The sequence below is a fragment of the Chelonoidis abingdonii genome, chromosome 4, assembly GCF_003597395.2.
Source record: "Chelonoidis abingdonii isolate Lonesome George chromosome 4, CheloAbing_2.0, whole genome shotgun sequence".
In the NCBI taxonomy this organism is placed as follows: Eukaryota; Metazoa; Chordata; order Testudines; family Testudinidae; genus Chelonoidis; species Chelonoidis abingdonii.
Window position 1 is genome coordinate 79,728,172 of NC_133772.1, and position 58,722 is coordinate 79,786,893.

The 58,722-nt window shown below is 46.2% G+C and overlaps 3 protein-coding genes across 13 annotated transcripts in view; 2 read left to right on the plus strand and 1 right to left on the minus strand.

The window, feature by feature from the left end:
• The first annotated feature begins 540 nt into the window (after positions 1–540).
• On the plus strand, positions 541–21,612 carry DDB2 (damage specific DNA binding protein 2). Of its 5 annotated transcripts, none has more exons than XM_075065335.1 (11): positions 541–679; positions 4,308–4,495; positions 8,351–8,481; positions 9,765–9,956; positions 10,865–11,010; positions 14,109–14,208; positions 15,836–16,013; positions 18,159–18,304; positions 18,507–18,671; positions 19,568–19,613; positions 20,680–21,612. In XM_075065335.1, exons 2-11 carry the CDS (start codon positions 4,321–4,323, stop codon positions 20,922–20,924), a joined length of 1,524 nt encoding a protein of 507 aa, XP_074921436.1. In that variant the 5' UTR covers positions 541–679; positions 4,308–4,320; the 3' UTR covers positions 20,925–21,612. The 5 variants fall into 5 exon arrangements, with proteins under 5 accessions (XP_074921436.1, XP_032638078.1, XP_074921437.1 ...); XM_032782187.2 differs by lacking the exon at positions 10,865–11,010 and adding an exon at positions 12,847–13,013; XM_075065336.1 differs by lacking the exon at positions 541–679 and adding an exon at positions 907–972.
• Positions 21,613–22,038: 426 nt separating this feature from the next.
• Positions 22,039–34,118, minus strand: ACP2 (acid phosphatase 2, lysosomal). 4 transcript variants are annotated; one of them, XM_032782197.2, is made up of 11 exons: positions 33,872–34,118; positions 33,626–33,721; positions 33,317–33,403; positions 29,925–30,077; positions 29,465–29,563; positions 29,224–29,313; positions 25,786–25,918; positions 25,609–25,697; positions 24,635–24,741; positions 24,163–24,338; positions 22,039–24,083 (listed from the first exon to the last, which is right to left on the minus strand). In XM_032782197.2, the coding sequence occupies exons 1-11, from the start codon at positions 34,100–34,102 to the stop codon at positions 23,947–23,949; spliced, it is 1,398 nt and encodes a 465-aa protein (XP_032638088.2). In that variant the 5' UTR covers positions 34,103–34,118; the 3' UTR covers positions 22,039–23,946. The 4 variants fall into 4 exon arrangements, with proteins under 4 accessions (XP_032638088.2, XP_032638089.1, XP_032638090.1 ...); XM_032782198.1 differs by having other exon boundaries at positions 33,983–34,042; XM_032782199.2 differs by lacking the exon at positions 29,224–29,313 and having other exon boundaries at positions 33,872–34,034.
• An 8,496-nt stretch (positions 34,119–42,614) lies between these two features.
• NR1H3 (nuclear receptor subfamily 1 group H member 3) overlaps positions 42,615–58,722 on the plus strand; it is a 51,524-nt gene continuing 35,416 nt past the window's right edge. Inside the window, exons 1-2 of one of the 4 annotated variants that reach the window (XM_032782203.2) lie at positions 42,615–42,902; positions 54,771–54,837. The gene's annotated coding sequence lies outside the window, so the exon portion shown is untranslated. The remainder of the gene's footprint in view (positions 42,903–54,770; positions 54,838–58,722) is intronic. The other 3 variants (XM_032782201.2, XM_075065342.1, XM_032782202.2) reach the window with 3 other exon arrangements.

Sequence of the window (58,722 nt, forward strand, 5' to 3'; positions counted from 1 at the left end):
TATTTCCATAGCTGGGAAGTTGTGGGATTTGGGGGATGTTTGCCAAAGATATCCTGGAATTACGATTCCCATTTTTTTTTTGTTTTATGTGTGACTTCTTGACCCCAGCATCGTGCAAGGCTCTGTAGAGCTTGGTAATTGTCCTTTACATTTGTCTGTTACTCTGAAACTGTTGGTAAAAATCAGACAGACATCCGCTGCTGTATGTTTGCGTGGCCCAGCCTGCTGGGGAGAAAGGACTGTAACTGCAGGTGTTTGAGAAAACCTAGCATTTGGAGTTTGCATTGTTTAATCAATAATTGCACAGCTGCTTTCTGGCCTAAAAAACAAAATAACTGTCCACATATTCTTTGCTTCCCGCATTAGATCAGGGCTCGTGTCTGGGAAGCTGAAGATTTGGGAGTGAGGGGTGTTGCGGCCTAGTTTCTAGTAAGGTTTGCTGGGCCGATTGTGTGTAAGGGGGCCCAGTAGTGTGTAGCAGGAAAGGACACAGCCAAGCTGAGCAGTGGCTGATGCGGGATCAGATGTGTCTGAAGGTTGCTAGCTGAGAGTTCACCACGCTGCACCACAGCCTGAACGGTGCCTCTCCGGTCCTTGAGGCTGGGGTGGGGGGTGAGCCCTGGCGCCGGCGCCAGCGCCCCTGCTTCTCTGTGGAGTCTCCAGGGCCACAAGAACGGAGGTAGGGGGAGTAGCCACCTGGGCCCTCGCTCCCCTCCGCGGGCCGGCCTGGGGTCACCCACGCCCTTTCCGGGTGTCTCCTCTCTCTCGGGAGCGCCCGGAGCAGGAAACGCGGAGCGGGGGGGGGCAGTAGCTCGGCCGCTTCCCGTTCCGCGGAATCTAGACCCTGGGCGCCCCCCCGTGTCCCCTGCGGCCGGGTTATAAAACAGCCGAGGAGGGCCCGCCCCCGCCCTGCGCGCCGGGCTGTCGCGGTGCTGGGCCAGGTCGGGCAGCGGAGGCCGCGGCGGGAAGCAGGTGAGGAGAGCGCCCCCGCCGCGCTGAACGCGGGATCCCCCGAAGCCCCTCCTGGCCTCCGAGCCCCCCCCCCGGGCCCGGGGAGAGCGACGCATGAGCGACCCCGCGCCCGCCCTGCCTTAGTCCCAGCGTGAGGGCCTGAGTCCTCCCTCCCTGGCGGGAGACCGGCCTCACAGCCAGCGGCCCCCGGAGTGGGGCGGGGTCATGCCCCGGACTCCTGAGGTGCCTTCAGCCTCCCGCTCGCGCCCCCTGCCCTGTCCTGACTGAGCGGTTATCGCCCTGAGACCGATGGGGAAACTGAGGCTCCGAGAGGGGAAGGGTTCGTCGCGGGTCACACCATGAGGCACTGGGGGAGTCAGGAGTAGAACCTAGGAGACCTGGCTCCTGTCCCCCTCCTCTCCCCGCCCCTGTATGTGCAGACAGCACATGGAAACTTCCCAGGATGCATCTGGTGAATCCTCTTCCTAACATTGTCCCTAGCACGTTCCCTTCAGCTTTTGAAATGTTCCCCTTTCCAGAGAGGAGTGCCAGGAGGGCACTGCGGGAGATGGGCTCTAGCTAACACGTCAGAGCCTGGTTGTAAGTATAAAAGGTATCAGCCAGGTGAATCGTGGAAGACCATTCACATGATGCTGCCAGCCCAGGGCTTTGTGACAGTCCAATGTCTCCTCACACACACTCTGCCTCAGATTTCAGAGTCAAGTATCAGAGGGGTAGCCGTCTTAGTCTGGAGCTGTGTCTGTGTAGTATGTAGATTCCTGTGGCACCTTATAGACTAACAGACATTTTGGAGATGCATGTAGTGGAAATTTAGGTTGATGGATTTCCACTCCATACGGCTAAATGCAGTGCCACAGGAATCTACATACTGCACAGACACAGATCCAGACTAACGTGGCTACCTTTCTGATACTTGACACCATGCAAGGCACTGCATTTAGCCGTATGGAGTGGAAATCCATCAACCTAAATTTCCACTACATGCATCTCCAAAACCTCTGTTAGTCTATAAGGTGCCACAGGAATCTACAGATTTCAGAGTGTTAGTCTGTATCAGCAAAAACAACGAGGAGTCCTACCTTAGAGACTAACAAACTTATTTGGGCATAAGCTTCCATGGGCTAATACCCACTTAATCAGATGCATGGAGTGAAAAATACAATAAGCAGTATAAATATTACGGCACATGAAAAGATGGGAGTTGCCTTAGCCAGTGGGGGGTCAGTGCTAATGAGGCCAATTCAATTAAAATGGAAGTGGCCTATTCTCAACAGTTAGATCTTCTATCCTTTAGGATGATCCCTCACTCTCACGGACCTCGGGAGACAGGCTAGTCCTTGCTTACAGACAACCTCCCAACCTAAAGCAAATACTCACCAGCAACTATACACCACACAACAGAAACACTAACCAAGGAACCAATCCCTTCAACAAACCCTGTTGCCAACTCTGTCCACATAGCTGTTCAAAGGACACCATCATAGGACCTAACCACATCAGCCACACCATCAGGGGCTCGTTCACCTGCACATTTACCAATGTGATATATGCCATCATGTGCCAGCAATACCCCTCTGCCATGTACATTGGCCAGACCGAACAGTCTCTATGCAAAAGAATAAATGGATGCAAATCAGACATCAAGAACTGTAACATTCAAAAACCAGTGGGAGAGTACTTCAGTCTCCCTGGACACTCAATAACAGACTTAAAAGTGGCAATTCTTCAACAAACAAACTTCAAAAGCAGACTGCAATGAGAAACTGCAGAACTGAACGCAATTTGGAAACTGGACACCACCAAATTAAGCCTGAATAAAGACTGGGAGTGGCTGGGTCACTACAAAAAGTAATTTTCTCTCTACTGATGCTCACACCTTCTTGTCAACTGTTGGAAATGGGTGATGTCCACCTCAATTGCATTGGGCTCATTAGCACTACAAAAGTAATTTCCCTCTCTTGATATTCACCCCTTCTTCTCAACTGTTGAGAATAGGCCACTTCTACCTTAATTGAATTGGCCTTTTTAGCACTGACCCTCCCTACTTGGTAAGGCAACTCCCATCTTCTCATGTGCTGTAATATTATATGGCTTATGCACTCCATGCATCTGATGAAATGGGTTTTAGCCCATGAAAGCTTATGCCCCAATAAATGTGTTAGTCTCCTCGTTGTTTCTGCCTCAGATGTACTTTTCCTGCTGGGGTTGGATGGTGCCTGTGGCATTCACAGTGCCTGATTCACACTTCAGCTCTTTTCTAAACCAGGTCATAAGACACCAATGGCAACAGTGTGTGTGGGACAGTTCTGGAAACATTCAGGCCATTATACAGAATGGAATCGGTGCTAACTAATCCAATTCCTGGATGTAGACTTCAGGGCTAGAATAACAGGGTGTGCTGTAGGTCAGAAGTGAGGGGCATCAGCAGAGCTGGAAGGAGGGTGGGTGGTCAGGACTAGAATAGCAAGGGTCTGCAGGGGACTGTCAGAGCTGTGTGGGCTTCCAGGTGGGAATAGCAGAGTGCTGGAAAGTCAGCATTGGGGTGCTATTTGGGGAAGCTTTCACAGTGCCTGCCTAACTATGTTTAGCTATAGTGAGACATCAGTGACATTTATTCACAAACTAAAAATAAACTATATTACGGTCAAAGGATCAGCTTGTACTATATTTTTCATAGAGGCCCCTTGGGATCTGCCATTGAAATTTTCTACTTTGGAACTTCCTAGATCAAAGAGGAAAACTGAGTAAAAGGCTTCTCACTTTGGATTCGGAGTTGGGGGAAAAGAGCATTAAAATAGAAGACTAAAATTGTGTTGTGTCCCAAAATCTGTATGTGTGTGTCATGTAAAAGCAGGGAGTGTCCGGCATTTTCAGTTTGCTCATTACCATAGTATCTAGGAACTTGATTCATGGATGTCCATTTGAGTTGACTGAAAAATAATTTTCCCCATGCTTGGTGGCAGAGCCTAGTGAAGCCTTGTCCTCTTCAAAAAGCACTGAGCCTGACCAGGGAGCTCATGTAGCAATGTGGGTGCTGCAAAGACTGCTATTGCACTTTGTGCAGCTCAGTAGATGTCAAACTTGAGAATTCTGTAGAAACAGAAGATACCGCATTGCTTTAGAAGCCAATCATTTTAATGAAGGTGTAAAGAGCCATTTATTGACCCCCATATCTCTCCCCACAACAGTGCAAGTAAAAAGCCAGTATTACAGAGATGAAGGGTAGTACAGGTATGTCCCACTTTTAGGCTGTCAGGGCATGTTGCACTCCAACTTTCTGTCTTAAAGCCAGAAGCAATGACAGATCCTACTTTCCTTACTTTTTTTTTTTTTAGTGGGGCAGACAGAATGACCCCTGAGAACCAGTCAAAGGACAAGAAGCATGTGAGGGTACATGAGCATCAGCGAGAGGAAGATGCAAAATCAACTGGGAAGAGGAAGCGAGACCATGGAGAACTGGAGAATGAGCCGCAAGCAAAAAGATTGTTTCTGAGAAAAGCAGCCAAGCCCTCAGGGAAAATTGGTAATGTTCCCTCAGATTCTCACTCTTTCTGCCAACCAGGCCTTTATAGAATGAAGGGCGTAAACCAAACTTTCAGATCTGGGGTTGAGAGATGTCAAGGAACCAACAGCCTGTTCAAAGAGGACTTTTTGGATTGGGTTATGTTTCTAAGTGAGGGGTGGAGATATGTGGGGGCATTATTCTCAGCTGTCGTTTGGAAGCTGTACTGAGTGTGTGTGTGTGTATTTATGTGCATGCGTGTGTGCGTATGCAGCATTTTTATGAAAGTCGTTGCTTATCTCTCCTAAAACTGGTCTCAGCAGAGTGTACATCACTGCCCACTGAGAAGTGACTAAGCTTTGTGGAATTTCAGAAAAACTTCTGCTGCTTCATTTCTGAAGTAGGACAGACCAATATTGGTAACGTGACATTATATAATTCTTCATGCTGTTCCCTAATCAGAAGGTTAGTATTGTACATCATGCAGTCGAAACCTGCATTTCCATCTGGAGAGCATGGTGTGTCCACTAGCAAGATGCTGCACAAAAGTTGGAGCTAGAGGGGTGCTCTAGGTAGATGGTAAATCTTTCTGCTGAGGAGATGAGTGAATATTAGGTCTGGCTATGCTACATAGTTAGATCAATATAACTTATATGGCAGGTTGTGTCAGTGTACACACTACAGCCTTGAGCTGCCAATGTAAGTGCCCTACCACACTGACATCATAACTCCACTTCCAGGAGAGGCCTAGTGCTTATGTCAGTGTAGTTAGGGCAATGCAGTGTCTGTCTGTATATACTGTGTTACTTACATCCACCATTAGCTCTCTTGTCAATTTCATGGCTCCCAGCCCAGCTGCCCCCTGGTCCCTTGGAGAGCTTCTGGCTGGGATCCAGGGTGCGAATGGATCCCGCTCCTGACTGGGAGATGTGGGTAGCTAGACTCCACTACCAGCGGGGAACAGGGAGTGAAGAAGCTCCAGGTGGCTTCTGCCTCCCTCCCTCCCGTGTCTAGGAATGTTGGCTGTCTTGTCCCAGCAGGAAGGGGGCAGGGGCAGCCTGAGAAGCTGGGGTGGCTGAACCTTGTTCCTTGGGAATGAGAACTCCTGGGTGGCTTCCCCCCCTTACTCCCAGTGGAGAATGGGGAGCTGAGGTGGGGGCGGGGAAGCCTGCCAGGAGCCCAGGAGCCTGTGGTGCAGCTGTGCTCCTGGCAGGGAGCTACCAGTGGAGCTGGGAGACTGGGCATTTGGTCCCCACACTGCCCCTCTGAGGATGATGGAAGTGCTCCTGGTGAGGATATGCACCATCAACCCAAGGAGAGTAGTGTGGACATGCACCACCACAGTAATTACTGCAGGGGCTGTAAATTGACCTAATATAGGTCAGCTTAAAGTTTTTAGTGTAGACATACTCTTAGTCTTTCCAGTATCAAGGAAATTGTGCAGGCTTACAATTAGAATAAGAACTCTGTGTCTCTTCATGTCCACGGGTATCATTTTGAATCCTATAATTTGCTTATGGGATCTTCAGAGTTATTTCCTTTCAATATTTCTGGAAGATGTCCCTTCTAAGGATCCAGAAACTGTTGAAGATGGGTAGTTCTCATAATATCTGTTTGATGGCGCCGTTGAAGATGGCATCTTCACTATATTTCATAAGCCCCAGTTTGTTTGGTGTATGACTAAAGGCTGGAGCAGGCACTAATGTGAACAGTGGAAATTGAAGCAAAACATCCTGTTTAGAGGAATTCTGCTTATTATAGAGTTCATAGTTAATGAACAAATCTCCTGTAGCTAATGTTACCACATGACTTTCATTATAACTCCAGGTCTGATTTTTAGAGTTGCTAAACCTCTCCAGTTCCAGTGTGCTTCACTGAGAGTTGTATGTATTCAGTACCTTTGAAAATGAGGCCAATCGTGTTTTCACTTACAGTTTACCTAAAAATATTTTGAGGCTGAGCCTTTCCATTCTGTATCCCAATCTAAAAGGTGAGTTTTAATTTTTACCCAGTTTGGAAAAAAATCCCAGTGGGGAAATAATTTTTGATGCATAGATAATTAAAAAATTATGTAAACTTTAAAATCTGAGACTCTGCATGCAACTAGTCCCCAAAGAGGAGTTATTGTGTTGACAGGATAATCCAACTTCTTGAACAATATAAACAATTAAATGATTTTGGTGACTTTGAGTTCTGTAATTGCATTATGTAGGCTTGCAATACACTGCAGAGCTGATTAAAGCCATCGGTAGGTATTTTGCATTTCTATAAGGTTGAGTTTAAAATCTACTGAGATGCAGAGCAGCTGTGCAACCAAATAGTGCTACAGCTGTCTTTGCAGTAGCCCATGTCCCTTCCTGAACTTTCTGGTTAGGGTCAGCTGGGAGAAAGCACAGTGTTGTTGTGAAGTGGAGGGAGCTTCATTAGGTTCTGCCACAGAGCATTCCCAGAAGTGATTTTTCAATCCATGAGAAGTTTTAAAAAAATGGTTCTCTCTAACTAAGCGCAAAGACTGAGTTCCCAAAAAGGCCTCCACTTAGGCCACACTTCAGACTTAACCCACTTCTGCTATTGCCCTGCTTAAAAAAGCAAAGTTGGAATTTTCTCACAGTGGGAGTACTGTTTTGTGGGATTTCCTTCTTCCCAAACTAAAAAATGTGTGAAGATCAATTTTTTTGAAAAAAAAATCTATATCTATCGATATACTTCCTGACAGGACCCAAGCCTTGAAAAAACCTCCCTTCACTTCAAGCAGTGAAAGTCTTTGAGTGTTAAGAATCTGTAAAAATGTGAAGTTAGAATGGAAATGCTCTTACACCCAAAACTACAGCAGGTATGATGAGGACCTGCTGTAATCATGCGTGTGTGTGTGTGTGTGAACTTCTTAATTTCCAGGCTTCAGTGTTTCATAAAGTAAGGATATTTTTTGTTATATATAATACTCTTTTTGTTTCTCTCCTCCTGTTTTGTATTAATATAAATCCTTTCATGAAAATAAGATTTTTGTTTCTTAACAGATTCATCTGCTGTTCTGCTTCCCCATCTGATGCCTGGATCCGCTGGGATGTTACAGTCGGTTGCTGTGGGGATGTTTAGGTCACACACGTGGGGTTGATCAGGCTCTCTTTTCACATAGATGTCCCTGATGATTAAGCCTGAAGCACTAGCAAAATACAGAAAACATGCTGTGTTGCTCAGCAGAATTCTCCCTGAACAGAAAGGTTTTCAGGCTATTCTATGAGGTGCCAATAGGTCTTTTATCAAAAACAAAACACATCAAGCCATAGGCAGGCTGTGTGAACTACAGCACAAGCTGGTGGAATATTCTTATTCAGGTGCAGGGGAAGTGGTTTGGAATTCACAATTTGGGAATTTTCAGTTGTAACTGTTAAATTTCTCTCACTTATCTGCTGATCCCAGGTCTGATCTCTCCCCTGCCACTTTGGTTGAGATGCTGATCTCGGGAGTTCCTCTCTCCCTTTATCCCACTCCCCATGTCTTGTTTTCAGGCTCTGTGTCTCCTTGCCATATCAGGGTTATGTATATAGCCTCTAGAAACTCAGGCGAGCCATACCCTGTAAAATCACTATAGCCCTCTCCTTTCCTTTGCTCTGGGATGAATCTTTAACAAGGAGAGACATGTTGAGAGGAAACCAGGCAAATGATTTGTCAGGTTATGAGATGCATTGTGCTTTGCAGGAGGCTACTGGCCCTTACACTCATAGGAACTGCTTGAGGTCCTTTCTCTTGTGGCTAGAGATCACTTCTGGATTCAGCACCAAATACAGCCATCCTCCCCAGTATAGTGTAGTGAATGAGCATGACGTGCATTCGCTTGTCTGTGTCAGTAAGTTTCCCTGATTTGCTGTCTGGCAGGCTGGGCTGAAGGCGGTTCCATGTTCGGAAACACAGGGGTGCTCTTCCATCAGGTGGAGAGGAAGTGCAGCATCATCCACTACATCTACCAGAACATGCTGGGTGGCTCTATTCGAGCACAGCTCAGGCAGGTGAGGTGGTCTGCTTCTTATTCTACTGGACAGCTGAGCTCCCAACAGAGTTTCCTGTAAAAATGACATAGGTAGCTTGAACACACATGAGGGAGCTTCATCCAGGGCTCATGGTTTCCACGCCTTTAAAATGACCAAAAATCTTACTGTAATGTGCTGATAGTGTGATTCGCCATCACATATCTCCCCTTAATCCATACAAAATGCAAGTGCTGAGATAATTTTCCTTGTTCATCAGTGACACATAAGTCCCTGCTTTGAATCCCTCTACTAATTCTCTGCTCTCCTGCATTAAAAAGTAAGCTTGTTCTATCAGTTGATGCCCGGCTCAATATTGCTTCCACCTACTTATCTGACGTAGTCCTATATCATGCTGACCTCACTTGCTCCTCTCTGCTAATAATGCCAGTCTCAATGTCCATTTGTTAACTTCTCTCACAGTCATCTCTACACCTTTTTCCGTGTTTCCCCAGGGTATGTAATGCCTTCCTTGAACTGGTTTTTGAAGCCATAATTCTCCACTCATTCAGTCCTTCCTTAAGGATTAACTTCTCCTGTAATGTCCACAAAGAGTAAATCAGCCAGGATAGGTTTATTTTCTAGGTCATTTATGTTTTATATTTTTGATTTAAAAATTCATCCAGTCTGTACACTTGCTTTAGCTAAATAACCACATGATTTTGTCACTGTCTTGCCTTCCCCACCCAGCCCCATTTCGGTTAGCCTTATGTCTTATTGTGTCATGTTTTGTAAGCATTTTGGAAGAAGGACAGTGTCTTTACGTCTCTGGATGAAGCATAACATTTCTGGGTGCTCAGTAAATACATAACAGGAGGAAATGTAGTTGTTAGAGTCTGTTCTTGTGAGGAAAGCATGTCCATCTGCCATGTTAGTGTGATGATACCAGTTATCGTCCCCTCTTAGCCAGCCCAGAGGGCTCAGCTCCCCTTACAGATCTAGAGTGTTTTCTCCCACTGGATTGTCACTGGGGGTATTTGTGGCATGACCCCCTCACTACCAGTTTGACTTGTGTTTATGGTACAAGATAGGGCAGACAAGAACCCTATAGATCTGCCCACTTGACAGTAAACTCCACTGTGAGAGTGAAGAAAGCTGGGCTGAGTTTCTCCCTGATATTCCCAGGGATCAGTCTGGCTTTGCTAACTCCCTGGGAAGTGTGTGTAGAAGGGTGTGCATACAAAGTCTGTAAGCGTTTTTGGAGAGATTCAGAGACCTACTTCCAGCTCTGTGGAGATCCCAATGTCTCATTTTCTTCGTAACAGTGTCTCCAGCTTCCCTTTGTGCGTTCTCTTACTTCATACCGCCTCTTCCGAACAGCGAATCCCTTTGATAGGAGAGTGACATGTCTGGAGTGGCATCCAACTCACCCCAGCACTGTGGCTGTGGGGTCCAAAGGTGGAGACATCATCCTGTGGGACTATGAAGTACTGAATAAAACCTGTTTCATAAAAGGAGTAAGTCACTAAGTGTGGGTTGGGCAGGAGGATAGGACTGGAACAGCGTAGAGTGCTGCAGCTCATTATTGAGATGCAGTGTGAGAACTGTGAGGGGCCCAGGACTTGAATAGCAGCAGGCACCATCCTGATCTTACAGGACTGAGATACAGTGGTGGATCTGTGTGTGAGGCCCCGGACTGGCAGTGTGGGGGTTGCAGGTCAGAATTGAGGTTTGTTTGTAGAATTTACGGTGAAGTTTCTTCAGGTTATATGCTTGGGGGGGAGGATGGGTTGGGGATTGGTGAGACATTTTAGTGGGACAATGAAGAAAAAAGGAAATCTAAAAGAAGTGTGCAGAGAGGGTTTATTTTTTCTAGGCTTGAATCTCCCCCTCCTCACCTTCTTGTTCTGTGTCAGATGAGGAAGCATCTTGAGTGGAAGAAAGGAAAATCCCTTCTGGTAAAGTGAAGGAGTGGCGTTGAGTGACTCCCCGTGACTTTGAATGGTTTGCATGCCCATCCCATTCCAATCCCAGTTCTATATGGGCTCATAGTCTTCACATCAGGACCTGTGGCTCTTCAGCTTAACAAATGAATACAGATTGGACAGAGGATGATCATCCTCTGAAGACTCCTAGGTCCCATTCCTAGTTGTCTTGTGCTCTTTTTTGTGTAGCATGGTGACGGCCAGCTAGGGATTGCATTGCCCTGGAACTGCAGGAATTGTACTTTTCTCCCCAGTCAGGTCGCCTGCTCAGCCAAGGCATGACTTGTAGAGATGAAGGTTGCCTTTGTCTCTTGAGAGGCCAAGGCTTGTGTCAGTGTTGACGTTGGGGACACAGTGGTGAATACAAATTTGCAGAAGGGACTTTCCTCCTTCCCCATCACTTAGTGATTTTTCTTTTTTGTTCATCCCCTTCATTGTAGATGGGAGCTGGAGGGGCCATCACAGGAATGAAGTTTAACCCTTTTAATCCTAGTCAGCTGTACACATCATCAATTGCTGGCACTACCACCCTGCAGGATTTTACTGGCAATACACTCCGGGTCTTCACCAGCACCGAGGACTGGGAGTAAGAAACACAGCAATTTTGTGGGCTTTTGCCTCCTGCTGGCAGTGGCAGCACAGGGAGGGGGAGCTTTACTTGTTTCTGAAACATGAGAGCTGCCTCTCTGCTCCCCTCCACCTCTTCTTAATTCCAGAATCTGTGTCTTTTGAAAGCCTATCTCTCTTATTTTTCCTATTAAAGGTGTAGGAGGAGGGGAAAGAATACTGACTTTTTGGTTGCCCCAAAGGAGGGACTCTTCTTCCATTTTTATTCCTTCCTGTTAGTTTTGGAGGGCACCAATAGAATTCCTCAATTTTGTGCCTTTCAATGGCTTGGTGTCATTGTGACCTTTTAACCTCTGAGCTGTTGGCTGTGCTGCTCTCACTAGCCACAGGGTCTCTGTAGAGTCCTCTGAGGAGTTCCTGTAGTACTCCTGCAAGCCCTGTTGGCTTAGAAAGTCAGAGAATAGTCCTAGGAATGAGCCTGTAGCATCAGGATGCCAGTTCCACTTTGCCCTCTTTTTCTTTCCCTGCATGCCTCCTGCCAGTAGCATGTTTCCCAAGTGTCTACTCCAGCTGCAGTCCTTCCTGGGGAAGAGGGTGAACCCAAACTGGAGAGGTCCATTGGGATAGTTTATTGCAGCCATGCTGGAGATGCAGGTTTAGCATTCAGATGACTCCCTGGAACAGCAGGGGCCTGGAGGAAAAGACATGCTCTGTCCTTGGGGTGGGAGAGCCTCACATGTTCCTGTAATATTTGCTACTGATCAAGATGAAGACGACTAGGTCTGAAGGGGAGGTCAATCCAGTTTCCATTAGTTAGGTCAGGGTCTGTGGAGGGGTCTTGTTTTTTTCAGGGGCTTCTTGAAAGTCAGTATTGAGGATGAGGTCTTGGTACATGGTGACTTTGTGGGAAGCAGGTGAAATGCACTGCCTATCAGAGGGTTTTGTGTCTTCCGGTTAGCCCCATCTCTTTCTGCTCTCTGGTGTGTGAGGATTCCACCTGTTGGCTCAGTAGAAACAGGCTGGGGATGGTTCCTGGGATAGGATTCCTTTGCTTCCCTTGCCATGCAATCAGCAGTGAGGATTTTTCCCTGCACAGCTCTCTTCCTGCCTGCTGGCACCTTGGGAAAGACCAAACGTGACACACTGGAAGCTGCTGCAGGGACTCTGTGGAGGAAGACCCTACAGGAAGAATGTGGTGCAAGTTGTGTTTGGGGTTTTGTATGTTTCTGCATGGAATGTTGCTTGTGTTCTTGCCCTTCCAGGCCCGGTGGTGGTTCAGGTTGTGGTTACCACAGCCACATCCCATAGTCTGAGCTAGAGAAAACTGTGCTGCTGGAGGGGACTTTGCTTTGTTTGGGAAGACAGATGGTAGAACCTGCAAGCCCAAAACATTTGTATTCTCAGGCTGTGTCTACATATTGCTGGATTGACGCTGCTGTGATCAATGCACCGGGAGTCGATTTAGTGAGTGTAGTGAAGGCCTGTTAAATCGACAGCAGAGCGTTCTGCGGTCGACTCCAGTACTTCACCGGAAAAAAGAGGAGTAAGATAAGTCTACAGGAGAGCATCTCCCATCGACCCAGCATGGTGTAGACACCGCAGTAAGTTGACCTAAGCTATATCAACTCCAGCTAATTTAAGTCGACTTACTGCGGTAGTGTAGACATAGCCTCAATTTAGTAACAGACTAGATAAAATGTGACTCTTTAGTGCCACTCTTGTTGGGAAATAGACTCCATGAACTTGGTGTATCTCAGCTATGGAGTGAGGGGTTCACTTCCAGGTGGTCGGCATTCTGCCATGTCCCTCCCTTCCCCAATAACATTGGTGCCCCTTCTCTTTGTCTGTGTTCCAGAAAGGGCCAGGAGGCTCCCTTGGAGGCATGAAATTCAGCCCATTTGAGGCAGTGAAGCTTTATGTGGCATCAGGGGATGGCACCCTTAGTCTGCAGCATCTGGAAGGCAATGTGGCGCAGGTGATCTCCCGCACCCCAGGCTGTGGCCATGAGTACCATGATGTTTGGTGAGGAGGGGCAGGCAGGGTTGTGCCTCTGCTCCATGCTATTTATACTGTACTCCCTCTTCTTCTCTTTGATGTCACCTTCCTTTGTTAGGACTAGGCATATTTGCTGGGGCTGTCAGTGAGCTCAGTGTTGTGTGATACAGGGACAGGCATGTAGTCCTGCTCCAAGGGTTTGGCAAGCTCAGGACAATTAGACTCCTACTGTTCCAGTGCATGATGGGTAATATAGTTTTTGGCATCTTTTGGACAGCAGCAGCCCTGGGCGTGTACTTTTCCTTTAAAAGGGTGCAGGTGAGGAGAAGAGCAAGGTGCTAGATGGTCAGGCCAGTGTTCTGTCTGACATGAGCTGGGCTAAGCTTATAGGGCAGGTTAAACCAAATAACATTTATGCAGAAACATGTGTAATCCTATTGTGATAACTCTGCTACCTCTTTGGAGGTGGGGGTTGGGTTTTCAGGCTTGCCACTCTGACTCCAGGGCTTTGAATTCCAGTGTGAAAATCCCCTGTAGGGCAAAGCTTTGCAAAGAAATCCTTGCATGTCAGAGAATTCACCCTTCTCCTCACTCAGTATAGTGTGGGTTGGGGCAGTATGCCGCCAAATGCCTGGGTTTGATTTAGTTCCTGGAGTGGTCTACTGGGGGAGCTTTAGACCTGAAATTTTCCAATCCAGAGTCTGTAGCAACTCCCTGCAGCTTCTTCACCCGTGTGGGAAAGCTCATTTTAAATCAATTTCTGCACATTATGTAAAAGTCTCAGGTGTGGTCCTGATCTTTCCCAAGCTGTCTCAGTATGCAGGTGGGAAGTGGCCACTCAGCCTCAGCTACGTCCTACTGCTCCAGCATGTTCCTGCTATCTAAAGCTTACTTGGCAAATAACTCAGAAGTGATGTCACATCAGTCACCAACCCAAAGCTACCTTGGTGGACTCTGCCCCTGGACTGATGGTTGAAGTCCCACTCCACCACATGGGAGACCCAGTTCTGAGTCAGTTGCAGTCCCTCTCTGTAGAAAGGCAGGGACAGGCTGTATTTAGGGGTTCCCCTCCCAATACCTGTCTGCAGGAATTGGTGCTGATCTATGTATCTTTTCTTCTAGTTTCTGGTACTGCAGTGTTGATGTGTCTGCGAGCTGCCGGACCGTGGTGACAGGTGATAACGTGGGTAATGTGGTCCTGCTCAGCACTGGTGGTGAAGAGGTTTGTATGGCTCCTCTCATCTTCCCTGCCTCGCACTCTCCCCTTTCCAGGGACCCTGATAGTTTGTTTGTTCTTTGCCCATGTCTATCTTGGGAGCAGGGTCCCTAGAAAGAGGAGCATGCATCCTGAACCTCAAGGGATGTGAATCCACCCAGTATCTGCCAGATGGTGCTCCTTGCCCTTCTGCAGTGCACTAGAAACTGCCTGTCCTTCCTCCCAAGATGGGGATCGCACACCAGTAATCGCTCAAAGAGTGATTCCAAGTTAAGGACCACATCATGGTATCTGCCTGCATTGAAAGTGTCTGATTACTCAGGAGAGCAGAATTTGTGACATCCTGAAGGTGTCAATTCCCCTAGCAATGAACACATTCCAGAAACCTCTTTGGAAAAATGGGAGTGTCATGGGGGTGTGATCTGACAGAACCACTTCCTCCCCAGGGCTCGTCACAAGCTGGATCAAAGTCCTTGGCATTCCCAACTCCAAATCCCAGACACAGCCTCTATCATTTCCCCCCTTAGTCGTCTCTTTTCCAAGCTGAAAAATCCCAGTGTTGTTAATCTCTCCTCATATGGAAGCTGTTCCATACCCCTAATCATTTTTGTTGCCCTTTTCCAATTCCAATATATCTTTTTTGAGATGGGGTGACCAGATCTGCACACAATATTCAAGACATGGGAATACCATGGATTTATATAGAGGGAATATATTTTCTGTCTTATTACCTATCCCTTTCTTAATGATTCCCAACAATCTGTTAACTTTTTTTGACTGCTGCTGCATATTGAGTGGATGTTTTCAGAGAACTATCCATAATGATTTCAAGATCTTTCTTGAGTAGTAACAGCTAATTTAGAGCCCATTGTTTTGTATGTATAGTTGGGATTATGTTTTCAATGTGCATTATTTTGCATTTATCAACATTGACTTTCATCTGCCATTTTGTTGCCCAGTCACTCAGTTTTGTGAGATCCCTTTGTAGCTCTTCACAGTTTGGTTTGGATTTAACGATCTTGAATAATTTTGCATCATCTGTAAATTTTGCCACATCATTGTTTACCTCTTTTTCCAGATAATTTATGAATATGGTGAGCAGCACTGGTCCCAGTACAGACCCCTGGGAGACACCACTATTTATCTCTCTCCATTCTGAAAACTGACCATTTATTCCTACCCTTGTTTCCTATCTTTTAACCAGTCACTGATCCATGAGAGGACCTTGCCCTCTTATCCCATGACAGCTTACTTTGTTTAAGAATCTTTAGTGAGGGACCTTGTCTAAGGCTTTCTGAAATTTGGGGTATGTCAGAAACGGAAAATGCAGCCTCATATAGATGAGTCTGATCTCCATGCTGTGGGGTTTGTAGTACAGGCTGTAGCCAGACTGCACCTGCACCATGCTCTAGGGTCAAGGCTTGCAGTGCTAACAAGCTCTACTACCAGTCCCAAAACCTTTGGATAAATGGGGTGGTACAGTATGCAAGTTAAGGAGTGGTCAGAGCTCCACCGTCTAAATCTCTCAGGCTCTCTGTACCAGAGCAGTGCTGGAAGTTCTTCATGTGGCATGGATTGCACCTGCTTGCTGTTAGCTGTCGCACACATCTTACCTTGTTTCCCTCCACTGCAGATTTGGAAGCTGAAATTACATAAGAAGAAAGTGACTCATGTGGAGTTTAACTCGCGCTGTGATTGGCTCCTGGCTACAGCTTCTGTGGACCAGACAGTCAAAATCTGGGACCTGAGAAACATCAAAGACAAGTCAAGTTTCCTTCATGTGCTGCCTCATGACAAACCTGTCAATGCTGGTAGGTCAGTGAGATAGGACTCTCTCTCTGCTCTGTGCCCACCAATCTACCCATCTATTCTGGGTTTCTGTCTGTCCCTTTTGGTCTTTTTTGACCTGTGTCCATCAGGGGTTTTCTGTGCCCCACTTTCCCTCACACAAATGTGTGTCAATCCTGTTTCTTTCATATTTTTCAGTGTGTGTCTATTAAAAAATGAAATCATTTTGGAGCAAGCCTGAGTTTGAACAGTTTAAAATTGTTCAGTTTTTAAATTCAAACACTGAACATAAACTGTATCTGAAAGTCCTGTACGAAAGTGTTGGTGTCACCCTTAACACCTTCTCATTGGCTTCTGGCTAATTCATCCTGAACTATTGCTGATCATAGAGGGATGCTTAAAGATTCCAAGGCCAGAAGGGACCATTGTGATCATCTAGTCTAGGGTGGGCAAACTTTTTGGCCCGAGGACCACATCGGGATTATGAAACGGTATGGAGGGCCAGTAGGGAAAGCTGTGCCTCCCCAAACAGCCTGGCCCCCACCCCCTATCTGCCCCCTCCCACTTCCAACCCCCCCTGCTCCTTGTCCCCTGACCTGCCCTTCTGGGATCGCCCCCTATCCAACCCCTCCCCCCTGTCTCGACTGCCCCAACCCCTATCCACACATCTGCCTCCTGACAGGCCCCCCGGGTCTCCCACGCCTGTCCAACTCCCCATCTCCTGATCGCCCCCCTCCCCCAAACCTCCACCCCATCCAACTGCTCCCTGTCCCTTGACTTCCCCCCAGGACCCCCCCTGCCCCTAACCACACCCTGGGGACCCAACCCCTATCCAGCCGCCCCCTGCTCCCTGTCCCCTGACTGCCCCCCAGAACTCCCCTTTATCCAACCACACTGCTCCCTGCCCCCTTACTTTGCTGCTCAGAGCGACAGGAGTGGCTTATTGGAAAGCCTTGGAGGTTGGTGGGCGCAAGCTGCGCTGGCAGGAGCAGCAGGCCAGAGTACTCCCTGCATGGCAGCGTGGCTGTGGGGGTGGGGGGAACGCAGTGGAGGGGCTGGGGGCTAGCCTCCCTGGTCGGGAGCTCAGGGGCCAGGCAGGATGGTCCCATGGGCCAAACATGGCCCACAGGCCATAGTTTGCCCAACCTCTGATCTAATCTGACCTTGTCTAACACAGGCCATTAGAACTGCCCCAAAATAATTCCTAGAGCAGAGTTTTTTTGAAAAAACATCCAGTTGTGATTTAAAAATTGCCAATGATGGTGAATCTACCATGACCCTTGGTAAATTTGTTCCAATGGTTAATTATCCTCACTGTAAAAAAATGTATGCCTTATTTCCAGTCTGAATTTGTCTAGCTTCCAGCCATTGGATTGGGTTGTGCCTTTCTCTGCTAGATTGAAGAGCCCATTATCAAATATTTGTTCCCCATGTAGGTACTTATAGACTGTAAGAAAGTCACGGTTTAATCTTCTCTTTAAGATAAACTGACTGAGGTCCTTGAGTATATCACTACAAGGTATGGTTTCTAATCTTTAAATATTCTCAAGGGTCTTCTCTCAATCCACTCTAACGTAACTTAAATGTACTGTCGTCCTGTTTAATAAAATGTCTGTTTTCAATGGCTCAATCTTCTGCAGTTCCTGGGGAGCTGCCCTTCAGAGCTTAATGTGAAAACACGGAAGTTTGCTGCGGATAGAATGTGGAATTTGTTGGGGCAGATACTCCAGATCATTTTGTGCTGAAGTTCCTTTGGTAAAAACAGGGACTAGGAATCAAGATTCTTTTGGTTCTGTTCCCAACATTGGAGGGATGGTGTCTGCTGTGTTCTGTTTCCAGTTGTTTCACTGGCTTATTATGTGACTTTGAGTGAGTTCTTTTCCCATTCACTGTCTTTTTTCCCCATCTGTATAATGGGGATGATGGTACTTCCCTGGCATCCAGGGATTGTAAACTTCAGTTTAATATTTGTAAAGATCTTTGAGTTCCTTGGAAAAAAGGGGCTAGAGAGGGACAGAGTCTTGTTCCTTGGGGCACGTGGCTCTTTTAAAATAACTATTTAGGAAGTTGTAATGTGCTTACAAATTAGGGGCATGTGTTGTTTACCTCTTCTTTGTCTATGGCCACAGGATTGTGATCTTCTGTATGCTTTATTGCCCTTTTCCCAGCTTATTTCAGCCCAACGGATGGTGCTAAACTCCTGACCACAGACCAGCATAGTGAGATCCGAGTCTATTCCTCTTCAGATTGGACCAAACCACAGCATCTGATCCCACATCCGCATCGGCAGTTCCAGCACCTCACGCCTATCAAGGTGAGGTAGGAAAGCGCAGTCTAAATATCACAGCAGATGCCAGTAGCAAGTTGGAAAAAGTTTTGGTACAATTTCTTTTCAGAATAGGGCACTGCTGTGGGAAAGCTCACACTCCTGGAGTCACAGCTCTTTCTGATTCATATCAGTCTTTAGCTGTGTTCCTCTGGAGTTGTTTACCACTGTCCATCTGCTTTATGTCTAGGCAACATGGCACCCTCGTTATGACCTCATTGTGGCTGGTCGCTACCCAGACCCTAAGTTCCCAGGATACACAGTGGATGAACTGCGAACTGTTGATATATTTGATGGAAACACTGGGGAGATGGTGTGCCAGCTCCACGACCCAAATGCATCTGGCATTATCTCGGTGAGCTTGGGTGTTGGAGTTGAAAGGGCCCCTGTGCCCTTAACTGTACCCAAGACCTGAGTATCAGGGAGATCACACGATAGGAACAAGACCCAAAATCTCCTAACACAGGCTCACACTCATACTGTAGGAAGCATCCTGGCAGGGTGCTGTGCAGGGAACAGTCTGTGTACTGGCCATGCGAAAAAGTGCCTCAGAAAGGTTGGCTGTGACAACTAATATGTGTGAACAGCTTCTTGGGGGGGAAGTCTCCTGAGAGTGAATCCAGGGTTGGGCATGTGAGGAGTCACCTGGGTTGCTGCTTCTCCATCTGTTAGTTGGTCCTTTCCTGGCCATGTGCATAGGAGTCGCTGTGAAATACAATCATGTCCCAGGGAGGAAGTAACTTATGTTAGCATGATGCCAGCTCTCATGTCACGTCCCACCCACCAGCAGTTTCTGAGCAGAAAGTGACATCCCAGGTACAGTAGCACACTGAGCTCCCACAGGGCTGACTCCCCTACAGGATCAGACTGAGGAGAAGCTGAGCAGAGCAGGAAGACTGGACCTGATTCTCCTCATTTTTATACCAGCGTTACACTGCTTACTCCATTGATTTCAGTGGAGTTACCCCTGATTTACACCAACATGAGAGGAGGATCCAGCCTGCTCACTCCCAACATGCAGCAGAGAGGGGTTGTAAAGCCATGCTGGCCAGCTCCCTGCCACCTGCAGCTCTGAGCAGTGGGGGTGTAGGGTCATGCCAGCCAAGGGCAGCTGATCTTTGCAGAACAGTTCAATGTTCAGTTGTGAGCCTTTTTGTGGTGTACTTTAGGGAATGTTCTAGTTCCCAAATTGTCTGATGGTGTTACATAAGCATTGAAGCTGATAAGTTGTCAATATGTTTACATTTGCAGCTCAATAAGTTTAACCCTATGGGAGATACACTGGCTTCTGGTATGGGTAAGTAGGTTTCTGGCTCTCTGTGCTTATTTTATTATTGGGGCAGCTGGACAGCATGGGTTCTGGTCTCAGAAAAGAGTAGACTGGCTTCTCCAGACAGCCATATGCTGAAAGTGATGTACTCCTAAGTTCTAAACCTAGTTCTGTCATTGATACTCCCTGAGACTGAGTTTTCTTCTCTGTTAATAAGTTAAAACCCTATCCTCTTATCTCCAAACTCTAGTGTCCCCAGGATTAATCCATGGTTTGTAAAGCATTTTGAAAACATCCACTAAAATGTGCACTGTGGCAATTAACTTCAAGGGAAAGCAGCCTCCCTAGAAGAGGGTGCTGCTGCCATCTATCGGCTGTATGGCAATGCTGCAAGAAGCGAGATGAAAGAAGTCCCTGCCCTTTGCCCTCTACTGTTGGTCTGACTGGCATTTGCCTGACTTCTTTTGGGTTATTACACATGTACATGCTTTATATCCAAAGAGGCCCTGCCGTTCTTGGGCCCCCTAGGATCTGGGGAAGCTGGCCGTATCGAGGTCTGATTTGATCTGACTGCAGAATCTTTGGTAGAACTTTTCTTTCCACGGAAATTGTGGGGCAAGGGAATTAATTGATCATGCCCCTTAATTGCCAGTTATTGCTCAAAAAGTTTCCATGACCATATGGCTAAAAGGTACATGATTTCTACAACAGGACTATGTGGAGGCAATGTCAGGAAGAAATGGTTTACACCAGGGATTCTCAAACTGGGGGTCGGGAGGTTATTACATGGGGTGTTGCAAGCTGTCAGCCTCCATCTCAAGCCCCATTTTGCATCCAGCATTTATAATAGTGTTAAATATGTGTTTTTAATTTATAAGGGGGTCACATTCAGAGGCTTGCTGTGTGAAAGGGGTCACCAGTACAAAAGTTTAACTACTGGTTTACACAATCCTTAATGACGGGACATGGCTAGAAAAATACTTTCTTTTTTGAGCAGTAGCTGAACGCTGTATTTAATTGGTACAGACAGTGATTCCCCCATTAGAAACTATGTCTGCTGCAGAATTTCTGAGTGTTGAATTTTTTCCCATAGGTTTTAACATCCTGATCTGGAGCCGGGAAGAGATGGTGACCAAGAAACAGGAGCATCTCTTGAAAGCTATGACAGAGCAGGGAATGGGAAGCAGGAGCTTGTCCAGGCATGGACTGCAGAAGCAGTCAAACCCAAGGACAAGCAAACTCAAAACGGAGCTGCTTGCTCTGGAACTAAAGGGGACTAAAAGAAAGGGCAAAGATCCTAAATCACAGGGCAGGAAGCGGAAGGATCTGGAGGATTGAGCAGATACCTCCAGACTTTCTAGATTATGCTGGACAAAGCCAGCTCCAGCATAGTGCGCAACATCTACCCTGAGGGGAACCCAGCCTTTTGCTTTGTCCTTCCTTGCTGGGTAGGAAGTTGCTGCTTGTACTCTCTGCTTTCCTCTCTAGAGGGTAGTGTCATTGCTGAGCTCCTCCTGTGTGGGTGACACATTTTATCAAGCACTATGGGAGCCTGAATGTCAGCATGTCCTGTGCTGGCATCCATTTGATGGAACCACAAAAAGCAGCATTATGCTTATGTGTGATTCTTGTTCTTTAATTATGTGTCAGGGATATGCGGTCAGTGTGGGAGCAGCCAGGGCTGAGCTGGGCCTCTGCTGATGCTGTAGTTTATATCTTCAGAGCATTAGTCTCTCTCATGCAGTGTACCAGCCAGCCATGTTTTCAGTCTTGTACTCCAAAATGTGGGGATAAGTGTTCCCAAAGTGGAACCTGAGGTCTTCCCCACCCCCCCTTCTCATATAGCTATATCTCAGGGCTTCTATTAACCTACAAGTTTTTATGTTTGAAAGTTAGCCTGTTTACAATGCTGCCTGGGGCATAGGTGGAGTATCTGCCCTCCCCAACGCTCAGGCCCCACTGGGAGGCTTTGTTAATTTCATGGTTTTTATAATATTCAAGTGTTAATAAAGTTTTGTACAAAACAGGCTTGCTTCATTGGGAGAGTTGCCACCTCAGGGAGTTTGATGAATGGCCTGTTCTGAGGGGCTCTTAAGCCCACCCCAGCAGGAGTTGACAGCTAGCAGACTGCTGGGGGGCATATGTGCTAATGTTGCTCCTACAAAAGGCTCTTGTGAAATGAGATGAATCCACTTACAAACTGAAGTATCTGCTTTTTGCAGAGTAGCAGGAGACAAAAATAATAAGAGAATCATAAAACATATAGAAATGACCTTTACTCTTCGGCTGCTTTGGTTGGGGTTGTTCATAGCAGGATTTCTCTCTCTTCATGTAGCTTCTCCTGCTCCATTTTTGTCCTGTGAAAAGGTGAATGTTGCAATAGCTTCCACATTAAATGCAGAACCTAACAGGCCTAGGCCTCTATGAGCCCATGTAGCAGGAGTAGCAGGAGCCCAGTCTCAATTTGATTTTAATGAAGAAAATGCAGGAGGTAATGAAACAGAATTACAGAAACTCATTGAGTCAAAGTCTAAATCACTATAGAAGCCTTTCCTCCATGTGTGCTAAATCTGCTGCCTTTAAAAATAGCCCCTTCTTCTGCTACACCGGCCCCTGTGACGGCACTTCCATGCATCTTTCTCCTTCAATCCTGTTCTCATGAGCAGCTGCTTGTTCTTTGTGACTGTGTTTTGCCCTTTAGAAGAACTAAGTTGTTCTCCAAGTGAGAAACAGGTAAGGCAGCTGCTGAGAGCAGCAGGCTGGTTCTGCTGCATCAGAGTTCCCATGCTGGTAGCAGCCTGTAAAATTCCCCGTGGTGAAGTAGAGGGAAAGAAAAGGAAGCCTGCTAGTAGCCTCCACTGCCAGGAAGGGAACTGGACCAGAAAAGGAACTAAAACTGGGAAGTGAATGTGCAGCATCACCCTATGAGGAGCCAGAGCCTCTGGTGTCTGCTGCAAGCTCACTCTTCACCAGAAACTGTAACAGAGGGCAGAAGATGATGACCGCTAGCCATTAATATTCTCAACACCTGCTGTAGAGGTTGCAGGGAAATCCCTGCAACCTCCACGCAGTTGGCCTAAGAAAAGAGTCACCTTTAGTGACTCATCTAGAAGATCCAGGTGAATCACCCTGACAGGTGCAAAGTAACCCACAGTCACCTGCATGTCCCACCTATTAAGCTGAGCATTTGTTTTTTAAATGACACCAATGTGGGGGATGGGGGGAAAAAACTTGCAAGATTGGCACCTGTCCCAGTTTTGGAGTAAACAGTTCTGCTACATGGTCTTTAATTGCAGTGTAAAATTTTCTGCCTGCCATGCACATTTGTTTGGCCCACAGTCAACACCTGCACCCGTCGTGTAGTACAGTGTAGCTACAGGCAGCCTGTGGCATTCACAGCCAAGGGAGGTCAAAACAAAAGGCTGTAACTTTAGAGAGAGCTCCGCAATTTCATAACCACACCCACTGATTGTAGCTCAGCAAATTAAGATTATGAATGCAATTAAAGCTCAGGGAGCAGGCAGGGTACTTTCTCCTTTGCACAAGAGCCTAGGTACATGGTAACTCTGAAGGATCAGGAACCGGGTATTATATGGATTAATCCATGTGGCAAAGTCCATTGATACCTGGAACTTCTCCAACCTACCCCGGCAGTTTTTCCTCTCAGAATTGAGGGGTGTGGAGGGCAAAAAAGGGGGAGTGCCCAGGTGCCAGCAGCACTTAAGTAGCAAAGACAAGGGACCCCACAACTTCATCTGTAAAGCCAGTGATCTCCAGCAGCTCCATCTTCTTGGAAAGCAGATGAGGATTCACCTTCTACCCAGTGGTTTGAGTTGGGGCTTCTGGTCCAGGTCCAGCCTTCACACAGTAATCAGCCCAATGCCCCAAGACAAAGTGCTCAAAGCAGATTGGGAATCACACCGAAATGAAATCATTCTGACCTAGTGAAGAAGGTCATTAACAACTGAGCAAAAGATGGCAGAGGTACCCAGACCTCTTTGCTGCTGCTAAAATAATTGGTATAATTACAACCATTAAAAGGAGAAAGATTATTCCTGAAGAGCAGCTGGCTGTGGAAGGGGAGCCCCAGCTTTGTCATGTATTAAAAGCAGGCATTCCACACAGTACACTGGATACAAGGGGGCAATCCACTGCCTCCATGCAGTTGGACCATCCTGCTCCAGATGCCCTAGGATTTCACCTCCAACTGTCATGTCTCAGCTAAAGAGCAGCCAGAGGCTGGTCCACATCAGAGTCCAGCTTCTGTGCAGAAGAATGCTCAGTTACTGAAGGCCAACCCAACCACTCCCAGGGACAGCACGGCTCCCTCTTGCTCCCTGGGGAGGGGTCAGAGCAATTGTCATGGCTGCTCTTCTCCCTCGTTGGAAACATGCCGGTAGCCGGGTGGCTGGGACTGTATGCGGAAAATGACAGTCAGGAGGAGGATAATGAGGAGGAAGAGGATGGATCCACAGACAGCCAGAGCCACAATCAGTTCTGCAAAGGAGAAAATGGACAGTCAGTCTGGTAACATTCAATCATCATTGTCTCTCACTAATGCCCAGCTGGCACTCACCTGTGTCCTGAACATTGCTTGCTACCTGGCATTCGCGCGCCCAATCCTGGGGAATGATCCGGTCAGTGAGCTGCAGGAAATCCAGCAAGGGGCAGCGCTGCTCACAGCCAGGCAGTGTCAGTGGAAAAGGCTCCCTCCCACTCTCGTTGTGGAAAAACATCTCCACAGAAAAGTTACTGGGAACAAAGCAGAGACACAAATTGAGATGGAGTGCTGAGAAGTCAGTACTTACATATTCCTTTTCCAATTTTCCTCCTGCCTAGGACCATCACCCTCTCCAGCCATCCTGTAGATATCTCTTCCTATCACCCACTTAGCATGCAGCTCTGGGAGCTAGCCCTTTTCCGTTGTTCTGTATTAAGATCTTCCTTCTGTTACTCTCCCCTTGGAAGCAAGGACAAGAGGCTCCGCCCTGAGGCTAGAGTCTTGCCTACATGTTTAACCCAGCAGATGCCCTTACTGTAGCCCTCACCTGTCGTCATCTTGGTAAAGCTCAAAGATGTGACATGAGGCATATGGTGGTTGCCTCCCATTGTAGACATTCAGAGCCATCTGCAGTGCCACAAGCGTTGTGTCATGCTAAGAAAGAGGGAGAGAATGTGAATCACTCTTCACTAATAGGACAGAATGCCTGGGACCACATGCACAAAAGGAGAGCTCAGAGCGGACCAGGAACTGTGCTGGGCAAGAGAGACAGCTCATTGAAGAAACCCAGGACCATGCCAGAGAAGGGAAAACAGATTACGGGAAACTCACTAGAGCAATGGTTCTCAAACTGTAGCAACCCAAGAGACAGCTGGAAGCTATACCAGTCTAGGGGGTCAAGTCCCTGAAGGTACATCTACATTATAACAGAACACCCATAACTGGCCTGGACCAGCTGACTTGGGCTCCTGAGGCTATAAAATTATAGCGTAGACGTCCAGGCTTGGGCAGGAGCTGGGGCTCTGTGACCCCAGATGTCTGTGATTTCATAGTTCCACAACCCAAGCCCTGCAAGCCAGAGTCAGTTGACCCAGGCCAGTCATGGGTTTTTTATTGCAGTGTAGGCACACCCCAAGGGAACCCATTCTATTGTAGTTCTGGGAGAGATGCTGGACAGTCTAACTCATTACGTTGCTAGAGAGCAAGATGATTGTCTGCATCTGTCATTGGCCAAAACACAACATCAGGGTAGCACAACCCATCTATCAGAAGGGGCAGTGACCCCAAGTCTGTCCTCCTGCTCTTGCTGAGTCAGCCACATGCCGGATTTTTAGACTGGAAATTCACTTCCTCGGATGCAGAGGGGATGATGCCAGGTGCTGTAGAGCATATGCGGCTATGGGTAGAGACATATTCTGGATGTAGGGACTGCATTGGAGGATGGAAGGGGGTAGAGCCCCCACCAAGGCCCAAACGCCATGGCAGGTAGAGTGGGACGGCAGCTCCCTGATGCAGACTTACTGCTGAGTAGGCGAGTAATTTCAGATGCTGGGGTGCAGACACATTTGCTGCTGAGGTCATATTTTTCCTTATCTGAGCCAGCAGGACCCCTGAGGAAAGAGAATAGCTGATCAGATCCCAAAGCTCATTAGGATAGAATGAGACTCTTACCTGAGATGTCATCCCTTCCCCACTCACCACCCTGCAGACGCGCTTTCTCCGTCTGCTGGTGGATCCCAAACAGGAATTCAAAGCCAAAGTCTTTTAGTTGCTTCAACCGAGTCATGACATCTGGGGTCACCCATGGTGGCAGTAGCAGCTTATGTGTTTGCTGAAAAGACAAGAGGAGAACTCATTCAAAGGGAGACAATGTGGGGAGGGTGCAGATCACAGGGCTCAGAGTCAGGAGACCCGAGATCTAGTCCAGATTCTGCCATAGGCTCACTGTGTTAACATGGATGACTCCCTTCCTCATCTGGGCTCAATCTCCTCTCTCACCCCCATCTGCAGAACTGCATTTGTAAGATATTCTGCCACTTCATCATAAGAAGCACAAAGAATAGTAAGAATAAAAACTAGGAACTACATTTCTCTGAAAATACAGCCAAAGTGTGATGTTAGCTCAAGTTGCAGAGACAATAATCCTGGGGCATCTGCTGTGTGTAAAGATTAATCTGCCCCACTGAGACCACACAGCTAGAAATTAAGACATAAGACAAAAGAGCAGGAAGAAAGCTATTGCTATAGGCAAAGCACATCCATACAGGAGAAGTCATCAGAAGCACAGGCACTTGTGCACTGAGGAAGAGAGCAGAATACTAGCACTCTGTAATTGTCATATTGAGATGCAGCTCAGATAGAAGCCCCAATAACCATGCTCTGAACAAGAGGAGTCAGGAGAGGAGTCTGCTTTGCAGACAGCCAGTGTACTCAGAGGAATGGATGAATTATGGTGAAAGCAGCTGTAATCTCAGAAAGGTCACAACTTTTGGGGCATCTCTCAGGCCAATTTCCCAGGCCATGTCCCATCAGACTCCATGGGAAACTAGGACAAGCACCCTCTAGGTCATTCTACATGATTCAGATCAGGTACCTGTCAGCAGCCTGGATATTTGTTTTGCATTCATTTACCAAGAGCACAGCTGGGAAGTTCTAGTTTTGCTTGGAGTTATTTGTTGGTTTGAGCTGGTGGAGTGAATCTACTGCCTCAGCAGTGGAAATGCCAGTTTCACTCAGCAAGGTCTATTCCCCAGAGCATTATCTATAAGGATGTGAGCACCACCACTTCTCTCTGAGTAAGCAGAACTTCCTTTCCTGGGGTACAGCCCTGTCCTGTGTGCCATGGGAATAAAGTTCTCCCTTCTCAGAGCCTGCCCACTCTCCTTCTGCTAACCAACGAACTGTTCTTTGAGTTCTCGGCCCTGTAAATCTGTGAAAAGTCTAAGCAGACAGTCAAATGAACAGGGCCTCTGACCCTGCTACATAAGGTCTTTGAGCAGGACCAAGAGCAGGAATGGGAAAGGGACTCCCTGATCTTTCTTCCAGAGGAGTTTCTATTTCACTAGCAGGAGCTGCTTAAATCAAGATTCTTACAAGGAAAGATAGTGGATTATGAGATGCTAAGAAAGTCTTTGGAAATCAGAGAGTGCTTGTTCCTCCCACTACCAGGGGCTACAGGGCTTTTCAGATGCCATGCCCACAGGAAAAAAAAGGATGGCATAAGCCAAAGAAATGCAGCAAATTATCCAGAAGGAATCTCTGCAAACATACTTGAGTCTGGGAGGAGTACACTCTTGTTAGTTAATGAACAAGAGTGAAATTCAGCCCAGTCACAAAATCAATTACTGTACTGGGAAGGGAAGATTTAGAATGACATTTTTGGTAATTACACTATTTGGACCCCCAGGGATTTTGAAGTCTAAGGGCTTGTCTACACATGGAGTTATTCAAGAATAGTTATTCTGGAATAGCTATTTCTGAATAAATCTATGTGCCAACACTCTCATTCCAGAGTAAGCGTACCTCTTTCTAAATAAACAATCCACTTTCTGGATTAAAGGTGTCTACACAGAGTTATTCTGGAATAGCTATTCCACTTTAAATTCATACCCCACTTTATTCTGGAATAATTTTCCTGTGTAGACAAACCCTTTGGAAGGTTTTAACTAATCAGCAGTGTTTAAGCACCGATTCTACTTATATTATGGTGGTGTCAGTCATGGCTCCATACTTAGCAGAGCTGAGTTTTGCACTCAAAGCAGAGATTAGACAATTTTGTATGTGTGAAGAATAGAGGGTATCTTCCCCAAAAGTGGAGCTTCCAGGACTTGTCTACACAAACTTGCAGTGGACGAACTCTCAGGTATTTGGTTAAACCACAACAAGTCTGTGTGTTAACAAGGCTCTGAGTGCTAAATGGATTTTCTGAGCATTTGAAGGTAATCTATTAGTTTACATTTTAAAAGTAATTTAAAATGAGTCCTAAGAAATCTAGCATCCTATGTCGGACCATTTTTGTCCCCAATGATCTCAGTTCAGGCATTGTCTATCTACACAAAAATTGGCCATGGCTCCACTAATACAGTGCCTCCTGGAGAGAAGTTGTGGAAGGTGAGGTGGGTAAGGGTCAGGTGGGGGTGGGAAAACTAAGTTTGGGGCATCCCAGGACTCCCAGACCCAGCTGGGCTGCCTGTGGCAGCCAGGGAGAGATGTGACTTTCCCCAGCAGCCGCCTCTCTGCAGACCTAGCAGTGCACCTTGTTAATTATCCCTTGTTTTAATATTCTTTCTTCCATATCTATTAACTTTTAAAAAAAAATCTATCTTGGTTTTTTGTTTGTACTGGTGGCGCATATCCACACATTACCTCGATATTGGTGCATATACCAAAATTCAATCTGCACATGGATGGAAAAAATTAGAGGGAACATTGATGTTTACCCTATATTACTAATATGTGCTTTCAGCTTTAACTCCATTTTAATGTAGTTTTTGTTTGGGAATTACTAAAATTACACCACTTTGCTCTTGTTTAGGGCCTTCCTGTGTCAGAGGAGCTGAAAACATTTTACAAACAAACAATGAGGAATAAAAACTAACAGTTCTCTAGATTGTAGGAATGTATTATTCCCGTTTATAGATAGGGAAACTGAGGTACCGAGCAGGAAAGTGATGGGTCCAAGTTAACTGAGAGCTAGGGGAGCATCAGGAATAGTACCCAAGAGTCTTGACTCCCTCTTCCTTGCTCAAATAACTAGATTAACACTCCCTCCATCTTGAAAAACTAATCACAACCAAAGAATAGTAAAGATTTTGGGACAACCACTCCTTTCTCAGGAGACAGAATGTCAAAGGTTAATTTTCAGTTCTGGCATGATATCTGAAATATGCAGCTAAAGGATCTATGGTGCTGGAGCAGAAAGGTTTCCTAAATTGTGCCTCTGGAGCCAGGGAAGAGTTGTTATTCCGAAATCTGAAGATTAAGGCTAACTATGTGGAGGGAGAAGTGGAAGGTTGCTGTACAACAGGCAAATCCATTTCTCATCAATGCAATTGTCTCCAGTCTAGTGAATCCCTAATCCCACTCTGCTGAGCACCAGGTCCCTCCTTTTGTGGGGGGATGCCCAGACTAACTTACCTCACAAAAAAGTGTGTCATACACGTTCCAGACAGATTCCAGGGACACATCCCGGATCCCTGTCTGATTTGCCACCATTTCCAGGAACTCCTGCAGGCGACAAGGCAGAGACTCAAACCTTCTGGTCTTCCACCACACAACTCTGCAGAGTGGATGTCTTCCACCCCTCCCTGCACCTACAATCATATAAAGGTATCTCCTTCCAGCTCAGGGAGACCTTTTCTCACAAACTCTCACTTACCAAATTCTGTCTGGTTTTATTTATGTACTCTATTGACTGCCGGGTTTCATTCTGTAGCTGCTCATACCGTGGGCAAGGGGATAATGGAAACTTCAGCAGCTGGGCAGAAACAAAAGGAGAGGCTAGGTCAGGGAAGTTCTGGCAAGCAGCAGTGACTGTACTGCCTCCCCACCACAACCCCCGCCCCCCCGATGAACTGCACCCTTAAACAGGGTCTAAATAGCTCCCTCTGAGGAAGGGTCTCCCTTCCAGTGAGACGCTGCATCTAACAACTAAATCAACAAGGGACACAAGGAGAATTCCAGATCTAGAAGCAGAGGGATCCCCTGCAAGGCCAGGCTAAGGAGCGATATGGGGTAAACTGAGGACTGAAGGGGGAGGACCATGAAGAGGGAGGCTCTTGGAGATAAGGAGAACACCATGCCTGCGCTGCCAATATTTATCCTTGAAAATGACTCACCCTCTCTGCAGAGTCAGGCACAGTGTGTACAGGGATTGGCTGCCAGGAAACATTGGGGTTGAACACCTGTTGTCCTTGTGGGGGGTACAATCCTGCCAGATTGGCCTCTGCGCTCATCAGTGTCCGGTCATAATCTGTGCTGCGAACGAAGATCTGCAAGGAGCACAGAGAGCCTGTTCTGTGACTATCACTATTGTACACAGGAGTGGGGATACCTGGGCTCTGACCAAGGGACTCAGAATACAGGCACCACAAAGACACAAAGTTTAAGGCACAGCAGAGAGTACATGGAGTGTGCTGAAGCCATTACAGCTTAAGCACTTCACAAACAATGGTGGGGAAAGAGGGAGTGTATACCACAGGGCAGGGTATTAAAGCATATAGGCACTGTGGGATGGAGATGGGAGATAGAATACAAGTGAAGGAGTAGCTCAGGCAGAATAATATAAGTAGCAAGTAGGTAGGAGACAGTAAAAAGAGAAAATGTAGTTACAGCACAGGGCTCAGTCCTCAGCTCTGCCATTGACTTGTTATGTAACCTGTGACAAGAATCTGCCCCCTCTCTGGCCTGCTTTTTCATCTGTGAAATGATGACAGTAGGGACCTGGATAGTGGATGTGGCAGAGGTTTCATTTATTAATGTCTATGAAGCACTCTTTGGTCCTCAGAGGGAACGGGGCAGAAGATTATTATCATTCCAGAGCTTGGCAAGAGGAAAACTTGACAATACAGAAGAAGAGCAAGAGCAATTGCAGAGATTCAAGGAGGGTCAAAGTGGTGAGAGTTTGGTACCTCAGCATTTGTGTACTGAAGCAACTGGAGTGGGGAAGAGAGGTGTGGGGCAGGTTTCAGTGATAGGTGGAGTAGATGAGATGAATGGTTATGAATGCAGGGATAAATATCCTGGCAGTTAGGACATCAGAGAAGAAGCAGCTAAAACAAGAGTCTTGTGCATGGTGATATAGTTTTGCTTTATAGAGCATCTTGCATACAAACTATATCCTCAAAACTTATTCTCGGAAAACACAAGATTTACTCACTGCCATCACTCTGAATATTTCCACCCATCTGACATGGGGCGTGGCTAGAGAGAGACCTTTTCCCATTAGATAGGATGAAAGCACTCCAAGGTATGCTCTAAAGAAACATCTAAGCAGTATCTTAACATGCGATAAAGAAAGAGCAATCTACAGCACTGTCTCCAGTTGCTTATCCTTGGGCATATGCTCAGGTCCCAGCACCCTTTTATAGGGCTCTAGCCTTTGGCTGAAACAAGTGACCAACAGTCACACAATGGCAACCCAGAGCTGGTGCTTCCTATAAGAGGAAGCTTGATGAGAGGATACCAGGATCAGGAAGTAGGAGGGTGCTCTCTGCATTAGCCAGGCAGCAGACAGCTGCAGGAAAAAGGAGAAACAGCAGCCTCAGCTGGGAAAAGCTTTAGGGGAGAGAGAAATGTGGGAAGGAACCTCGAAGCTTGGGGAGGAGAGCTGGAAGATATGTATTTGAGTTGACACTTAACTGTGGTTAATAAGCTAGACCCAAAGAAGGGAGTGTTACTTGAACCACATGAATCTGCATTTATTGGAGAGCCCAAAAAGGGGAAATGAGGCAGCAGACACTTGACAAGATGAAGTCAGCTGGCAATCCACTACCACATTAATATTAAAAGGCCTGACACAGCTGTGGGACAGTATCAGCAATAGGACACAGGAATCCTGAGATAACACTCCCTCCATCTTGAAACTCTTTTTCCTGCTCCAGCTGACTCAAATCTGTCAGAAGAACAGTAATAAGTACTTTGGGGGACTTCCCACATCCCTCCCTTAGAACCCCCAAATGTCACCTCTATGTATAGTATATGCCTCCTGAAAGCCTCCATACTTTGAACAAGTGAACTTCCCAAATGGCTAATCAGAACCATCCAGTTTTCAAAAACTAGGGCAAAGATTTCTGTAGCAACATCAAACTTGCAAAGAAAACAGAATCAGCTACTTTGGCACAAGACCCTTAATGCTTTACTGCCAGAAATTAAAGAAGAGCTTGGGTAGAGATTATGGTGTGTATGTGTAAACTTATTAGATGGTGCCTGGAGCTGGTCACTGGCCTTGCCTGGGACTGGGCAAGGCAAACACAGGCTGCATCCCTGTCCTATGGAGGGGATCAGCTACCAGCTAAAACTGGTACTTTAATTTCCATAGGCTCAAGTCTTTCATTCCTTGATTTAGGGGCAGTGGTATCCATTGCTATATTCCAACTGTAATTCATGGACCAATTTCAGAGTAGGTGTCTAACTTTCTGATAATGGTGTTGCTTCTGCTTATCCCTGGGTTGACTTTGTCCTGTATCTTGGGGGAGAGTTTATGCATACTAAATGTAGCTTTTTCTTCAATCCTACTAGCCCTTTAAGACTGGGACATCTGCCACAAAGTATAAAGAGCTGAGAGTAGGGAAGGTGTCTCTGCCTCAGTGCAAGAAACAATGATGGAAGAGAACCAGAAAGCAGGCATAGTCTTACTCAGTTAGGTTGCAACAGGATGCTCTCCCAAGGAAACTAGATCTTTAGTTGCTTCCTAAAGAGCTTTACTTTGACTGACAAATTCTGAGGGGTGTTGGTATATCTGAAGACCCAAGCACAATCTGCTAAGGATGATAGATACACCATTTCTGTAACCCAAGGTTCTAGAAAATCTTGCATTAATATCTGCTCTCCAACACTTTGCTCCACTGCAAAAGCATGGTAGAGTTAGGGTGGGGAACCAAAAAGCAATAAGGCTACTGGATAGAGGAACTGCATTTATTTATGTGGCTGTAGGTTCATTTCCTTTGGAGCTTGAGTTCCACTGCTTGTTGATCAGATAAGATAACTTGCCTGAGGCCTCCTTATTCAATTTTTCAAAAGGAGGGCTTGAAAGAGATACACCCAATCGCAGCTCACTCTCTGTGATGTCTTCCCAAGAGAGGGAGGGGATCAGATAAATTCCAGCTGATGTCATGGGTGCTTTTGTAGGGCCCTTTATTACCCTTTCTACCTCCCTTTCTTTAGGTGGCAGTCGCCTCAGGCCTCCTCTTGCATAGTATCTTATCACCCCCTGATGTAACCATCATTCCTTCCTTGCCCTCCCTCCACTCTTAGGGGACTACACTCCTTCGATATTCACAGTAACCCAAGTAATTTCAGAGACAATTTCTACAGAAGATGCTATCTAATATAGTCATACTGTATCCTAATATGTGAAGGCACAGCAGCATGAATATGATAAAGAGAAACAATAAGGGGCCCTGAAGACAGTGCAGATAACCTGAGCACCAGGCTGTTCCTTACAGAAAGATAAAGTGACTCCAGGAGAGGGACAGGGGGTTATGACCCCTGGTAGGTACATTGCACTGACCTCCTGCCTATTGTATGAGGCGTTCAGGAATCCATGGTAACGCTTCCGGAGAGACTGGCCCAGATCCCATTGTTGCAGCATCCCAATCTGCACGCATCAAAAACAGGATTTGCCACTATCCTGGGTCAATCCCTGCAAAGACCTCTGCTGTCAAAGGCCACATAAAATGGCTACCAGAGGGGAAAGGGTGGGTTCCCCAGCACCTCCCAACCCCTCTGAGGAAAGGGCAGCAATCCCCTTTCTAGGGGGAGAAAGCAGACACCTCTGAGGTACAACTCCGAATGCAATGCTGCGTCCCGGGGTACCCACCTGGGTGAGCTGCCCAAAGCCCTGGAGCCACGTGCTCTCCTGATAGGGGTCCCGAGGATAGGCCCTCACCGGGGAGCGGTCCCCGTGGCGGTACAACTGAAAGAGGAAACACCTTCGAATTGCCTAGTGCCCCAAACCCGCTACCCCCTGCCCCGTCACCGCGCGCCCCCGGCCTCCCCACCTCTGCCCGGCGGCGCCCCCCGCGCGCCCCCTGTCTGGGCCGAGCGCCCCGGCTGTCACCCTCACCAGGGTAACAAAACGCAGGCTCCGGCCTTGAGCCAGTGGCGGTGCCAGCGCGAGGCTGACGCCCAACAGCAGGGCGAGAAGAGCCGCCATCGCTCTCCCCACCCAGCCTACCACTGACGCTGCTGCTAGGCCTGGCTCGGTGCGGCCCGCCGCCCGGAACCCCGGCATTGCGGGCCGCGGGAGCCGCGCCGGTACACATTCCGCCACGCACAGGAAAGAGGGATCCGCCATCTTGATAGAGGCAGAAGCACCATAGAGCTGGGACAGTAAAGAGCGAAAGGAACAGCACACCGGAAGTGAGTTAGAGAAGCGCCATGGGGTGGGGGAGGGTGTTTCTGTTAGCTGCTTACGGTAGGGGCTGTCACCCATTTCCAGGCCCCCAGTGCCCTCCCCTTGGCTTCTGTCTGGTCCTTAGGCTGTGTGCGTGCACCCTGGAGCTAGTGTCCGTTGGGACTGGCATGGGTGGGGCTGGCGGGTGTTTAACTGGCTTGGTGCACATGCCAGTGCCAAGGTCTTGCTCATGCTTAGGATGCTCCCACCTCCCTAGAAGTGCAGTGAGCTAGAGAATAGGTCTAAAAAGTGTGCCAGGCTTCCAACATGGATGTGCAGTGCATTGGATCCTAGACTAGCTTGACAGCTTTGATGGCTACCCTTGCCCAGCGGACAAAACACAACTAGTACTGGTGGAGTTCCAGACAAATAAACTACAGTCTGTTGAGTCTAGAAAGCTAGCATCCAGCATGCTCCTAATTCCAAGAGTGGAAGCAGGAATTTAACATGAGTATTGGACTGACACCAGTAACATGGAATTTGTAGTGATGTCTATGATGAAGATGGCCTAAAATCACCTATTCCATTCTTTGTGCATAACTTTTTGAAGCATTCATCAATTTGCCTGAAAATTCCCAGGCATGGTCTCGGTTTAAAAATTTGAGCAAAAAATTATTCAGTTGTTTTTGAGAACAAGAGAGTAAGTGTGCATGTGAGAATATATAATTCCCATTATTTAAAAAAATTTGACTTTTTAACAAGTATAAGAGGGGTAGCTGAGTTAGTCTGTATCCACAAAAATGAGGAGTCTGGTGGCACCTTAAAGACTAACAGATTTATTTACCATCAATTTGGGCTTGAATAGAGACTAGGAGTGGGTGGGTCACTACAAAGGCAATTTTCCCTCTCTTGGTATTTACACCACCTCATCAATTATTGGGAGTGGACTACATCCACCCTGACTAAATTGGTCTTCAACCCTGGTTCTCCACTTGTAAGGTAACTCCCTTCTCTTCATGTGCCAATATATATTTGTGCCTGTATCTGTAATTTTCACTTCCTGCATCTGAAGAAGTGTTTTTTTTACCCACAAAAGTTTATGTCCAAATAAATCTGTTAGTCTTTAAGGTGCCACCAGACTCCTCATTGTTTTTGTGACTTTTTAACAGTTATTTAAAAAGTTAAAATTTGTCATGGCACAACCCTCACAGTAGAACAACCACTGTCTTTGGGAGTGTCAGAAAACTGATTTAGATTTACTGTACTGAGAATGTGCAGTTAACTTTTTTTTTTCCTGAGCTTGTACAGATTTCCTAGAAACCTAAAAAATTCTATACCTTACTAAAGGTGACTCACCAAAAAAAAACAACCAAACCAAACCTGGGATTGTGTGCTTTTTATGACTTATAAAGAAGGACCGGATTGAAAAAAAAAATAGTTGCTTGCTTTTGACATTAAAATGTCTGTTCTCATGTAGCTTGGAATACTTTACTGGCTACAGAATTAGTAAAATTATGACATTGCAACACGCAAAGAAGTGAAAGCTGAGTAACTGAAAGATTAAGTATCAGAGGGGTAGCCGTGTTAGTCTGGATCTGTAAAAGCAGCAGAGAATCCTGCGGGACCTTATAGACTAACAGACGTTTTGGAGCGTGAGCTTTCGTGGGTGAATACCCACTTCGTCAGACGCAGGTAGTGAAAGTTCCAGGAGTATATATATTGCTAGCAAGCAAGCTGGAGAACGAGGTTAGTTCAATCAGGAGGGCCGTCTAGCAGTTGAGGTGTGAAAACCAAGGAGGAGAAACTGGTTCTGTTCAATTGGCAACATCACAGTCTTTTATCGCTGCAGCTGATAGCGTCAATTGCAGGATGAACTGAAGCTCAGCAGTTCTCTTTGAAGTCTGTCTGAAGTTTTTGTGCAGGATGGCCACTTAAGGTCTGCTTAGTGGCCAGGAGGCGAAGTTGCTCTCCTACGGTTTTTGATTTGCCTTCCGATATCTGATTTGTGTGTATATGTGGACCAATATATCATCAGTCTGACTCCTGCCAAGCAGCCAACAAAACCCTACCCATACACATTTATTAACACCCCTTAACCATGACTGAGTTAAATTGAATTCCTCAAAATTGTGATTGAAGACCTCAAGCTGCGAGAATCCACCACAAGCGACCCATGCCCACGCTACAGGGAAGGCGAAAAACCCTCCAGGGCCCTCTGCCAATCCGCCCTGGAGAAAATTCCTCCCGACCCCCAATATGGCGATCAGCCTAACCCTGGAGCCTGTGGGCAATACTTCACCAGCAGCACCCAAGAAAGAATTCTCGCGAGGTACCCAGTTCCCATTCCCATCCAACATTCCCCTCACAGACCATTGAGCAGACTTATCTGTGATAATCCAGATCAATTGCCCATTAAAACTTATCCCATCATAAACTCCCCTCATCACTTATCAAGCTTAATCTTAATTAAGTTCTTTTGCCCCCACATACTTCCCTCGGGAAGGCCGTTCCAGCGAACATTCACTCCCTAATCTTAGAAACCTTCGTCTAATTTCAAAAGTCTAACTTCCTAATATCCATTTGTACCATTTCGTCCTCTGTGCTACATTACTACTAAACTTAAAATTCCTCTCCCTCCCTAACTTAATCCCCCTGATATATTACTATAGAGCAAGCATATCCCCCCGAGCTTTTTTGGCCAGGCTAAATCAACAGAGTCTTGAGTCTTCCTTTCATAAGCAGATTTCCATTCCTGGATCACCGAGTAGCCGTCTCTGAACCTGTTCCAGTTTGAATTCATCCTTCTTAACATGGGACACCAGGAAACTGGCACACCAATATCCAGGTGGGGTCTCACCAGCGCCATATAAACGGCACTAACACCTCCTTCTCCTTGCTGCAATACCCGCCTTGCATCCTAAACCGCATTTGCTTTTTAACAGCCATATCACCTTGCGCTCATAGTCATCCTGTTCCAACCAATACCCAAGGATCCTCTCCTCTCTGTCGCTTCCAACTGATGCGTCCCCAATGTTATCTAAAAATTCTATTATTTAATCCCCTAAGTGCATGACTGCACTTTCCACTATTATATTTCTGCCTGATACTATGACTCCAGATCAAGGTGTCCAACTTCCTGAATAGCTTATCCCGGTTCCTCTTCCGGGGTAGCAATACCCCCCAGCTTGGTTCATCCGCAAACTTTTATTAGCACATTCCCGCTCTTTGTGCCAAGGTTCAGTAACAAAGGTATAAATAAGAGGGGGGGGGGGGGGGGGGGGGGGGGGGGGGGGGGGGAAGGGGGGGGAGGAGGGGGGGGGGGGGGGGTTTCGTCCCAAAACCGATCCTTGGACTCCCTAGGTAACCTCCTTCAGCACTGACAAATCACCCTTCAGTACGACCCGCTGAGAGTCTCCCCTATTATACCAGTTCCTATCCACCGTACACTTTCATATCCACCCCATCTTTCCAATTTAAACTAACGTTCCCCGCATGCGGAAAGACGTTCAAACGCCTTACTGAAATCAGATGTAAATTAGATCTACCATTTCCTTATCAGTAATCCGTCACCATCATCCCTAAAAACTCCTCACTAGTCTTATTAAAGGACCGAGGCAAATACTTATTTAGTTTAGATTGTATTGTAGAGTTTGTGTGTGAGTGGAGCCGTGAGGTGTGATGAAGGGCTCTAGGGGCCGTGTGCTGAGAGCGAGGCTAGCCCTGAGTTGGGGCGGGGCCGTACCTCATTAGGTGTCTTATATAAGGAAGCCAGCACTCAGCACGGCACAGACAGCTGCCAGGCGGCACAGGAGCCACCGAACAGAGCTGCTTAACGGAGTTTCAGTGGGAGTTCCAGGGAGGTTCCAGAGGAGGCTAAAGCAGAGAACCAACAAGCCAGAAGATGGGAAGGGCAGGGGTCTGCAGCAGCCCAAAGCCTTATTGGTGCCTGTGGATCGTGTTAGCTTGACTGCCAGGCACAGAGTTGGAGTAAAGGGCATGACTGAGACAGAGGCAGCAGGTAGAGACGCACTAGTAGACCGGATGCGTAGCTGTCGCTATTGTACATGGTCCTGGAGGGCACCTGAAAGAGTTTTGTCTGCATGATACAGTGCGCGATAGAGCTGCTGGACGAAAAAATAAGCAGGACTGGAGTGCAGTGGGAAACTCTTGTGGCTGAGTTTAAAGGGGTTGAGCAGATGAGGAACACCAACCATGATGAGGCCCAGGGATAAGCTCAGAGGAGCAGATGAAGCAGACCAAAGAATTCCTGAGAGCTGCTGGCGTGAGTGAATGTGGACGTGGAGCATTGACTAGGAGACCAGCAGAGGAAGAGACGGGCCAGCGTGAAAATAGAACTCAGGAACATTGCTGGGTTGGAAAATGAAGATGGCAGCACAGAGACAGTGCTCGTCTGAAGGAGAGGAGGGCAAGGAAAAAGAGGCGAGACGGCCTAGTCTGCAGAGAGGGGAGGAGTCAATGGAGGCGACACCCACGTATGACCCCAAGAGGATTACCGAGGGCGAATACGAATCGAGAGACTGCATGGCCAGCTGGTGCGGGGATAGCCGAGAGAATTACACTGTCACAGAAGAGCAAGTCTAGTGGATTGGAGAACTCTTTACTGAGAGATAGACAGCCTGTAACTAGACCTGATCGGGAGAACAGCAGGAATGTGCTGGTCTACAGGCTAAGGTACAGACTGTGACTGAGCTGAAAAGATCCTAGCGGGCAGGGGAAAGAAACCCGTATATTCCTGCATGTGGAAACATGATACGGGATAGTCACTCGCTGGACTGTATCAATGGAGACTATGTCAGACATGGAGCGCTCAAGGAAATCGACGGCTCAGGTATCTTCAGTGGATAGTCTGCCGTTCTAGAGTGGGCGACGAAGAGCGACAAGATTATGATGGATTAACAGATGCTCAGGCAGTGTGCTATAAGGGGCTTTGGGATGTGACGGTCCTTGGGACCGGGTGTTTCGTACAGACAACTGTTCGCTCGGGATGGACTTCATCTAAGTAAGGAGGGAAAGACTTTATGTGGAGGGCCGCGAACTCATAAAGAGCTTTAAACTAGAAGTGGGGAGATGTTGGGAGATGTTCAGGCGATCTCCACGCCGAATTTAAACCGGACGAGGGAAATAAACAAAGTGAGAGATTACCCTTGGAGCCGAAGAATTACACAAGGAGGAAAAGCGAGTTGAACGTAGAATAACGGGTAGCTGTGGGTAGAAGGTCTGGTGCCGACAGGATAAGGGAAGAAGTCACTGACGCGCAAACGCCAAAAATTAAAATGTCTGTACACTAATGCAAGAGCCTAGTGTAACAAGATGGAGAACTGGAGCTACTGTGCAGGAGTGCAAACCGCGATATTATAGGGATACAGAAACCTGGTGGAAGAGTACTCATGAACTGGAGCAGGACGCTATGAAGGCTAGGCTGTTAGAAAAGACAGAAGAAAGGCAAGTGGTGGAGAGCTGTACATCAAATGATGAGTTGAATCGTAATGAAATAAGAAGGAGGAATGGATAAGATGGTGTCTGTCTGTTCGTAAAAATCACGCTGGGTAAAAAGCTACTAGAAGCTTCCCCGAGTATGCTCTGGGTGCTACAGACCGCCTGATCTGATCTGGATATGATAGAGACCTTTAATGTCTTATAATGAGTAAACACAAAGGGAAATGTGTGATTATGGAGACTTTCAAACTTCCCTGATATAGACTGAGACGAGTGCTTGCAAGAATATAGGGGTCAGATTTTTCTGGATGGATAACGGCATATTTCTTCATCAAGTAGTGAAGTACCTCGAGAGGATGCCATTTTTAGATTTGGTTTTGCGAGCAGTGAGGACCTCGTAGAGAAATGGTGGTAGGGGAAACCTTGTTCGAGGATCATGAGCTGATCATTCAAATTAGATGGAGGCTAAACAAACGTAGATCTGGGATTAGTGTTTTTCGACTTTCGAGGCTAATTTTAAAGAGTTAAGACATTAGTTAGGAAGTGAGGACTCGAGGAATTGTGGATTAAATGCGGAGAGGCTGAATTACTTTAATTCGCAGCTGCGGAAACCACGGAAGCCTAGCATCAAGAAGGGAAAAAAACCGATTGGGCAGAAGTGTAGCCAAGCTGGATGAGCAAGCAACTCAGACGAGGGATTAGAAAAAGCAGAAAGCGTACGGGAGTGGAAGAAAGGCGGGATTAGCAAGGGAAGCTACCTTAGTGAGGTCAGAACATGTAGGGATAAAGTGAGGAAGGCTAAAAGCCGCGTAGAACTGGACCTTGCAAAGGGAATCAAAACCAATAGTAAAAGGTTCTACAGCCACATAAATAAGAAGAAAACAAAGAAAGAAGAAGTGGGGCCGCTATACACTGAGGAGGGAACGGAGATTAAGGATAACCTAGGCATGGCCCAATATCTAAATAAGTACTTTGCCTCGGTCTTTAATAAGACTAGTGAGGAGTTTAGGGATGATGGTGACGGATTACTTAGATAAAGGAAATGCAAACAAAAGTCTAAATTTAAAATCCAGAGTGTTGTTTTTTGTGTTTTACTGACCTGTAACTCAAATGCAGTTTGTTTGCATTTGGTTTGGCTTCTGGGTGAAGGTAACAATTTTCCGGCCAAACCAATTTTCCATGTTAAAATGATAGATTGTCTAAAACAGGACTGGCTGCAGCCTCTGCATAATATACTAGTGAGCAATCCCACCTTAGTCTTGGAAGGTGTAGAGAATGGACTGGGTGTGTGCTAATGGGGTCTTTCCATTTCTGGTTAATATGACTCTGAAACTTGTCTGTCTGAGCAAGTTGTATCAGTCTAGCTTAAGGAATGATTTTTGTTAAACCAATTTCATCAAACTGGTGCAAAAGGCTGTTATTTTGGTTTAAACCTAGCTTATTTCATTTTAATTTAAGGCAATTAGTAATTGGTTAAACTAAACTGAAACAAGCCACTCTTTAGACTGATGAGATAAGTATCTACACAAGGGGTTGTACCAGTTTAACTAAAATGGTTTTAAAACTCATTTAATCCTGTGCAACTTTCTTTTATTGTATTGACAAGGCCTTGGAGATCTCCTCTGCTTGCCTGGAGAGTAGAAGGAGGGTGATTTTGTTGAGGCCATCAGAAAGAAGCTGTTGTTTCTATGGGGTTCAGGTGGTGGCAGTGGCTAGAGATGCCTAGCACTTTTATTCAAACTAATCAGATCTTCCTATAGCCTGTTTATAAACTTACAATCCCATTTTCTCCTTCCTTCTCCTCTGCTGCCCTCAGAGTCCTTTTTAGAGTAAGGACCAATTGATCCCAACTCTGAGATCCATTTTCAGCTGAACTTTTTGTTGTGTTTTTTTTTTTAAATATCCATTTGAATGTAAATATATAGGAGGCCCCTTCTGCTTCCTGCATTATCTGCTACAAGGTTGGCTCATCAACATTTCTTCTCATTCATTTCAGGGATGGGGAGAACATGATGGACCCAGGTGAGGAAGGGGAAGAGAGCTGAGGAGAGTCCAGCAGCGGAATGGGACAGAACATAATGAAAGGGAGAGATACAGTAGATTGACAGTAGGTCAGGGAAAGGATAATCTTGGAGACAAAAAATAAAGGTGAAGCAAGAAGTGAGTAAATCACATTTCTTTGTGTTCCAGTTTCTTGGTGTATTGAGGGTAGGGTGACCAGACAGCAAGTGTGAAAAATTGGGATGGGGGGTGGGGGGTAATAGGAGCCTATATAAGAAAAAGACCCCAAAATCAGGACTGTCCCTATAAAATTGGGACATCTGGTCACCCTAATTGAGGGAGTGGCAGGCCAGGCCTGGAATAGCCAATGGGGAGAGCTGCAGGGTAGCGCTCAGGGGGATTGGTAGAGCTCTGTGCAGGGAGTCCTAGCCCTGGACTGGAATAGCAGGGGTGCTGCTGGCCAGGATTGAAGGTGTTCAGGGGAGATGTGTGGGGAGCACATTTGGAATAGCAGGAGGTGCTGATGATCAGGAATGGGGTCCATCAAGAGAGTTGGGTGGGAATGGAAGCTTTCTCTGTGCCAGTCCACACTGTGTCTGATGCTATTGGTCTTTTACTTTAATGGAGATCAAATACTCCCCAAATGTAAAAATAAATACATCTGTAATATTTTCCAGGTGAAACACAGTGTATGCCCTCTGCTTCCTAACTGTCCCCCTATCTCAGAGGAAGAGGCCAAAGCGGAGAGCAGTGGGCTCAGTGCTGAGCTGCTGAGCTCCAGAGATGGTGAACCAAATGTTTGCAGGGGAACTAAATATGGTGACCAGAGCTCAAGCTCAGTAGCTGCGGTGGTTTTGTTGCTGCTGTTCCCTGCCTGAGTTCGACTAGGTCCCAGCCTTTCTGGCGGCGAGCCAGGTGGGAGGAGCCGGTTCTCTCTGTTTGTGTTGTCAAGCGGGCCATGCTGCCAGGATGTGGAGGTCAGGGGGATAGAGGGGGGAGGAACGCTATGGGGGTGGAGTTGGGGAAAGCTCAAGCATGTGACTCTGAGGCTGCTGCTCACATTACATCACTGCAACTTCAGCAGCAGCTCCAAGAAGTAAATATTAAGTGTTAGCTGTGCTCAGCCGGTCGCCCTCTCTCCTGAGTCCCGGCATTCCTGTGCCCGTGGGACCAACTGGGCTGGGCCGAACAGGTCACTCCCTCTCCTGTGGGCTGTGTTATTCCCGTATTGAGCAGGTCACGTCCAATCCCGGGGTTGCTGGCGTTCCTGTCCCACGGAGGAGCTGCAGGACAGAGCTTACTGGTAACTTCTTTCTTTTCATGCTGTCCCGGGGAATCTTGGGATTTGCAGGCACCTTCTTCTTCTGGCTCTACAAGGCTGTGCCTACCCCACGCTGGCTGTACAGTATGCTGTTCCCATGAATCTCATTAGGGTGGCCTTATGATGGGTTTATTGTAGTGGCATAAGGAGACTTAAGGTGACTCAGAAAAACGCATGATATATTGTCTGAGCATACGTTTGGACTGTGGACCCTCTGTGCAGCTGAGCAGTGTGGCTGAGGAAGCCATTCTGGCCTGTTCCCTAGGCATATTGGCATATTCTGGCATAAAGAATGAGCTGAACTTTTCATGTGACTGTGATCCATCTTGGCCTATCTGTGTGAGTAAGGCTGGGAGGCAGCTTAAGTGGAAGGAGAAAGGTGTCAAAAGGGGGTGGGGATGCTTTTTGCACCCATTTGGTGCAATTCTGTTGCGCAGCTGCAAGATACCCATTTTCTTATGTCTTCAATGATAGGATGCAGGAATGGCGAATGCTTGGGGGGAGGTGGGGTGAGTCCATTGAGCCAGGCTGTAATCTTTCTTTAGGAGATACTCTATAAGGTTTCTCTCTGAGATGCTTAGATCAAGCTCTGCCTCGTCTGTACGTGTTTTGGGGGGATATCACATCACCTGGGGCCCCACAGATCCAGCCTTGCCCTGCTTCAGTGTAATGCTGCAGCTCCAGTGGTAGGGGAAGGTGACAGACTGATCTTCCATGATGGTTGCAGTACTCCTGTACATTATTCATGCTCTATTTGAGGCAGGAGGCAGCTGGACTCTTGCCTGAATCCTCCTTTGTTTCTCTAAGTGGTTTTAATTTATTCCCATGCATTTGTGCTGGTAAGAGGTTCTGGACTGACATACATTAGGAATGGAGGTCCTTCTGATCCCACAACAGGTATAGCATGGGCAGTGATAGGTCATCTTCCTCACATTACTGTCAGTGTTTCTCATCTTTGACCTGGAGGGATCACATCTAGCGGTGCTGCCATGAGTTATTCAATCCTTGGCCTCCCTACTGAGTATGCCAAATAAGGCCAGTTGTGGTAGCGTTTTTGTGTCACGGACACCAGTCCTACTAGGAACTAACTGAGACCACAACTCTTTTCAAACAGGGGCCATCCAACAGAAACAGCTTTTAGTCATTACTAACCTGTGCCGGATTGTAACTGGTGACGGAGAGGTGAAAATCTTCAGATTCAATTTTACCCTCTCTGCAGGGGATTGGAGGGAAACCACTGTTAATGTCTTTTATTCCAGATGTGAGCCTTTCTGTTTCTATTCTAAGACAATGTCTATACTTAAACCGCTACAGCGGCACAGTTGCAGTGGCCCTTCAGTGTAGCCACTCAATACAGCAATGACTTCTGTCACTATAGTTAATCCATCTCCCTGAGAGGTGGTAGCTAGGTTGACAGAAGAATTCTTCTGTTGACCTAGTGTTGTCTACACTGGGGGTTAGGTCGGCTTCACTACATTCCTCAGAGGGGTGGATTTTCACACCCCTGAGCAACATAGCTTGGTCAACTTATCTTTTTAGTGTAGACTTGGCCCCAGTGAAATAAAAGGGATTAAATCTCCTAGTTTTAATGAAAAGTTGGAGACATTATTAATTTGTATTGCAGGCAACCATCAAGAATCAGGGACACATAGTGCTAGGTGTTGCACAGTGATGGTATAAAAAAATGACCCCTGATCTAAAGAGCTCATATTTCTGGTCATAATCTAGACTAACATATGGATGAGACACACGCATCAGGGGCGGTGGTGTCTAAGGGTGAGGTATCAGTAAGGCTGACTAGTTACACATTAAGCAGAGCAGAGATCTCTGTTCACGGTCTGCCTAGTCAGGTGGGGAGTGGATACCTCTGCTTCATGTATGATAACTTGTTAACTTTCCTGTGTCTTTGTCCTCCTCTTCTCTGAATTCCCCATTTGTCTGTCTCATCCACCAGTTACATCTTGTCATAATTTTGATTGTGAGCTCTGTGGGGCACAGACTGTCTGCAGAACTAGGAGTTGCAGGCTGAGTCCTATGTTGTCAGAAAAATCATTTTAACCTATTTTTGAAATAATGTCTCAGATTTGACCTTCTCTTCATTGTGTTTTGATCTGCAAGTTGGTGATGGTGGGTTCTTTATCCTGAACCAGACCTGCCAGTCTTTGGCGGTAGGGGAATGCCCTTGTCCCTGAAGTTCCCTCCATTTTTTTGCCTTCCCAGTGCCCAGCTGCTCAGTCAGGTGCCTCAGCTGCAGGGCTTTACTGAGGGGAAATTCCAGACTTGATTTCAGATTTCTGACTAACAGTTTGGCTTACTATTCTCAGCTGTATCCCAGAGCTGCATTTGCCTTTTGGGAAGATTTCCTCCTCAGCTCTGTTTCCCCTCCTGCAGTGTTTGCAGCAACTGGTACCCCTGCAGGTTTCAAAGAGAGAGCGAGGAGGCCAAGAAAAGCCAGCGGCAGAAGGAAGTGTCTTTGCCTCCTGCTTCATCCCCGTATTGAGTGTCTCACTGGGGAGCTCAGCTGTCTCTACAGGCAGATTGCACCTTCCCTCATCAGCCCACTCTGAGTGGAGTTGGCTTGGCACCTCTTTCCCAGGCATGGAAAGAACCAGACAGAATTATGAAAACTGGCTCCAGGGGCAAGCAGTTTCCCCTTCCGCAATCCCCAAGAGGGGAGTGAAGCCAGAAGGGCAGCACACTACATAGAAAATCAAAAACTGTACCTGCAGCCCATACCAGCAGCCACACTCCTGACTGCTGAGGTCAGCCACCTCTTCCCCTCAGGCACTGGGCACAGCATGGACATTGTCAACACATGGTTGCTTAATGGTAGCTTAAGTACAAGCAATCATGACTTGATCACATTTATAATGTGCAAACAGAATGAAGTCCATACCAGTAATATATATACTTGGTGCATCAAAAAGGGCAGTTACTCAAAGCTGAAAAAAATTATCAACCATATCAGCTGAGAGGAATAATTTAATCAGAAAAATGATGAATGATGATTTGGAATTATTCAAGAACACTCACTTTACTAGATGCCCCAAAACCCTCAATCAAGGAAAAATGCTGTACTGGTTAAAAAGACAACATGGTTTAGAGGAAAAGTGAAGGCAGCTATAAAAAAAAGCCCCAAAAACATAACAAATGTAAGAAAGGGGTTGATACTAATTAATATAAATAAGAAACTAGAACTAATAGAAAATTGATAAGGGAAGCAAAGTGACACATTGAGAGATCTGTGGCCTGCGGAATCAAGGACAATAAGGAGTTTTTTAAATATATTAGGAACAAAAGAACCCTGACTATGATATTGATACATTACTAGATGGAAATGGTAGAATGATTGATAATAATGCAGAAAAGGCAGACACGTTCTATAAATATTTGTGGTTTATATTGGTGGGGGGGAACAGATAATGTCATACCATAAGATGACACTCTTCCCACTGCACTAGTATCTCAGGAGGATGTTAAACAGTAGCTGCTAAAATTAGATATTTTTAAATCATCAGGCCTAGATAACTTTAATCCAAGAAGTTTAAAAGAGCTTGCTGGATCATTAATGTTGACGTTCAATAAGTCTATGAACACTGATGAAGTTTCAGAAGACTGAAAAAAAGCTAATGTTGTGCCAATGTTTAAAACGGGTAAATGGGATCACCTGGATGATTATAGGCCTGTCAGTCTGATGTCAATTCAAAGCAAGATAATGATGTGGTTAATATGGGACTTGATTAAAAAAGAGTTAATGGAGTGTAGTATAATTAATGCCAATCAATATGGGTTTATAGAAGATAGATCTTTTCAAAATTGATATTTTTTTGATAAGATTACAAGTTTGGTTGATAAAGGTAATAGTCTTGTGGCACCTTATAGACTAACAGATGTATTGGAGCATGAGCTTTCGTGAGTGCATCCGACGAAGTGGGTTTTCACCCACGAAAGCTCATTCTCCAGTACGTCTGTTAGTCAATAAGGTGCCACAAGACTCTCTTTGGTGCTTTTACAGGTCCAGACTAACACGGCTACCTCTCTGATACAAAGGTAATAGTGTTAATATAATACACTTAGACTTTTTAATGTGTTGCACGACATTTTAATTAAGAAAAACAGAACAATGTAAAATTAACGTGACATACATTAAATGGATTAAAATCTGGCTGAAAGGTGTCAAAATACAGTTATAAATGGGGAATCCTCATAGAGCAGGTGTGTTTTTACTGGGGTCCTGGAAGGATCAGTTCTTGGCCCTACACTATTTAATATCTTTATCAGTGACCTGGAAGAAAACTTAAAATCATCACTGACAAAGTTTGCAGATGACACAAAAATTAGGGGAGTTACAAATAATGAAGAGGACAAGTCACTGGTACAGAGGGGTCTGGGTTGCTCAGTAAACAGGGTGCAAGCAAGCAATATGCATTTTAATACAGCTAAATGTAAATACAGACAAGTCTTATCTTATGTGGTGGTTCCGTTCCGTGGTTATCGCGTAAAGTGAAAACCGCGTATACTCAAAATTATATCTCCAAGCCTTTTAAATCCTGCCCGCAGGTCTGGGGGCCGGGCCGGGGCGGCGCGGCATTTAAAAGACTCCTCCGGGCTCCCTGTAGTGGGGAGCCCGGGGGAGCCCTTCAAATGCCGCCCCGGCCCGGCTGCCGGAGCTGCGGGTGGGATTTAAATGGCTCCGCCATGGTGGGGAGCCCAGTGGAGCCCTTTAAATACCCCCCCCCGGCCCGGCTGCCGGAGCTGCGGGCGGGGTTTAAAGGGCTCTGCTGGGCTTCCCACTGTAGTGGGGAGCCCAGAGGACCCCTTTAAATCCCGCCCGCAGCTTTGGCAGCTGGGTTGGGGCTGGCATTTAAACAGCCCGGAGCTCCATGGTGGCTGGAGCCTCGGGCCCTTTAGTTCGCCGCAGGGGCTACCAGCCACCTCTGCAGCTGGGAGCCCCCTGGGTGATTTAAAGTCCCTGGGACTCCCAGCCACAGCTGGTACCCCAGACCTTTAAATCTCGAGGCCACGCCTCTTCTGCTTGAGGCCACGCCCCTTGACTCTGGCCGTACAGCGTAAAGTTGAAATCGCCCATGTTAAATGCGCGTAAATTGCGACAGACCTATATATGCTTCTAGGAACGAAGAGTGCAGGCCATATTTATAGGATGGTGGACTATCCTGGGAAGCAATAACTCTGAAAAAGATTTGTGGGTCATGATGGTTAATCAGCTGAATGTGAGCTCCCAGTGCAGCGCTGTGGCCAGAAGAGCTAATGTGATCCTTGGATGCATAAATGGGAATTTTGAGTAGGAGTAGAGAAATTATTTTATCTCTGTATTTGGCACTGGTGTAACTACTGCTGGAATGCTGTGTCTGGTTCAGTGTCCACAATTCAAGAAGAGGTTGATAAATTGTAGAGGGCTCAAAGAAGAGTCATGAGAATGATTAAAGGATTAGAAAACATGCCTTTTAATGATAGATTCAATGAGCTTAAGAAAAGGTTAATGGGTTACTTATTTTCAGTCTATAAAGCATCTACCTGAGGAACAAATATTTAATAATAGGCTCTTCAGTCTCGCAGAGAAAAGTATAACATGATTCAATGGCTGGAAGCTGAAGCTAGATGAGTTCGGACTGAAAATAAAGCGTACATTTTTAGCTGTGAGGGTAATTAACCATTGAAACAATTTACACAGGGTTGTGGTCAATTCTGCATCATTGAGAGTTTTTAAATCAAGATTGGATGTTTTTATAGGAATTATTTTGGTAAATTCTGGGATCTGTGCGATACAAGAGGTCAGATTAGATGATCACAATGTTTTCTTCTGGCTTTGGAACTGATTACTTTATGAACACCAGAGAATGTGCTAAGAGGCATTTGGGTCCGGTTCCTTTTCTCTGCTGCCACTTCTGTAATAAGCCTCTAGGGATCCCTGCTGATTTCCTCGAGTGGACTTCCATGGGAGAGACAGATCCATCTGGCTATGTAGATTCCATGCAATAGAGAGGGTTAAATTTTCTGGGGACTCTGTTCTTCAGCCCCTGGCCAGTATCTTCCCAGAGAGAGACAGAAAGGTCCTTGTTTTGATTCCCATAGGTGCACTCACGCACACACAAAGGGAATTATTTCTCCTTAGTAGGGAAAAGCAAGTTCTCTGAATGAAAGCTAGGGATAAAAATAATAAAATGTATATGTTAAACCAAGCAAAACAGAGGATAGACTTTTTCAGGCAGAGTACAGAGGCCTGTGAGACTATGCTTAGGAGATCTGGGGCTTCCCTAAGCATGCTATAGCTATTTAACCCTCCTTGTGTTCCTAGGGAAGATATAATAGAGGAATGAGGATTTTCTGCCTCACCTAAAAGATTAGGAAAGGATCAGGCTGCTGCTGCTGCGAGTCACAATGCCCTAACCATTTGGCTGTTGTCTTTGGCTGCCACTGTGGATTGCAACACTTCAACGTCCCGGTTATTGTTCTTAGCCGCAGCTGAGGCAGGTTGCCATGCCTTGTCCTTGTCCCCATCTCCTCCCCTTTGCAGCTGGCCATGGAGTGATGAAAGGTGGGGGAAGAGCCCAGAAATGGAAGAACAAGCAGGCAGTAAAGAACATCTTGGCCCATCATCTGTTTCTGTTTAGTCCTCTCATCTCCATTTTATAAGGCCAGATGGTTCCTTAGTGTGCTCCAGTCCAAGTTTAATCTGGTATCACTGCCAAAGATAAGTGTGGCTATATTCTGTGGTGGCCAGGGACTCATAATTTCTAATTGAGGAGATTTTTACCTGAAAGACTGTCCTCACTATACAGGCCCTTCACTGGCAGCTGAGCCCAGGCAGGCATCACTTCAGCCCCCTCCCATGGACATAGAAGGTCTCTGTCAACAGCAGCTCAAGCACAATAAAAATAAAGGTGTGAAATGTATTTGACATTCTGTACATGCTTTCACAGTCAGTGCTAACATGGATGGTTAGTATTGCAAATATGATCCCCATCAACCTAAAAATCCCATAGTCTATGGGCTTCTCTCTGAAAAAGATAGTGAGACACAAATTAGTTTCATGCACACATGTGGGGTCTTCATCATGGGCATGGGCAGATCAGTTTCCAGCTCTCTTAGTGATACAGTGGGAAACTTTATGGAAGGCTGAAACTATTCAGAATAATAGGATCATAAATCAATTTTTTCCTTTCTCCTGCCAGCGGCTGTAGAAAAGAATACAAATCCTATGGCAAAAAGAAGCAGTCCTTGGAGTACAACAAGAGTGAGAATACTATTTTACAAGTGGTAGCTGGAACTAAGCTTGGCAACCCACCCAATTGCCTCGTCAAATAATGTCAAAATTGACCACTTATCATTTGTCTTTGGTCAAATATTCCAGCAAAAATGCCCAGATTTAGGTAGTGGCCTACCTTTTTGGTTGCATCTTGTTGCCATTCTTTAATTTTTTTAGAACTTCATTTAATTGAAGAATGTCTTGTCAAACCAACCTAATTTCCTTCTTTGACAGGGTTCCTGGCTTAGTGGATGAGAGGAAGCTGTAGATTTGATTGATCTTGATTCTGTTGAGGCTTTTGATACTGTCTCTCAATATGTTCTCATAAGAAATGTGAGGCAATATGTGGTCTAGATGAAATTGCTATAAGGTGGTTGGAAAATTGGTTGAAAGACTGCACTCAAAGAGTATTTATTAATGGTTCGCCGTCAAACTAGGGGGACACATCTAGTGGGATCTACAAGGGTCTGTTCTTGGTCCGACACTTCAATTTTTTCATTAATGTCTCAGCTAATGGAGTGGAGAGTATGCTTGTAAAATTTGCATATGATGTCAGACTGGAAGGGTTGCTAGCACTTTGTAGGACAGGATTAGAATTCATAATTATCTTCTCAAATTGGAAAATTGGTCTGAAATCCACAAGATGAAATTCATTTAAGATAAGTGCAAAGCACTACAGTTAGGAAGGTGAAATCAAATGGGGAATAACTAGCTAGGCAGTGGTACTGCTGAAAAGGATCAGAGGGGTTATAGTGGATCAGAAATTTTGAGAGTCAGCAATGTGATGTAGTTGCTAAAAAGACTGATATTCTGGGTGGATGAACTGGAGTGTTGTATGTAAGAAATGGTAGATAATTATCCCCGTCTACTTGGCATTGTGAGGCCTCATTTGTACTGTGCCCAGTTTTGGGCTCCACACTGTAAAAAACATGTGGACAAATTAGAGAGATCAGAGGACAGCAACAAAAAATGATAGAAGGTTTAGAAAACCTGACCACGAGCAAAAGTTAAAAAAAACACATGGCATGTTTAGTCTTGAGAAAAGAAAACTAAGGGGGCCCCTGATAACCATTTACAATTATGTTGAGGGCTGTTATGAAGAGGATTCTGATCAACTGTTTTCCATGTCCTCTGAAGATGGGACTAGAAGTAAAGAGTTTAAGCTGCAGCAAGGGAGATTTATGTTGGCTATTAGGAAAAGCTTTCTAATTATGAGGATAGTAAAACTCTGAAATAGGCTTCCAGGGGAAGTTGTGGAATCCTGATCATTGGAGCTGTTAAGAACAGGTTAGACAAGTACCTGTCAGGGATGGTCTAGTATATGTGGTCCTGTCTTGGTGCATGGGGCTAGACTAGATGACCTCTCGAGGTCACTTCCAGCCCTACATTTTTAAGATTGTGTTTTACATTTTTCTAAGTTAAAATAACTCAGTTAAGTAACTTTTTTTTTTTTTTTTTTGGTGGTAATTTGGCATAAGTATCTACAGCTCGGCCTACTGGAGACAATAAAATCTTATTTTTTTTGTTAGTATTGTTACAATTCTAATAAATTAGTTCTTTAAAATATTTGACCATTTTTTACATTATTTGGCAATCTTTGACCAATCTTTGACCAGTAAATTCACCAGTTATTTTTGGACCTGTGAAATGCCCAACCCTAGCTGGAACAAATCCAGGTACTAGAGTGAGTGAGGTCAGTAGCCGCTCTTGTCTCAGAGCGATCTGCGAGACTCTCAAGGAGCTTTTTCTGGAGTTAGACTCTGATTGATGCTAGACTTTCAATTTGTGAGGAAATGGCTACCTTGTGATGTCTCCATCTCTCAGAGGAGGTCTGCAATTGCAAAAAAACAATCCTCCAAACAGTACCAGTTAGGTTCAAAATGGATACTTGGATGAAGGGATTACTCCAACTTGTTGATGTTTTTCTGGAGTCCATAGAACTTAGTACAGTATAGTGGTTGAAGTAAAATGTGTGGTTTAATTACCACATTAAGCCAGTGAAGCAGAACTTTGAATTTCCCCGAGAAGTGTTGTAATGTGGTTGTATGAGAGTGCCCAAGAAAATGATCAAGTCTCTGAACTATAATGTTCTCAGTATGGTCAAGAGAAGGAAGTTTTGTACAAATTGTTATGTTAAATGCCTTCTTAGGGTAAACTAGAGCCTGACTCTGGAACCTCATTCTGGTCCTTGCAGTCTTACCCAAATGGAATCCCTGTGGCAGATATGATATCACACTTCCTATACATTAAATAGATTTCCTAATAGCTATTATTGCCAATCAGATGAGTTTTAGAAGTAGGTAGCTTTCTTTGGTGGGATCCAGTATTGTGCCTTTAATTCAGACAAGTAGCCTTTACAACTGTTCTAGCATTCATTTCTAAGTAAAATTCAAGAAATATTTTTCCTTCTGTTAAGCATCAAATCCAGTCTTTAGGAACATTGGCAATCTCAGGCCAGAGAAGTTATATCTCCCGTCAGGGCCGGCTCTAGGCACCAGCGTCCCAAGCATGCGCTTGGGGTGGCACTTCTGAAGGGGCGGCATTCCAGCCCTTTGGGGTGGCACCTCTGCTTTGGCGGTGGGACTCCAGTTTTTTTTTTTTTTGCTTGGGGCAGCAAAAAAACAAGAGCTGGCCCTGTCTCCTGTAATGAGATCTGCTAGGTAGCCACATGGCCATTAAGACATACACTCTCTAAAACGCTATATATTGGACATTCAGACTTTAACCTTCGTTAATTTTCAGCAGGTTTTCTCTACACCTTAATGCCCAGAGAAGAATAGAGGATAATATAATATATTATGGATATCTATATTTAAAGGATGATCTTACTTCCTACCCTGGAGGCATACTGCTGTAAAAAAATCCCATTGCAATGAATTTGTGGACCTTAGCAGGATGAAGAATAGGAAAATTTATTTGTACTTACCTGCAAATTTCCTTTCTTCAAGTAATAAGTTCCACAGAACCAGTCCACTCAGAATACAAAAGGATCATACAGAGAATTGGCATTCAAAGTTTCAAATTTATTTCATTAGGGGAAACTTTTTTTTCCCTTTGAAATATGTTTAGCACAATCTTTACTTTAGGAAAACAGAACTGCGTTATCCTGGCTGTGGAAGTTGTCTCAACTGAAGGGAAGTTCAGGCAGCGGGGCATTCCTCTGCTGCGTGTGATGGACAGGTTTGGTTCTGCTCCCCAGCCGCAAGCAGGCTTAAGAACCCATTGTAATGTATCTCTGGACCTTATTATTCAAAGAAAAAAAAATATTTTTAACCTAAATACAAGTAAATTTCCCTGTTGCTTTGATCCCATGATGTAATTGTTAATTTATTTGATCCTCAGTTCAGTTCTTCCGCTAATATGTAAATGTGAGATTTGAGCTTATTTCAGCTGGAATTCCAGAAGGACTGATACATGTAATGTGATTGACCCTGTAGCCCATGCTAGACTGGACTATGTTAGGGATGGGGCCTTTGGAGGAACCTAAATCTACTGAGTATTTGGAGACATCCTGTTGGAATGGGAGGCTCTTGCAGCTCATCTGGTGGGTGTGCCCTGAGTGCAGCCGTTTCACTGGCTGGCCCAGAACCAGCAGACTGTGCCTGACTCCAGGACTGTTTTCCAGCTGAGCATTTGTGGTGATGTCAGAGGCTGTGAGAAGGGACAATGCTTGGCAGGACAAAGTCTGCAGAAAGTTCAACTCCACGTTTGGACTAATGCCTCAGAGGGAACTAGATCTACACACACACTCTGTTGCACAGACTGTTGCACGCCCTCTCACACACTCTCTTGCTGTGACATAGATCCTCTCTCATTTGCACAGACTTTTTAACCCACTCCACCCATTATTTTTCATTTTGCAGCTTTACAGAAGATTTTCAGTTTCCTTGCAAGCTGTTGCATCACATAGTTTCTTTTTTTCTTCTGTATTTAATTAAATTTGGCCTATATAGCAGAAATCTGGTGGTCATGCTGACTAGAGCCAGGCAAAATATGGCTAAATATTGTGCAGGCTTCCTTCACACAGAGCTCCTAAAGTCCTTGCTCCCTGACATGCTGTGAACTCCATCCACTATTCCAGTTCTTTCCCCTGCACCTTCACATCTCTGTCGATACCCCTAAATACTTCCTGGTACCACCTGATAATCCAGTTCTGGGTTCCCCAGTCCATCTTTACTGCTGCACCTCAGTCTTGACTCTACTGTGCCATTATCTTAAGTGTAAAGACAGTAAATCCTGCCAAAATATTTGTTTGTTTTTTTTTGACGTATGGGGACTAGACTGAGATATGCAATAGCAGTAGTTAAGCTAATTTCTTTTGAAGTGACTATCTAGTGAATTAAGACCCCAGTCCCAGCATCTATCTAATTTATGTTTTTATGTAGGCCATGTTACTATGGTATCATACTTCCTTCCTGGTCACTGTGTGCAGACAGGGTGTTGTTGCTATTAATGAGAATAAAAACATTTCCCTGCTGGTCTTTGGAATCTTCATGATTTTCCTGTCCATTTCTCAACCCAGTACCAAATCTCATTCCTCCTCTATTATTATTATAATAATTTATTTATTTGTATTGCAACAGAACCAGCAGGGCCCCATTGTGTTAGGGGCTATACAGACACACTGTAAAGAGTTCATGCTCCAAAGAGGTTAGTAGTTTTCAAACTTTTTTTCTGATGACCCAGTTGAAGAAAATTGTTGATGCCCGTGACCCAATGGAGCTGGGGATGAGGGGTTTGGGGTGTGGGAGGGGCTCAGGGCTGGGGCAGAGGGTTAGGTTGTGGGGGTGAGGGCTGCAGAATGGGGCCGGGAATGAGAGGTTCAGGGTGTGGGAGGGGGCTCTGGGCTGGGCCAGGGCTCTGGGCTAGGGGGGCAGGCTCTGGGGTGGGGCCAGGGATGAGGGGTTTGGGATGCTCTCAGGGCTATGGCAGGGGGTTGTAGTGTGGGAGGGGTTCCAGGCTGGGTGTGCAGGCTCTGGGGTGAGGCCGGAGATGAAGGGTTTGGGTTGTTGGAGGAGGCTCCAGGCTGGGGGTGGGGGGGCCTCAGGGCTGGGGCAGGGGATTGGGGTGTGGGATTACCTCTGGCAGTTCCCAGGCAGCGGCACAGCCTGGGTACAGAAGTAAGCTTCCTGTCTCTCCTGGCACCACGGACCGCGCTGTGTGCCGAATGTGGCCAGCAGCAGGTCCGGCTCCTTGGCAGAGGTACACAAGTGGCTCTGCACAGCTGTTGCCTGCAGGCACCAGCCATTGGGGGTGCAGAGCCAGTGCTCGGGCCGGGGGCAGCGTGTGGAGCCCCTTGGCCTCCCCCAGCTAGGAGTCAGACCTGCTGCTGGCTGCTTCCGGGGCACAGCGGGGTGTTGTAGCCTGCCTTAGCGAGGCAGCACCATCAACGGGACTTTTAACAGCCTGGTCAGCGGTGCTGATCAGAGCCTCCATGACCCAGTCCCTTCCATTCCGTGACCCATTTGTGGGTTGCGACCCACGGTTTGAAAACCACTGATCTAAGTTATGGCAAGACGGAACAAGTTGATGAAGCAGACAGAAGAGAGAGAGGGAGGATGACAACAAAAAAACCCAAGTACATTATTGTACAATAAGCACCCTCTTTTATTCCCCATCCCTCTCTTCTGTTTTCCTCTATTTCTTACCCCCAGGACACTAGTTTTGTGGAAATTAGAGAGGCAACAGGTCTGTTTGATAAAGAGAAATCTAGGTTTGGGAGTCGGAGGCAGGAACTCCTGTGTTCTATTCCTGGCTCAGCCGCTCACTCACCAGATGGCCTTGGGCAATTCACTTGTCCTCCCTGTGTCTCTGCTTCCCTGGGATAACTTTTCTGTTTATTTTCGAACATTTGGTAAATGCCAATGGGAGGTTGGGCCATCTCCCTGCCCAGAGGAATTAGTGACAATTAGAGGTTCATACCAAGGAGTTGTGCTGGGGGACTCTGGGGAATCCAGAGGATGCTGTGTTATCTTTGATTTTTCATTGTAATTCTTCCTCTCCTTTCTCTTCTTGTATAGTGCTGGGCTGCAGAAGGCCTTTGGGAAGCAATCATCATGACGATGGTGCCTCCTACCTTCCAGGATTTTTTGGGGGGGAATGGTTAATTTGCTTGTTTCTAAAGAGTTTTGCAGATGAAAAGTACCAAGAAGTTTGAATGCTATCTGCTTCATTTCCCACTGTTTCCACAGGGAGCAGAGCAGGATTGGATCCTGCCATTTCCCTTGCACCACACTGTCAGGCAATTATTCCTAATATTCAACCTTTTGCTCTTCTCTGACCTCTCGCCACCTCAGTCCCAGAAAGGTGTTCACAAATTGGCATTTCCCCACATCCATGTGGAAAGGAAATATTAGTCCCCAGAGCACAAATGTGAAGCCTCTAGGATTGAGGGTCACAAAGGACAAGTGCAGGATCCAAGGCAGGGGTGGCTCTAGGTAATTTGCCGCCCCAAGCACGGCAGGCAGGCTGCCTTCGGTGGCTTGCCTGCGGGAAGTCCTTGGTCCTGCGGATTCGGCGGCACGCCTGCGGGAGGTCTGCCGAAGCTGCGGGAGCAGTGGACCCTCCACAGGCATGCCGCCGAAGGCAAGCTGCCTGCCGCCCTGTGGCGACCAGCAGAGTGCCCCCCGCATCTTGCTGCCCCAAGCACGCGCTTGGCGTGCTAGTGCCTGGAGCTGCCCCTGATCCCAGGTGTGGTCTCTTCCTCACTCCAAGATGTGGCATGTCTGCATCACTTCACAGTGAATAGAGAATCTTCTCTCAATCTTGCTTCACCTCTCTGCAAGCTTCATGTTAAGATCAGTTTTGGTCCACAGCCAATAACTCCCTGTATATATGTCCCATTGCACCGTTCTGAAATATGGGCATTTCCCCTGGCCTTTCCTGCCCCTCTCCTTTGAATAACATTACCGGAAAATGGGCCACAGGAAATCTAGATCTTAGAACTGGTGCCTCAGAGAAAAGCTGGTTGTCAGTTTTTTCTCTAGACATATATAATTAGCTCTGTGCAGAATGGGTGTGAATGACTGAAGCTAAGGGAGGAATCTAGTAAAGAAGTGGGGCATGCAAATTTTTTCCCTCTGCTGACATTTGATAGAATTTACAAGAAAACTGAGGCAGGAACGAGTTCTCATTTTCAGCCTTCAAATTGGGCAGGGTGAGCTGTCACTTCACCTAGAGGGTTTAAGTGCAGATCAGCAACTTGTCTGGTGAGCTGCAGGCTTCTCAGCTTTAATTCCTCAGACCAGGGTTTTGCTTTTATCAGGCTGTTTCCCAGTAGAATTTTTCTGTAGGCTTTCTAGGCATGGTCTAGACCAGGGGTAGGCAACCTATGGCATGGGTGCCGAAGGTGGCATGCGTGCCGATTTTCAGTGGCACTCTCACTGCCCTGGTCCTGGCCACTGGTCCGGGGTCTCTGCATTTTAATTTAATTTTAAATAAAGCTGCTTAAAACATTTTAAAAACCTTATTTACTTTACATACAACAATTGTTTAGTTATATATTATAGACTTATAGAAAGAGACCTTCTAAAAACATTAAAATATATTACTGGTACACAAAACCGTAAATCGGAGTGAATAAATGAAGACTCGGCACACCACTTCTGAAAGGTTGCCGAACCCTGGTCTAGACTTAAAAGTTTTGCTGGCACAGCTATGTCAAGGGTGTGAAAAAAATCACACAGACCTCCAACCAACATAGCTATGACAGTTATACCAGCAAAAAAATTACTTTGCCAGTGTAGTTTTTTTCTTCAGGGAAGCGGTATAAACTATACTGGCAAAATAAATGTTTTGCTGGTGTAAGATGAGTCTCAACTAGGTGGATTTGTTGATATACCTATATTTTTCTATTGTAAATAAGACCCCAGACTAAACACCCCTCCTCTGCTCCCCTATAGAAGATGCTGAGCAGTCTCGTCTTTGTTTCCCTGTTGGAAAGGGGGGTGTTTGTTGCTATATTTTTCTCTGCTTCTCCTCCTGAGAGGAGCATAGATGGGATTTTTCCTGTTTGAAGGCCCCATGAAAGTCAAAGCCACTTTGCATTTCCTGCCATCCAAAAGTTGGTGCTGATAGTGAAGTCGAACTGATGCTGAACTGACATCAAAATCAAGCTTCCAGGGTTACTGCAGTTCAGGCCTGGTCTACACTGTGCGTTTAAACCGAATTTAGCAGCCTTAAACTGATTTAACCCTGCACCCGTCCACACAATGAAGCCCTTAATATCGATATAAAGGGCTCTTTAAACCAGTTTCTGTACTCCTCCCTGACGAGAGGAGTAGCGCTGAAATCAGTATTGCCATGTCGGATTAGGGTTAGTGTGGCCACAAATCGACGGTATTGACCTCCAGGCGGTATCCCACAGTGCACCATTGTGAGCGCTCTGGAAAGCAATCTGAACTCGGATGCACTGGCCAGGTAGACAGGAAAAGCCCTGCGAACTTTTGAATTGCATTTCCTGTTTGCTCAGCGTGGAGCTCTGATCAGCATGGGTGGCGATGCAGTCCCAAATCCAAAAAGAGCTCCAGCATGGAC

What these genes read in the sequence shown, in the direction of transcription:
- DDB2 (XM_032782187.2), top strand. Translation starts at nt 4,321, where the DNA reads ATGACCCCTGAGAACCAGTCAAAGGACAAGAAGCATGTGAGGGTACAT. An exon ending in TCAGCACTGGTGGTGAAGAG is followed by an intron (nt 14,209 to 15,835) that starts GTTTGTATGGCT and finishes CCTCCACTGCAG; the next exon opens with ATTTGGAAGCTGAAATTACA. An exon ending in AGCACCTCACGCCTATCAAG is followed by an intron (nt 18,305 to 18,506) that starts GTGAGGTAGGAA and finishes CTTTATGTCTAG; the next exon opens with GCAACATGGCACCCTCGTTA.
- ACP2 (XM_032782197.2), bottom strand. Translation starts at nt 34,102, where the DNA reads ATGGCGGATCCCTCTTTCCTGTGCGTGGCGGAATGTGTACCGGCGCGG. An exon ending in GCCTGCGTTTTGTTACCCTG is followed by an intron (nt 33,722 to 33,871) that starts GTGAGGGTGACA and finishes TTCCTCTTTCAG; the next exon opens with TTGTACCGCCACGGGGACCG. An exon ending in AAGCAATGTTCAGGACACAG is followed by an intron (nt 24,084 to 24,162) that starts GTGAGTGCCAGC and finishes TCTCCTTTGCAG; the next exon opens with AACTGATTGTGGCTCTGGCT.